The sequence below is a fragment of the Budorcas taxicolor genome, chromosome 11 (assembly GCF_023091745.1).
Source record: "Budorcas taxicolor isolate Tak-1 chromosome 11, Takin1.1, whole genome shotgun sequence".
NCBI lineage: Eukaryota > Metazoa > Chordata > Mammalia > Artiodactyla > Bovidae > Budorcas > Budorcas taxicolor.
In genome coordinates this window covers 130,455,225-130,527,313 of record NC_068920.1, presented here as the reverse complement: position 1 = coordinate 130,527,313, position 72,089 = coordinate 130,455,225, and the positions used below count along the sequence as shown (strand labels likewise).

Here is a 72,089-nt window from a genome sequence, read left to right as displayed (position 1 = left end):
TCATTAGCCACTCAGTTCAGTTCAGTTCAGTCGCTCAGTCATGTCTGACTCTTTGCAACCCCATGAATAGCAGCACGCCAGGCCTCCCTGTCCATCACCAACTCCCGGAATTCACTCAGATTCACGTCCATCGAGTCAGTGATGCCATCCAGCCATCTCATCCTCTGCCATCCCCTTCTCCTCCTGCCCCCAATCCCTCCCAGCATCAGAGTGTTTTCCAATGGGTCAATTCTTTGCATGAGGTGGGCAAAGTACTGGAGTTTCAGCTTTAGCATCATTCCTTCCAAAGAAATCCCAGGGCTGATCTCCTTCAGAATGGACTGGTTGGATCTCCTTGCATTAGGGAAATACAAAGCAAAATCCCAATGAGACACCACTTACCACTCACTAGGATGGTTATCATGAAAAAGACAGACCCTAATGAACGTTGATGAGGATTGTGTAGGAACCAGGACCTTCATGTATTACTGGTGGTGATCTCAGAGAAATAGCAGTGGGCAGTCCTGAACAGAGATCTTGGTTCCCTGCCCAGGACTTGAACCTACGTAGCCTGTATGGAAAACCAAGAATCCTAGTCGCTAGACTACCAGGGGCTAGAAGCTAGAAGCAAAGTGGCCCTGGTCCTTGCCCCTGTTTGAAAGCAAGAATGTTTCAAAGAGGGAAAAACTGTTAAAACAGGTGTTGTCGTTCAGTTGCTAAGTCGTGTCCTACTCTCTGCAACCCCTTCGACTGCATCACACCAGGCCTTCCTGTTCCTCACTATCTCCAGGAGTTTGCCCCAAGTTCATGTTCATTGAATCAGTGATGTCATCCAACCATCTCATCCTCTGTTGCCCTCTTCTCCTTCTGTCCTCAATCTTTCCCAGCATCAGGGTCTTCTCCAGTGAGTAAAAGCAGGTACAAAGTTTCTTATTAGAGATAGAGCACAAGAAATGGGAGCGCATACAGAGAAAGAGTTAATTTAAGACAGAAGCAAGGCAGAAAAACACACCCCGAGAGAAAAGGGTATGGGCGTCCTCTCTAACGAGGAGGAACGCAATACAGAGGCAGTTAAATTATTTATATAGGACAGTTCTTCTGGGTATTTGTTTACCTTTGGCCAATTATCTCAATTCTCTTTTCACACCTGAGTGGTCCTAGAATCCTCCCCAACATGCATGTGCAACTTTTTGCTAAGATGACTCCCACTGCAGAGGCCTGTGGGGGTATGTCCACACTTACTATGGGGTGGCACTGCCTACCTTTTTGACCCCTAGGGAGCCTTCCTGCACATGTACAGACTGGGAGGTGTTCCTTGACCTCGGGAGTGGTCATCTCATCTCCTTACTTCAGCTGAGCTCAGCTCCTGCCATTAACTTTGTCTTTGGAGTGTCTGGGGAAAACTAAAGCTTCAATTTTACTCCACTTGACAAATATCAGCTGTCCAGCCAAGAGGCCCATCTGTCTCCCACCTCAGTGGGAATGTTAGATGGTATAGCCTCTTTGGAAAGTCTGGCAATTCCTCAAAATGTTGAACATAGAGTTGTCATATGACTCAGCAATTTCATTCCTAGTTATGTACTTAAGAGAAACAAAAACATAAGTCCACACAAAAACTTGTACATGAGTGTTCATAGCAGTATTATTCATGATAACTGAAAAAACACAAATATACATTGGAAACAATTGAAATGCCCATCAACTGATGAATGGCTAAATAAAGTGTGGTATATACATATAATGGGATGTTATCCAGCAGCAAAAGGGAATGAAGTCTTGATACATGTTACAACGTGGGTGAAAACACTGCAAGTGAAAGAAGCCAGGCATGAAAGACCACATATTATAGGATGCCAGCTATGTGGAATGTCCAGAATAGGCTCATCTTTAGAGACAGAAGACATAAGTAGATTAGTGGTTGTCTAGGTCTGGGGAGAAGGAAGGGTGCAGAATAGAGGGAGAGGAGTTGAGGAGGAAATAGGAAGTGACTGCTGATGTCTATACAGTTTCCTTTTGGAATAATGAAAATACTCTAAAGTTGACTGTGATGATTGTTGAGCAACTATGCACACAAACAAAGAAAAAAACCTCACAGCTAACACAACATTGTAAATGAACTATTGTTGTTGCTGTTGTTTAGTCGCTAAGTCATGACTAACTCTGCGACCACATGGACTGCAGCACACCAGGCTTCCCTGTCCTTCACCATCTCCTGGAATTTGCTCAAACTCATGTCCATTGAGTCAGTCATGCCATCCAACCATCTCTTCCTCTGTCATCCTTTAACTCCTGCCTTCAATCTTTCCCAGCATCAGGGTCTTTTCCAGTGAACTGGCTATTTGCATCATGTGCCAAAGTATAGGAGCTTTAGCATCAGTCCTTCCAATGAATATTTAGGGTTGATTTCCTTTAGGATTGACTGGTATGATCTCTTTGCTGTCCAAGGGACTCTCAAGAGTCTTCTCCAGTACCACAGTTCGAAAGCATCAGTTCTTCATGCTCAGCCTTCCTTATGGTCCAACTCTCACATTGGGTACGTGACTACTGAAAAAACCATAGCTTTGACCATACAGATCTTTGTCAGCAAAGTAATGTCTCTATATTTCAATACTCTGTACAGGTTGATCATAGCTTTTCTTCCAAGGAGCAAGCGTTATACTTTAATTTAAAAATCACATGACATTAAAGAAAGAAATTGATAAATTAAAAAAAATTGACAAATACACAATGATAAAAATGTACAGTATGTGGATTATATTAATATCTCAATAAGACTGTTAAAAAAAAAAACAACAGAATGCTGGCAGCAAGTTCAGAATGCAAATTGATTGATGTATCCCAGAACAGTTTAGATTTCACTGTCAATACATAGGGGGCAGTGGGAGAGATAGAAAGAGAGGGATCAAGAGAGAAGGAAAGAAAGAAGGGGAAGAGGGTATAAAAAAAAGAAAAGAACTATTCTCACAGCACAACGGGAAGTAGATTTTTAGCATAAATATTATTTGTAATTTGTTAATTAAAGCAAGATCTCTATCATGTAAATATGTACTTCTGAATACTGACACCAGAGGTTTTTAAGATGATTTATTCGGAGTTTTCCCCCCCGAGACCCAAAGAACAGAGCACTCTGAGCTGCTCCCAGTGTTTAGCATGTGCGCATACACACACACTAACTTGATAATGCCCAAGAAAAAGATGCAAAAAAGCAAAACGGCTGTCTGAGGAGGCCTTACAAATAGCCGTGAAAAGAACGGAAGTGAAAAGCAAAGGAGAAAAGGAAAGATATACCTGTTTGAATGCAGAGTTACAAAGAATAGCAAGGAGAGATAAGAAAGCCTTCCTAAGATCAATGCAAAGAAACAGAGGAAAACAACAGAATGGGAAAGATTAGAGATCTCTTCAAGAAAATTAGAGATACCAAGGGAACATTTCATGCAAAAATGGGCTCAATAATGGACAGAAATGGTAGGGACCTAACAGAAGCAAAAGATATTAAGAAGAGGTGGCAAGAATACACAAAACTGTACAAAAAAGATCTTCATGACCCAGATAATCACAATGGTGTGATCACTCACCTAGAGCCAGACATCCTGGAATGTGAAGTCAAGTGGACCTTAGGAAGCATCGCTACGAGCAAAGCTAGTGGAGGTGATGGAATTCCAGTGGAGCTGTTTCAAATCCTGAAAGATGATGCTGTGAAAACGCTGCACTCAAAACGCCAGCAAATTTGGAAAACTCAACAGTGGCCACAGGACTGGAAAAGGTCCGTTTTCATTCCAATCCCAAAGAAAGGCAATGCCAAAGAATGCTCAAACTACCACACAATTGCACTTATCTCACACGCTAGTAAAGTAATGCTCAAAATTCTCCAAGCCAGGCTTCAGCAATACGTGAACCATGAACTTCCAGATGTTCAAGCTGGTTTTAGAAAAGGCAGAGGAACCAGAGATTAAATTGCCAACATCTGCTGGATCATCGGAAAAGCAAGAGAGTTCCAGAACAGATCTGTTTCTGTTCCAGCAGATCTATTTCTGCTTTCTTGACTATGCCAAAGCCTTTGACTGTGTGGATCACAATAAACTGTGGAAAATTCTGAAAGAGATGGAAATACCAGACCACCTGACCTGCCTCTTGAGAAACCTGTATGCAGGTCAGGAAGCAACAGCTAGAACTGAACATGGAACAACAGACTAGTTCCAAATAGGAAAAGGAGTACATCAAGGCTGTATATTGTCACCCTGCTTATTTAACTTCTATGCAGAGTACATCATGAGAAATACTCGGCTGGAGGAAGCACAGGCTGGAATCAAGATTGCCGGGAGAAATATCAATAACCTCAGATATGCAGATGACACTACCCTTATGGCAGAAAGTGAAGAACTAAAGAGCCTCTTGAATAAAGTGAAAGAGAAGAGTGAAAGGGTTGGCTTAAAGCTCAACATTCAGAAAACTAAGATCATGACATCTGGTCCCATCACCTCATGCCAAATAGATGGGGAAACAGTGGAAACAGTGTCAGACTTTATTTTTCTGGGCTCCAAAATCGCTGCAGATGGTGATTGCAGCCATGAAATTAAAAGATGCTTATTCCTTGTAAGGAAAGTTATGACCAACCTAGACAGCATGTTGAAAAGCAGAGATATTACTTTGCCAACAAAGGTCTGTCTAGTCAAGGCTATGGTTTTTCTTGTGGTCATGTATGGATGTGAGAGTTGAACTGTGAAGAAAGCTGAGTGCTGAAGAATTGATGCTTTTGAACTGTGGTGTTGGAGAAGGCTCTTGAGAGTCCCTTGGACTGCAAGGAGATCCAACCAGTCCATTCTAAAGGAGATCAGCCCTGGGTGTTCATTGGAAGGACTGATGTTGAAGCTGAAACTGCAATACTTTGGCCACCTTATGGAAAGAGCCGACTCCTTTGAAAAGAACCTGATGCTGGGAAAGATTGATGAGAGGGGACGACTGAGGATGAGATGTTTGGATGGCATCACCGACTCGATGGACATGGGTTTGGGTGGACTCTGGGAGTTGGTGATGGACAGGGAGGGCTGGCGGTTCATGGGGTCACAAAGAGTCGGACATGACTGAGTGACTGAACTGAACTGAATTAAAGCAGGATCTCTATCATGTAAATATGTACTTCTGAATTCTGACACCAGAGGTGTTTTTAAGATGATTTATTCTGAGTTTTCCCCTGAGACCCAAAGAACAGAGCACTTTGAGCTGGACCCAGTGTTTAGCATGCGTGCGCGTGCGCGCGCGCGCGCGCGCACACACACACACACACACACACACACACACACACACATTAATTTGATGAAAGGCCTCTGCCCCCCACTCCCCGAGATCCATCACTTCATGCTGGCTCAGCACAACCCATGATGCTAAACATTTCTTCTTGAGATAACACCATCCCGAACTCACGGGACTGGTTCTGTATCTCTTTTGCTCTCTGTCTTCTAAATAAAAGGTTTGTGGGTTGTTGCGCTGCTCATATTAGAAATAAAAACTATTTTGGGAAGATTTGAGTGTCAGAAGCTCTTAGATAAGAAAAGATGAATTAAGTTGTCAAACTCTTCTTTTCAGAGTATGAATGCAATAGATTCTTGTATAATGAAGTATCATTATCCAGGGGTGCTGAGAATCCCTTTTCTTTCTCCTCTTTGTGTTCCATCTCATAGTCCTGGAGGTACTTGAGAGTTATATGGCACTTGTAACAACTGTACAGGTGATTGAAGATATTTCATAGAAGCAAACCATTCATATTACTTTTAAAATGTAAATATGTAGACGTAGCTGCATGAAACATAATACTGATTCTTTATATTGATAACTAGATGGATATTAAACACAAAGATTGCAATCATTTAAATTTATAAATATATTTAATAAGATTTAATAAAATATTCAGTTAAATTTAAAAGTTCAACTATATTTAAATAATTTTGTTTAAATGGTGCACTCATGTATTATTTTCACATTTGGACTTAAACAGATAATACAAATAGTTTAAAGCAGTAACTTTTTGAAAATATTCTAAGTAATTATAATTTAAATGTACGTTCATTTTAACTTACATTTTGATAACATGTACTCAAATTTTAAACATTTTGAATGAGATTGCACTTTATTTTTAATTTGTTATTACTGTCAGTTGAACATAAATTACATGAAAATCTTTAAGAACATAATCAGGAATTCCCTGGTGGTCTAATGGTTAAGACTCTGAGTTTTCTCTGCCCTAGGCCTGGGTGGAATGTGAAGTCAAGTGGGCCTTGGAAAGCACCACTATGAACAAAGCTAGTGGAGGTGATGGAATTCCAGTTGAGCTGTTTCAAATCCTGAAAGATGATGCTGTGAAAGTGCTGCACTCAATATGCCAGCAAATTTGGAAAACTCAGCAGTGGCCACAGGACTGGAAAAGGTCACTTTTCATTCCAATCCCAAAGAAAGGCAATGCCAAAGAATGCTCAAACTACCGCACAATTGTACTCATCTCACATGCTAGTAAAGTCATGCTCAAAATTCTCCAAGCCAGGCTTCAGCAACACGTGAACCGTGAACTTCCAGATGTTCAAGCTGGTTTTAGAAAAGGCAGAGGAACCAGAGATCAAATTGCCAACATCTGCTGGATCATGGAGAAAGCAAGAGAGTTCCAGAAAAACATCTATTTCTGCTTTATTGACTATGCCAACGCCTTTGACTGTGTGGATCACAATAAACTGTGGAAATTCTGAAAGAGATGGGAATCCCAGACCACCTGACCTGCCTCTTGAGAAATCTGTATGCAGGTCAGGAAGCAGCAGTTAGAACTGGACATGGAACAACAGACTGGTTCCAAATAGGAAAAGGAGTATGTCAAGGCTATATATTGTCACCCTGCTTATTTAACTTCTATGCAGAGTACATCATGAGAAACGCTGGACTAGAAGAAGCACAAGCTGTAATCAAGATTGCCGGGAGAAATATCAATAAACTTCAGATATGCAGATGACACCACCCTTAAGGCAGAAAGTGAAGAGGAACTAAAAAGCCTCTTGATGAAAGTGAAAGAGGAGAGTGAAAAAGTTGGCGTAAAGCTCAGCATTCAGAAAATGAAGATCATGGCATCTAGTCCCATCACCTCATGCCAAATAGATGGGGAAACAGTGGAAACAGTGTCAGACTTTATTTTTCTGGGCTCCAAAATCACTGCAGATGGTGATTGCAGCCATGAAATTAAAAGACGCTTACTCCTTGGAAGAAAAGTTATGACCAACCTAGATAGCATATTCAAAAGCAGAGACGTTACTTTGCCGACTAAGGTCCATCTAGTCAAGGCTATGGTTTTTCTTGTGGTCATGTATGGATGTGAGAGTTGGACTGTGAAGAAAGCTGAGCGCCGAAGAATTGATGCTTTTGAACTGTGGTGTTGGAGAAGGCTCTTGAGAGTCCCTTGGACTGCAAGGAGATCCAACCAGTCCATTCTAAAGGAGATCAGCCTTGGGATTTCTTTGGAAGGAATGATGCTAAAGCTGAAACTCCAGTACTTTGGTCACCTCATGTGAAGAGTTGACTCATTGGAAAAGACCCTGATGCTGGGAGGGATTGGGGGCAGGAGGAGAAGGGGACGACCGAGGATGAGATGGCTGGATGGCATCACGGACTCGATGGACGTGAGTCTGAGTGAACTCCAGGAGTTGGTGATGGACAGGGAGGCCTGGCGTGCTGTGATTCATGGGGTCACAAAGAGTCGGACACGACTGAGCGACTGAACTGAACTGAACTGAAGGGAACTAAGATCTTGCAAGCCATGCAACATGGCCTAAATAAATAAATAAACCAACATATAAAATATGGCTCTATTTCTTATTTTTAAAACAAGAACATAGTAATTTTGCTGAAATCAAGAAAATGTTGCAAAATAAATGAATGATTTATGGATTACTTATGTCTTTTGTCACTCTTACGAAACGTCACTAGCTCATCCAAACTCCTTTATTAAACTGTTCTATCATAGCTCCATTGGTAAAGAACCTGCCTGCAATGCAGGAGACCACGGTTCAACTCTTGGGTCCAAAAGATCCCCTGGAGAAGGGATAGGCTACCCAGTTCAGTATTCTTGGGTTTCCCTTGTGAAGAATCTGCCTGTAATGTGGGAGACCTGGGTTCCATCCCTGGGTTGGGAAGATCTCCTGGAGAAGGGAAAGGCTACCCACTCCAATATTCTGGCCTAGAGAATTCCATGGACTCTATAGAGTCAGACACGACTGAGCAACTTTCACTTTCACTTTACATGCCAAAGCAGACAAACAACATACATTTTTAAACACCCACATTTGGAAATTCCTCTAAGTACAATCCCCTGTAATGTACAGCCAGCAAAGACACCATGACATCCCCTCATTTTCTTGGCTAAATTTAGAAGCATATATTTTCAGAACATGAAATTAAATTACAAAGGTCATAGGACAAATGAATAATATGTCATGTGTGGTTAATTACACTTAGTTCTAAAGAACAAAGTCATCCTAGCCTCTATATAAAAATTGTGTGTATAGTTATTTCATTTTGAAATGTCAAAGGGTTACTTGGTTTCAAGAGGAAAATGGATAAGCACAAAGATATTTATGTAATACTGGAAAAAATATTCCTTAGTAGAATGTAATGTTTAATTCTTTATTGCTTTCTTTTGTCCTGTGGCTGGCTTATAAATATGCAACGCACAATTCTTTGTGCCACTGAAATTAAAGGTTCACAGTATTTTCAGTCCTTTCAGAGAAAAGAACCAAATAATTAAGATACAGAAAAGATATGATTGTTTCCCAACAATTACTATATCTGATGAACCATTATAGTCATAAGAGACACAGAATTACATTTAATCTTTTTCCATGAGATAACCTGTACTTTTAACTTCAAACCAGATGCTGTTTTTATCTACCCTTAATACTTCAGACTTCAAAAGGAAAACATTTCTGAAATACTTGAATCAAAGCCACTTGTCTGCCTAGTTTTTCTTTCTACTCTAATTAAAGCAAGGAACTTAATTGTGAGTGAACTCATTCTAATACTCCAATAAGACAAAATAAGCAAGCCATATTGTTAATAGCAATGATGGAAGTGATACCTCTGGGCGGTCTAGCAAATGCTTACCTGTGACTTGGGGTGTTCACCTAAAAAAAGACACACTGAGGTCAGCTCATTTTTTGTTTTGGAGGGTAATTTTGCTCTGCCATGTTCTGGGAGATCAGGGAGAGTTTTCCTCTCAATATTTTTTTTCCTCTGTTGCCCTAGGACTTATGTTCTAGCTTATTCCGGTTGGTTTAACAAGCACCACTGGACCCTTATTGTCAGACACAGTGCTGAATGTTAGGAATTCAAAGATAAATACTACAGTCTTTGGGGTCAAAAAGCCCAATCTAGAGGATTCAGATAATGGGAATACTGTGTGATACGTATTCTCTGCTAGAGGCATGAGTATGGTCTAGCCCAACCTACAGATTCTGAGTCCAGAGGAGAGAATCATTTACTTCATCTGGATAACTCCTCTAGGGTCCATTCAAACTATAAAATGTATATGATTCTAGTTGATGTATATGACTGATGTATATGTATATGATTCTAGGTTTCTTATTATTTCAGCTGAGGCATTTAACAGACCTTCTCCAATGCTGACATCAAAATTGGTCTTACGGCCTCTTCCAGGCTTCTCTTTATGTTTTCCTTATGTTACTAACCTACCTAAAACCCCACAGTTACTTTTTATCCAAGGAGGGCTGTTTTGAGAGTACAAAACTCCTTCAGCCTGATTTGGTGGAGAATGACTTTGTCATCTTACTCAAGTTACTTTCCACAGACTCAAATTTTAAAAGACTTTACTTGTCTTTGATCCTTTTGAAATGAATACAAGTCTGAGACTTAACTCCTCTTTTCTATTTTGGAAAAGAGAGGCCTTAAATTGGTTCTATCCTGTGATTTATTGGGCAGCTTCTTGCCAGTGTCTGAGGCTGATCCCAGTCTCAGTTTCTTGGTTTGCATCACGCAAGCGCATAGGGTTAGCTGATTCAGGAATCATTCTGTTCTTTGTACCCTTCTGTTGGCCACTTCTAAATAAGTAGAACCATCTTCCAGCTTGAGTTGTAAAACTCATATTTTGTTTTGGTTTTTTGAGGAGGTTTCAAGAAGACCCAAGGTAAAATGAAATGAATTATAAATCAGTGAATTTCAAATGGGAGTAAGGAGGGATAAGAGCTTTTTCAAACCACATAGCACCCCTTTGCCCATCCCTGTCCACTGCCGCATCTGACAAGAATGACTACTGGAGAAACTGATAATAGCAGATCAGAATCTGGAGGCCAAGTTCCCTTTACATTTCTGTCACCAGCTCCCCAGATGCTCTGTGATCCTGGTTTGCCGTTTGGTCAATACACTAATCTGTTCATCTCTATATTTTGAATTTAAATGAATAAAAAAATTAAGTGAAATCTCAAAGAATGAAATATATATTGAAAAAGCTATCATAGGAAAAATATATGTGTTTCGACTGTCTACTGTACTTAGTCCCCAAAACAAATGGCAGAGTTGGTTGAATTGGGTTCATTCAGTAAGCCTCATTTCCCCCTCAAAGAAGCAGACTTTCAATTGTAGCTGGAGGATGCAGTTTCAAAATGATGCCATTCATTTCCTGGGGTGCATTTGAGGTGTGTTATCTAAACTCCAAGGGCATATCCCTTTACCTAAGGGATAGTAGAATGCTGACAGGGCCCAGCAGAGCCAGGCAGTTACAGACCCACAGAGGGTGAGGATGTAGCTTGGAGACCCTCATAAGAAGTCTCAGAGAGCCTTTGAATTTGGTACTCTCTACCAGTTACCTGAGTTCATCTCATTCCTGGCCAAAGGCATTTTCCCCTTAGCTTTCTCTAAAAGTCTCATCTTGCCCTGCCTCCCCCTCCACTTTAGTTCTAAAAATCCTTGTTCTCCCTAGTGTCCTAAGAGGCAGTAGCTCTTGTCTGGCCACTCAAATCCTTGTTCCTCTCTCGGACCTACCTATCTTTATGGCTTTGTTGCTGTTCAGTCGCTAAATCATGTCCAACTCTTTGAGACCCCATGTACTGCAGGACACCAGGCTTCCCTATCCTTCACTATCTCCTGGAGTTTGCTCAAACTGTCTATTGAGTTTGCAATGCTACCCAAGCATTTTATCCTCTGACACCCTCTTCTCCTCCTGTCCTCAGTCTTTCCCAGCATCAGGATGCAATGACTCAGCTCTTCACATCAAGTGGCTGACTATCTTTATGGCTAGCAAAATCTAATTTATTATCAGGCCATTTACAGAAAAAAAATGTGTCAACCCATGATCTAAAGCAGCCATGGCTCCTCTGCAGGGGTCTAGCACCATCACTCTTGGCCTCTCATCTTTCCCTTGCTCAACATCCCCTCAGGAAGTCATATGAGTTGTGCTACTGTTGAACTTGGGAGAAGGAACAGAACTTAGGGCAGCCCTTATCTCCACAGAGCCAGCCTATCACAGCAGGATGAATTCTGGTCTATTCTCTGCTGTGTAGTACAGGGCCAACAATCACTTTGCTCTAGAACTTTGTCTCAGGATAGACTCGAACTGACCCAAGCTCAGAGAGACTGCTATCTAGCCAGAATTCAAACTTATTCCATTTTAGTGATAAATGTAATCAGCTAGCCAATGGCCCCTCATATTAGCAGACTGGGGCATTTGCTCCTTGTAGTCAGGGAGCAAAGTGATTTAAATTCTTTATTTACAGCATCACAACTGAACAGGGAGAAGTAGGAAGATGATCTATCAAAGGATAATTTGCCACAGAGACAAAAGAGCTCATATTCTTGGGCCAAGGCCCATTCTCTCCCAAAGAGTATTTGGGAAACTGCTACCAACTTTGGTTCCCTAGGCTTTGGTTTTCTATGCTATAGGCTGACCCCACCTCTGCCCATCACCTCTGTTCATCCAGGTTTTCTCCAAACCATCAATTAACTTTACACTTGTTAAATTAACAGTTACTTTCTGGTGCTTGCTAACCTGAGATTACCCTCTAGGTCTCCTTGGCTGAATTTATAGGTGTTTCCAAAGTTTTCAGTTACATACTGATTATCTATCAGTTTACTTCAATTGACTTACCATAATCTCTGTGTGTGTGTGTGTGTGTGTGTGTGTGTGTGTGTGTGTCTTACTCATTTAACTCCCAGAAGGAAACCTCATTTCCTACTTCCAGGTCTCTTTGGAAGCCATTACTCCATTTACTGCCAACAAAGGCATTTTTGAGCTCTCTGGAAAGAAAGCTTTCAGTGTAATTTTTTTTATTATACTTTAAAACTTAACTACCTGAATTCAAGCACTTAAGCAGTTTTTGCTGATTTCATATTGTAATAACTTATTATAATATGAGCTAATGATGACAAATACCTTGTAAAGCCTCTCAGTAGAACTCACCTGGTTTTTAACCACTGTTAGTCTTATGCAATAAACTCAGCACATCTTTAAGATCTCTGATTTGTTTCCAAAGAAGATGGATAAAAATATTTGACTCTTGAGCAACGAAAAGCTAGCTGTATGCCTTCTACAATCAGAATCAGTCTCAGATCAGAAGCATCTACCCCCACTGTCTCCCTTTTTTTCCTCACCAAACATCTCTCCTGTGTGAGGCATAGTTTGGGGCACTGTAGCTATAATAGTGAAAATATGACATGATAGATTATTCTTGACCTAATGGGTCTTAGATTCTAGTTGAGGGAGACAGACTATAAAAAGGAAAAAATAATAAACATGAAAAATAGCAGTACCTGGTAATTGCTACAGAAAACAAAACTGAATAATGTAATAGATGGAGGTCATCAGTTTAAGCTGAAACCTCAACAAAAAGTAGGAGCCAATTATAGGAAAATAAGGGTAAAGAACATTGCCAGAGAGGAGACCTGAGACAGGCCTGAAAGGAGAAACAGGCTTGGTGAGTGAGGGAAGAGAAAGAAGGCTGGAGGGTGGCTGGTGAGGAGGAGAGTGGGAATCAGAATAAGACTTCCATCTAGAGCATGGCATGGGGAATGTGTCAGGGGCAAATACCATGATAATTTCCTCAGTTAGAGGGACTGTGGAAACTGTAACTGCCTTACCCTGCCTTATGTTTTCACTCTATCTTAAAAATATGTAATAAGCAAAAGGTGGGCATATAATATGGGTTTGTTCAGTCTCCATAGCATTATCTCTGGCCAAATTCATCTGTAAGTCCTTGTAAGATTTATCAGGTGATACCCATGTTCCAAACAAATGAAATGACGTTTGAGAAGACCAAAAGGGCAAGGATGTTAAAAATTCATCACCATGCCCCTCAAGATCTCAGAGGTCAGTCAGTTCAGTTCAGTCGCTCAGTCGTATCTGACTCTTTGCGACCCCATGAATCGCAGCACGCCAGGCCTCCCTGTTCATCACCAACTCCCGGAGTTCACTCAGACTCACGTCCATCGAGTCCGTGATGCCATCCAGCCATCTCATCTTCTGTCGTCCCCTTCTCCTCCTGCCCCCAATCCCTCCCAGCATCAGGGTCTTTTCCAATGAGTCAACTCTTTGCATGAGGTGGCCAAATTACTGGACCTTCAGCTTTAGCATCATTCCTTCCAAAGAAATCCCAGGGTTGATCTCCTTCAGAATGGACTGGTTGGATCTCCTTGCAGTCCAAGGGACTCTCAAGAGTCTTCTCCAACACCACAGTTCAAAAGCATCAATTCTTCAGTGCTCAGCTTTCTTCACAGTCCAACTCTCACATCCATACATGGCCACAGGAAAAACCATTGCCTTGACTAGATGGACTTTAGTCAGCAAAGTAATGTGTCTGCTTTTGAATATACTTTCTAGGTTGGCCATAACTTTTCTTCCAAGGAGTAAGCGTCTTTTAATTTCATGGCTGCAGTCACCATCTGCAGTGATTTTGGAGCCCAAAAAGATAAAATCTGACACTGTTTCCACTGTTTCCCTATCTATTTCCCATGAAGTGATGGGACCAGATGCCATGATCTTAGTTTTCTGAATGTTGAGCTTTAAGCCAACTTAGAGGTCACAGGTGGTTAAAAGCCAAGTGCAGAAAAGTAAGGCCCAAGTGAATGACTTTATGAATTGTTTCACTAAATTTGATGAAATTATCCCTTTGTGGAGGGATGGCGGTATCAGGATTCTGGGTCTCAAAATGTGTCTTCCAGCTCAATGGGACCAAGGAAAGGATAAGTCAGGCCTCAAAATGTATGTTGGCCCTGAAGTTTGCAGGTTTGTAAACTCATTGTTCTCAGTTCATTTGTGAGAGAGCTGGCTCTGGGGAACTGATTCACATTAATCAGAGTTATAATAGACTAATTAATAAAGTACAATGCCATTTATTCATTACCTATGAGAGTTATAACTACCAACTGAAATTCATATATTTGGTCAGCACACACTCTTCCTGGTAGAAAAATCTATTTAAGAAATTAAATTAAAGCTGGATGGCTAAAAGTTAAATATGGAAGCTGAACAAATTGAGGTGGATATTTGGAAAGGCAATATTCATTAAGCAGTGTTTTTTTCTTTACAAGGACATACAGTCCTAGCTGGGCAAATGATCCACTGTTCAGCTGGACAGGGAAGGCCAGGGTTGGAGAAACACTGGCAAATTTTTACTCCCAGTCTCTCCTTTTTTCTAGAACTGGGCCACTGATTCCCAGAGGGTGGTCTGAAGGCCACCTACAGAAAGTACTCCTTGGGTAGTTATTAAAAATGCATTTTTCAGACCCTGCCCCACACTTCTGAATCAGAATCTATAGTCTTGGGCTGGGAATACTGATTTCAATTATTTTTCTGTGGAACTGTAAGCACATCAAAGTTTTGAAAACCACTGCTAGCTGCTAGACTATACAGCCTTAGGCAAGTTAGTTATTTACTGCTCCAAGACTTAGTTTATCTGTCTGTAAAACAGGGATAATATTAGGTCCTATCTTCCAGAGCTATTGCAGGGATCAAATGAGTCAAGACATGTAAAGCCCTTAGAACAGTGTCTGGTACCTAGCAAGCCCTCGGTACCTGCATCCTGTCATTATTATTATCATGATTATTGTCATCACCTTCATTGTCATTATTTGGCTTGCCACATTCTTGTTTGCTTACCAAATTTTACTTTTTTAATTAATCAAAGCCAAGTTTATTGGTTATTATAGGAAGGGAGACCATACCCTTGACAGAGTCTTAGAAACACCTCCCAGATTGATTTTCAGTGATGACATTTCAGGATTTCTGCTTCTTAAATGATGGAAAAGATGGTATTCTAAGCCATTTCTAAATCATGTATCAGAATGGATTTATTTTCCAGAAAGTTTCTAATGGCATCCACAGTATTTAAATCAAGTTTATTTTGGTCTCAGAATTTGGTACATCCTTGCCTCTGCTTTGAAAGTTAGGTGGCATCTTACTTGGGGCTAAAAGTTATCTGTCCACTAGCAACAGCAACATATCAAGTTATTTAAAGTCATTTCTTTAAATGTTGTCACTTACTATGAATTACCCTCAACTTTACACCTTCCTTTGCAAAATGAACACAATGTAGAAATAGAGTTCTCTCATCTAGAAATTGTTGAGTGAAATCTCTTACAGTATGGATGTCTTAAAAATCTAAAAACAGAATCTAAGAATAGAACTATCATATGACTGAGCAATTATACTCCTGGGCATATATCTGGAAAAGATGAAAACTCTAATCTAAAAGGATCCATGTACCTTAATGTTCATAGCAGCATTATTTACAATAACCCAAACAAAGAAACAACCCAAATGTCCATCAACAGATGGGCACACACACGCACACAATAGAATATTCAGTTCAGTTCAGTTCAGTCGCTCAGTCATGTCTGACTCTTTGTGACCCCATGAATCACAGCACGCCAGGCCTCCTTGTCCATCACCAATTCCCGGAGTTCACTCAGACTCACGTCCATCGAGTCAGTGATGCCATCCAGCCATCTCATCCTCTGTTGTCCCCGTCTCCTCCTGCCCCCAATCCCTCCCAGCATCAGAGTCTTTTCCAATGAGTCAACTCTCGCATGAGGTGGCCAAAGTACTGGAGTTTCAGCTTTAGCATCATTCCTTCCAAAGAAATCCCAGGGCTGATCTCCTTCAGAATGGACTGGTTGGATCTCCTTACAGTCCAAGGGACTCTCAAGAGTCTTCTCCAACACCACACTTCAAAAGCATCAATTCTTCAGCACTCAGCCTTCTTCACAGTCCAACTCTCACATCCATACATGACTACTGGAAAAACCATAGCCTTGATTAGACGGACCTTTGTTGGCAAAGTAACGTCTCTGCTTTTGAATATGCTATGTAGGTTGGTCATAACTTTTCACTCAGCCATAAAAAATAATGAACTATTGCCATTTGCAGCAACATGGTTGGACCTGGAGAATATCATTTTAATTGAAGTCAGAGAAAGACAAATATTTATATGATATCACATTCATGTGGAATCTAAAAAATAATACAAATAAATCTATACAAAATAGAAACAGACTCACAGACATAGAAGTCTGTTTACCTCATGATTACCAAAGGGGAAGGAGTGGGGGAAATAAACTCAGAGTATGGAATTAAGAAGACTACACATAAAATAGGTAAGCAACAAGGGTTTACTGTGTAACACAGGGAACAATGTTCAGTTTCTTATAATAACCGATTGTGGTTATTACAAGTGGCTTCCCTGGTGGCTCAGTGGTAAAGAACCTACCAATTCAGGTAGACACAGGTGAGACAGGTCCAGTCCCTGGGTCAGGAAGATATTCTGGAGGAAGAAATAGCAACCCACTCCAGTATTCTTGCCTGGGAAATCTCATGGACAGGGGAGCCTGGTAGACTACAGTCCATGGGGTCACAAAAGAGTTGCACTTGACTCAGCAGCTAGACGGCAACAACAGCAAAACTATAATGGAAAAATAATTTGAAAGAAAAAACAATGTACATATGCAAAACTGACTCACTTTACTATACACCTGAAACCAGCACAATACTGTAAATCAACTATACTTCACTTTAAAAAGATAAAATAGAGTTGTTGAAAATGAATACATTTTTGCTAAAACAAAAGCTGAGTCTAACCTGGTAAAGAAAAAGGGAAGGTATACCCTGGGTTTAGCCAGGGCTCAACTCCTCTGACTTCCTGTATGTCCAATCTGCTTCCCAGGGCTGGGTCTCTCCCATTGTAATCAGTATGGATTCTTGTCCTTCCATCTCACTTCTCACCAGTAAATTGTGAGCCTACACTACCCACTGATCTGCAGTGGAGGGAACAGCCTGAGTTACTGATGACAAGCATGGCTCAAACAGCTTGCTGAGAGTGAGCCATGCCTACCAGACTCGCAGTGCTCCACTTGGCTCTCCCCCATTTCACTCACGTGCTGGTTTTTGCTAAACATAGCCCAGTTCCCAGGTCACCAGCTGGCAAGGCTCTGAACTATTTTTAGCTGGGTCCAGAGCTCAGGGCACTAAATTGGGATAGGTAGCTGAGATACCGCTCTAGCTTTTAAAAATAATAACTTCTATTTTTCTCTCGTTACAATTTATCATGACTTCAATTTAGACTTTTTGGAAAATATTGCTGAGGAAAAGGTGAGAACATGGAAAACACGTAGCAAAAGGAAGAAAATTAAAATTTCCCTAATTTTAGGGCAATACTCTTCATTGAGGTGCTATATCTATACATAGTAAAGCACACTAATCTTAAATGTACATTTTGATACATTACGTAAGTGTGTACTTCTTTAACCCAAACCCAGATCAACATTACAGATATTCCAGCACCCCAGAAAGTTCTTGCTTGTTCCTCTGCTGTCAATATCCCTATGCCTCACACACCTATAATTCCTATCCTGACTTTTATTACTTTTGATTTATCTATTTTTGAGTTTCATATAAATGGAAACATATAGTATATACTTTTTGTGGGGGGCCACACAGCATAGCTTATGCAATCTTAGTTCCCTGACCAGGGATCGAACCTGCACCCTCTGCATTGGAAGCACAGAATCTTAACTACTGGACCACTAGGGAAGTCCCCATCATCATGGTTTTCTTTTATATTTCTCTCTATATAGGAGAAGGGAATGGCAACCCACTCCAGTATTCTTGCCTGGAGAATTCCATGGACAGAGGAGCCTGGCAGGGTATGGTCCATGTGTTGCAAAGAGTTGGACACGACTGAACGACTAACACACACACACACACACACACACACACACACACACACACACAATTTTTACTTATTTATTTATTTATTTTTGGCTGGATTAAGTCTTCGTTGCTGCATCGACTTTTCTCTAGTTGCAGCGAGCGGGGGTCAGGGGCGATCGTGGCCTACTCTAGTTGCAGTGTGTGGACTTCTCATTGCGGTGGCTTCTCTTGTCATGGAGCGTGGGCTCTAAGGTGCGCAGTCTTCAGCAGCTTCGGCATGTGGGCTCAGCAGTTGTGGCTACCTGGCTCTAGAGCCCAAGCTCAATAGTTGCGGCACAGGGACTTAGTTGCTTTGCAGCATGTGATATCTTCCTAGACCAAGGATCAAACCCGTGTCTTCTGCATTGGCTGGCAGATTCTTTACCACTGAGCCATCAGGGAAGCCCTCATCATGGTTTTCATTAGCATTTCCCTAGTGATTAATGACGCTGAGTACTTTTTCAGACACTTGTTGGACATTTTAACAATCTCATCTGCAAAATGCTTGTTCAAATCTTTGGCCTGTTTTAAAAATTGAGTTGTTTGGCTTTTTTCTTATTGGTTTATAGAATTCAAGCTATTTGTTGGATATCTACCTATCTGTGTCTCTATTGATCTATCTCCTCTTGGTCTGTGCTTGCCCTTTCACAAAACTTGTTAATTTTAAGGAAGTCAAATTTATCAGTCTTTTCTTTTATGATTGCTGCTGCTGTTGCTGCTAAGTCACTTCAGTCATGTCCAACTCTTAGCGACCCCATGGACTGCAGCCTACCAGGCTCCTCTGTCCATGGGATTTTCCAGGCGAGAGTACCAGAGTGGGGTGCCATTGCCTTCTCCGCCTTTTATGATTACCTTTTCTATATCCTGTTTAAGAAATATTTGACTGCCCTGCAGCCATGAAAATTTTCTCCCATGTTTTCTTCAGAAGCTTTATTGTTTTACCATTTAAATCTGTGGTTCAGCTGAACTTAATTTTTCGTGTATAGTATGAAGTAGAGGGCAAAGCTCTTTTTTTTTTTTTTCCATAAGACTATCCAGTTCCTACAGAATTGTTTACTGGAAAGACCATTTTCCCCCACCACATATGTGTAAGTCTTTTTCCGGACTCTACTGTCTTTGTCTATTCTTGCACCAATGCCACATTATCTTAATTCCTGTAATTTTATATCAAATATTTTAATTTGGTAGTGTGTGTGTGTTTTATTTGCTCAGCTGTATCTGACTCTTTGTGAGCCCCCTCCCTGGACTGTAACCTACTAGGCTTCTCCGTCCATGGGATTCTCCAGGCAAGAATACTCAGGTGGTGTGCCATTCCCTTCTCCAGGGCATCTTCTCAACCCAGGTCTCATGCATTGCAGGCAGATTCTTTACCATCTGAGCCATCAGTGAAGCTCTTGGTAGTATAATCCCCAGCTTTGTTCTTTCTCTTCAAGGTTGTCTTATCTGTTTTAGATTCTTTGCATTTCTATATACATTTTAGACACAGCTTGTCAATTGTAACCACCACCTCCCACTCCAGAAAAAAGGTAATTGAGGTTCCGATTGAGTGCCTTGAATCTATAGATTAATTTGGAGAAGACTGATATCTTATTCTCATTTTCCCAATTCATGAACATAATACATAGATCCATTTATTTAGGTGTTCTTTAATTCTATCCTACTTTTATTTTAACTTAGAAAAAGATTAGGCATCGGGTTTTCCCTCTGTGTGTGTGTCTGTTTTGTTCTCTTTTGCTTTCCTTCTTACAGCTCTCAGACACCCATAGAAACGTATACACACACAAGGGGTAGTACATGGTCACTGGAGGGGGACTTCCATGTCTCTTCTCATGCTCCGAGTAGTTTAAACATTATATTTGCATATCTTGTGGCTCAAGCAAAACCCAATCCACACAGGAATAGCTGGAATATTTTTTTAAACTAAAAAATATTTTATTCATTCAAGCTACAGGAGAAAATTTGGTCTTAGCTACTAAAAAATGACAGTTTTGTGGCATTAAGTCAGATTCTTGGACCCTCAGAGTCCTCATTCATAAAAAGACTAAGGACCAGGACATTAAAATTCTTCTAAGCTACAACAGTCTCCTATTTTACTCAAAGGATGACTCAATATAGTCTATATATTTGTCTATATATAGTCTATATATTGAGTATATGTATTTTCCTCATCCTGTGTTTTCCTTTAAATATGTATTTTATATTCTGATATGTTTTGTTTATTTAAGCTCATCTATTTTCTCTCTACCAAAGGTATCCTTTGAGTAAAATAGGAGACTGTTGTAGCTTAGAAGAATTTTAATGTCCTGGTCCTTAGTCTTTTTATGAATGAGACTGGGCTTCCCTGGTTAAAGCATCTGCCTCCAATGCGGGAGACCCGGGTTCGATCCCGGGTCCGGAAGATCCCCTGGAGAAGGAAATGGCAATCCACTCCAGTATTCTTGCCTGAAGAATCCCATGGACGGAGAAGCCTAGTAGGTTACAGTCCACGGGGTCGCAAAGAGTTGGACACGACTAAGCTTCACCTCACCTCATATATAGACTAAATAGGATCTTCCCATCCAAAATATATTGATAGAAATTCATACAAAATATAGATCCAAATACGTATGGTCAATACACACCTATATTCTGTAAGTAATTACGAAAAATGAACCCAAAGTTTGCACACTTTATTATAAATGTAATAAGTAAAGCCCAGTAACAACTATACTATGGAAAAGTAAGGTATTTATTGGGTACATAATATTTTGCTACTCAAAAATATCATTGTTTAATGAGTTTCCTAGAGTTGGGCATTTAAATTGTCACAAGACAAAATTTAATGAAGAGCAACCTGTGAATATGTATAAAAGAGCTGTAAAATTATTTCTCATTTTTACTGATAATAGAAATTAAAATTTAAAGTTTTCAAAAATATTAATAATAGTATTTTATTAATAAAAGCTTGGGCACAGTCCAAATCTTTCAATGAGGAAAAAATTAAATAAAAGAGGAAACAAGGTCTTTAAAAAAATGATTTACTTATATCTCTGTTCAACAAATGTTGAAGTAACTATTTGGAGGAGATAGAAGATTTAAGAAAATCTTTAAGACTAAATCCCTAGTCTCATCCTTTAAGGAGCTCAAATTCAGGGAGACAGATGTAATAATTTTCAGATATATTAACTCTCAATATTCATGACAACCCTGTGAAGTGGATATTATTATTGTCCTGAAGCACAATGATGAAGTAACTTGCTCAAGGTCATGGCATTCTAGTTTAGGGAAGTATCATCCTTTATTTAATTAATCTCTAATCATTAGGCCCAGCTGTTAAGTAACAGGGCTGGGATGAGGATGGAGGTTGGGTGGCTCCAGAAACTGAGCTCTGAACTCCTGCATCAAATACCTTGGTATTTTCATACAGAAATAATGGGAGGCAAGTATCAGTAGGTACGAAGTGCCGTGGAAGCATGAGGACTAAGACTGTGGGCCTGGCAGGGGTGGAGGATGGAGAGTGTGGCCAAAGGTGGGGGCAGGTCAGGGAGGAAAGTTTATGGAAAAGTCAGCAGAGGCAACATGGACAGCGCAAGACCAGCTCAGGTGTTTAGATTTTTATCCTGGAGATGTTGTGGCCTGAAGGATGTGAGAGCATAGGTTGGAGGATGGGGAGACTGGCTGGGAGGTTTCTGTAACTATCCCAGTGAAAGGAAAGGCACATCTGAACAGAGGCAGAGGAAAGAAAAGAACCAACTGTCCAGAGTTGTGGACTCCACCAAATCACAGAAGTGTGTTAATGAAATATATAGGCTGGCGGGTAGGGAAAGGGGCCAAAAAGCACCAAATGACATATATGGTACTGATCCCTTCTGAAAATGTGTAGGGACATGGCCTGAACTCCAAGGGTACAAACAGAGGGAGAGAATGAGCCCAGACTGCAGGCTCAGCATTGTTCTGAAACTAGGTTCTCTCTGAGTGTTACCTCATTCAGTGCTCCCAGCTCTGCCAGGAAGGTGTCAGCATTCCTATTTCACTGTCAAGGGCACTGAGAGCCCCAGGGTTTAGGTGAGCTACCTGAGTGGTATGGCCTGTCCACGGTGGAGACATGGTGTGAGTCCCGGACTGTAAAACCCCCAAATGTCTGCTCTTGCTATCAAGGAACCCTCCTCATTCCAGGAGAAAACTTCATGATCCCTGGAGTTTGGATCAGGACAATTGAGGGAGAAATTCAAACTAGGAAAACAAGTGTGTGAAAGACTAGCTTGGAATCATGTTTGATTCATCACTCTCCTTCATCCCCCTGTACTATCCTGCACCACCAACTTGTTAATCTCATCACCAAGGCAATGCTAGATGTTTCCTCCTCTCCACTCCCAGTCCCCGCTCAGCCCAATCCTGCCCAGGCCCATCTACTTGAAAGGCATTGTATACTTCTCTCTCTCTGATCAAACATTTTGAGAAGGAACTCTTCAAGACTTTCAAATAACACTGCTTCCTAAATGGTCTTCCTGTTTCCACTCTTATTTTCCCCACATTCTGAGGGATTAGGTTGTGTCTCTCTTCTCAGCCCTCCAGGACCTCCCATGACACTCAGTATCATCCAGGGTTCCCTGACAAGGCTCACTCTCTTGGGACCTTCTCTGCTTCTGACTCCTCCTCTCAGCCTGTCAAGGCTGTTCTTTCTTCATCTATGCGACACATGTTGCCACCTCAGGGCCTTTACATGGTACCTCTCTTTGTTAGAAATAATCAACTCTCACCAACCCACCCTGAGATATTTACATGGACCCGCTCTCATTTTATTCAGATTGCTGCTCATTTATCACATTCTCAGAGATCCTCCCTGACTACCATCTCTAAAAAAACCATTTTTCTTTATCCCCAGCCTCTTACCCTGATTTATGTTTCTTTATGGCTCCTGAAAACTGAGAGTGAAGTTGCTCAGTCGTGTCTGACTCTTTTTGACTCCATGGACTGTAGCCTGCCAAGCTCCTCCATCCATGGGATTTTCCAGGCAAGAATACTGGAGTGAGTTGCCATTTCCTTCTCCAGGGGATCTTCCTGACCCAGGGATTGAACCTGGGTCTCCCGCACTGCCGGCTGACTCTACTGTCTGAGCCACCAGGGAATCCTTTTATGGCCTCTAGTACTAGGCTTCCCTGGTGGCTCAGAGGTTAAAGCGTCTGCCTCCAATGCAGGAGACCCAGGTTTGATCCCTGGGTCAGGAAGATCCCCTGGAGAAGGAAATGGTAACCCACTCCAGTATTCTTGCCTGGAGAATCCCATGGATGGAGAAGCCTGGTAAGCTACAGTCCATGGGGTCACAAAGAGCTGAACACAACTGAGTGACTTCACTCACTCAGTCACTCACTACTGTAAAACACGTATGTGTCTGCATACTCCACATCCCAGGAAACCAACCATTGTGCTTTGCCCAGGGAGTTCCTGGGCCAAGGCACCTTCAGTGTTAAACCCAGACAGTCCCAGGCAAATCGGGATGGATTGATCTTCCTACACTTGCCCTACCAGAATATAAGCTTGACAAGGAAAAACTTTATTCTGTTCTCTGCTGGATCCCCAGCAGGTAACATCCTGTCTGGCACTGAGCAGGTGCTTAATAGTCATTGAAGGAGAATATATGAACAGTTTCCTGTTTCAAATAGCTCTAGGTTTAAACTTTCCTGCCCAGCATTCTAGTTCCTCCTAGACTGCTCACCTTAATCAGTTCAGTTCAGTTCAGTAGCTCAGTCATGTCCAACTCTTTGTGACCCCATGAATCGCAGCATGCCAGGTCTCTCTGTCCATCACCAACTCCCGGAGTTCACTCAGACTCACATCCTTCGAGTCAGTGATGCCATCCAGCCATCTCATCCTCTGTCGTCCCCTTCTCCTCCTGCCCCCAATCCCTCCCAGCATCACAGTCTTTTCCAATGAGTCAACTCTTTGCATGAGGTGGCCAAAGTCCTGGAGTTTCAGCTTTAGCATCATTCCTTCCAAAGAAATCCCAGGGCTGATCTCCTTCAGAATGGACTGGTTGGATCGCCTTGTAGTCCAAGGGACTCTCAAGAGTCTTCTCCAGCACCACAGTTCAAAAGCATCAATACTTCAGCACTCAGCTTTCTTCACAGTCCAACTCTCACATCCATACATGACCACTGGAAAAACCATAGCCTTGACTAGATGGACCTTTGTTTGCAAAGTAATGTCTCTGCTTTTGAATATGCTATCTAGGTTGGTCATAACTTTTCTTCCAAGGAGTAAGCATCTTTTAATTTCATGGCTGCAGTCACCATCTGCAGTGATGTTGGAGCCCAAAAAAATAAAGTCTGACACTGTTTCCACTGTTTCCCCATCTATTTCCCATGAAGTGATGGGACCAGATGCCATGATCTTTGTTTTCTGAATGTTGAGCTTTAGGCCAGTTTTTTCACTCTCCTCGCCTTAATCACTCACCTTAATCACTCCACCCTATTTCCTATCACTCCCTGTGCACACTCTCTGCCCCAGGCACTCCAGTCTCTATACTTCTGCAAACTCCACCAGAAATGATCCCTTCCCCTAAAGAACCCTCCCCTGGCTCTCCTATCTGAGCCAGCCTCTTTGATATGCTTTGTTTTATTTTTTGCAATCTATGCCAGTGAAAAATGGAGGATGGATGCATGGGCCCCTATCAGAACCTCCTAGGGCATTGTTCCAAAATCTACTCCTCTCCTCCCAATGCTGAGAATTATTAACAGATAGGACTTCCGAAAAGGAGGAATTTGCATTCAAAATTTATTAGAATTTTAGTCTGTCCCTATAAGGATATTGAATACTCTGGGATGTCTTTGTTTTGTTGTACTCTTTTTCATCAATAAGAAATCATTGGTTTGCTGTTGTGTGGTGGTATTTCCAAGTGTTATGAATTACCCTGAGGCATTTGACTTTGGTCTTTTGCTTTTGGTTTGAGTATGGGAGTGAATGGGCTTCCCTGGTGACTCAGGTGGTAAAGAATCTGCCTACAAGGCAGGAAACCCAGGTTTGATCCCTGAGTTGGGAAGATCCCTGGAGGAGGGAATGGCTACCCACTCCAGTATTCTTGCCTGAGAATCTCCATGGACAGAGGAGCCTGGAAGGCTACAGTCCATGAGGTAGCAAAGAGTTAGACATGATTGAGTGAGTAACGCTTTCACTTTCAAGAGGAGGAGGGGAAATCAAACACTGGTATTTTCAAAAAGCTCCTGAGATGATTGACAACAAACCTAAAGCGCCTTGTGTGAAAGGCGCTGATGTAAACCCCAAAGTGCTTCACAACCCAGCTCCAGCCCCTCAGCTGCACTTGTATTATGGTCTTTCCTACCCTCTCCTGTTCTAAAAGGCTCAGGATCTGGACCACATTTCCAAGACTGATCCTGGGGGCTTGGCGTAACATATGGACAAATCAGGGTTGCATATGTGGGACTGTTGGTCTCGCTTGGGAGCCCTCTCAAGAGGATGAGGTGGTCATCTCCTACCCTTCTCCAGCCATTGATGTGAATGGACCTCACTTCCCTCTCTTTCTGGAAGTCTCTGCACTACTGAAAAACCACTCACCTTCTGCCCACTCACATCCTGCTGTGAGTGAACTATCCCTGCCATCAAAGCAGATTACATCCACTGCCAGGGCCCACCCCCTCCTCACCTCTTCTTCTCCTGTCCCAGAATGGGTCTACCAAACCAGCCCCGACCTCTAAGTTGTACTGTGTGGTTGTTCCAGCCAGGTCTTAGACATCAGACCGAGATGGTGACTCAAGGTAAGCTAAAGTCTTTGAGCTTTCCTTCCTACGTCTATACAGGGAAACGTACTGACCTCACAGGATTTTTAGTGGGATTAGATGTGATAATGTCAGTAAAAATTCCTAGCACAGGGTAGGAACCACTCCCTCCCCACCCCCACCCATCCACCCCCCCATCCCAGAAGCCTTTTTTTCTGACAATGGAGCAATGCCTGTCACCTGGACATGGGGAGAGTGGTTCTCCCAGCCAGTTTGGGTTCTGTCCTAACAGAAACATCACTACTAGAAGTACCCCAATGTCACTAGAGTTTGGGATTACTCCAGCTTGCTCTCTGGATGACTTGTTCAAACCTGCACTGGAGTGTGAGAGGCTCCTTTTGGAACTAGAGTCATTCTTTGAGCTGGTGGCACTGTTACACCACACGTGGGCAAAACAGAAAAGTGCTGTGCTGACAGTTGAGCAGGCTGTCCTGGAAGACCAGGGGATGAAAAAGAGGATAAGGATGGGGTGGGGTGCAGGCTTCTAGGGATTCCTGTGCAGGAAAGAGGGAGGTGAAAAGAGCATGTTCTTGCACAGCATGGTAGCTGTCAAGTAAAAATCAGGGGGAAGGGGAGGGAGCGGGGAGGGAGGCATGGGGCTGGAAGGAGTGTAGACGAAGAATCCTAAGTCTCCATTCAAGTCCTAGTTTTGCTAAATGCAATGCAGCCTTTTTAGATCTCAACTTCCTCAACCCACAAAGTGAGTGAGATAAAAACAATTGTATCTTTTAAAAAAAGTTCCCAGTACATACATGTTCATGCCCATATTTTTTATCTCCTACCCTTACATTCTTTATCCTTTGGTTTGGAGCCAACTTCTCCCTAGTAACAAATCTCCAGAAGCCATGAACTATCTTCAGCATCCCCCCACCGCTTTATGAGATCAGAGGTACCAGAGCCTCCCTCACTCCCCATCTGGCATACCAGCCTTTGTTTCACATTTGGGGCTCAGGTCTGCTTGTAAATTAGAGCTAGATTTGCTTCATGCCTATTGCTTTGGATAGTGGAAAATACTGATAGATGTTTTCTGCCATGCCAAGTTAGAATCCTCAATGGCTTTTCCCATAAACTTTGTTATACGTAATTGGTGGTTGGAGTCCATATTACCATGGATACTCTTCTACAGTTACATGAAGGATTAAACTGATTTTGCAGATGGATCTGGGATTTAACCATCACTTGTATCACAGTCTCTGTGGGAAAATATATTCTGTATTCCAAACAATTGACCTTTTGGAGTTGATCCAGTTCCTAAGTTGGGGACAGCCTGTACCATATTATGTTACATTTTGGATTTCAGTTTTGTGTCCTAGAATCAAAGATTTGTTAGAGCTGGAAGAAGCTTTGGATATCTAATGGAGCTAATTTTGTAGGTAATGAAGCCAAGATTCAGAAAGACGGGGAGATTTGTTTCAGGTTATTCAGCTACTTTGGTCTCCCACCTTCAAGCCAATGCCTTTCCCACTATCCAAATCATTTTGTGGTCATTTTCCCAAACAGCCATTAAACCACCTGAAAGTTGAGAAGATCATGCCTTCTTCAGTGTAGTATCAAACATACCAAATATTTCATAAATACTGAACAAATTCATTATTCACTTTGTTTTGGAGGTGTGTTTGCTGTAAGATGTCCTCAAATAACAACATGAGGGCATTTGAATTAAGAATGTATTAATAGTAGACTAGATTTGGTTTAAATCAAGATAACTCAAAAATAACTTAAAAAAAAAATCTCAAAACAAACAACCCTCAAATATATTCTATTTAACTAGTGTTTCCTATATAAAAGGGTCTATTTAGTGTTGGATATCACTCCAATAACTATTTTTCACAGCTTACAGGCACATCTGGTTTTATTTTTAGAAGATACATGCCATTAATTTTAATGTGGTCTTAAGGGAGAGCCACTCATTTTATAACTACATTAAAAAACTTAATAACTCTTTGTTTTATTTATGAAAGCCAACTGAAACAGAGACTAACATCATTTGGATAGCTAAATGAGGTGAGCTGCCATCATTAGAAACAAAACATTTAAACTGTTTTACTTGAAACAATCTTTCCATTTGGTATACTTTTCCTTACCAGCACACACAATGAGTTATTTCTTGAATATCCTTGAATGAGCAAGATGGGAGAGCCTGAAAGAGAAACTATCTTATATATGTAGATATTGTGGCTTTATTGTAACAAACTATGGTATGACCTAAATAGACAGCTGGTCCTGTAATCTAATTGCAAGAAGGAAAAAGAGCCACAGATCAACTCTTCAAATTTTAAATAGCTATCCTTTATGATTGTTGCCCAACTGACTTTAATTGTCTTATAGTTAACTGTTCTATGCAGCTAGTTAACTCCTTCAATTCATAGGCATTTACTTTGTGATCACAAAGGATATACCAGAGAGTTACTTTAAGAGACAGCACTCAACAGAGACAGAGAGAGAGTTAGAAGTCAGGAAGGGGAAGGTTTGAGACCAATAGTGGGGGAAGAGGCATTTGGTTCAATTCAGTTCAGTTCAGTTCAGTAGCTCAGTCGTGTCTGACTCTTTGCGGCCTCATGAATCGCAGCCCGCCAGGCCTCCCAGTCCATCACCAACTCCCGGAGTTCACTCAGACTCACGTCCATCGAGTCCGTGATGCCATCCAGCCATCTCATCCTCTGTTGTCCCCTTCTCCTCCTGCCCCTAATCCCTCCCAGCATCACAGTCTTCTCCAGTGAGTCAACTATTCGCATGAGGTGGCCAAAGTATTGGAGTTTCAGCTTTAGCATCATTCCTTCCAAAGATATCCCAGGGCTGATCTCCTTCAGAATGGACTGGTTGGATCGCCTTGTAGTCCAAGGGACTCTCAAGAGTCTTCTCCAATACCACAGTTCGAAAGCAGCAGTTCTTCAGTGCTCAGCTTTCTTCACAGTCCAACTCTCACATCCATACATGACCACTGGAAAAACCATAGCCTTGACTAGACGGACCTCTGTTCGCAAAGTACTGTCCCTGCTTTTCAATATGCTGTCTAGGCTAGCCATAACTTTTCTTCCAAGGAGTAAGCGTCTTTTAATTTCATGGCTGCAGTCACCATCTGCAGTGATTTTGGAGCCCAAATTTGGGGGGTAAAATGACTGAGGACATGCCTTATGACTTAAATGATCACTTTGGTGCTTGATTATTCTCTCATATGGGTATTGAAATGAAACCAAAAGTAAATCCTAAGCAAAATTCTTGGTCATGCCTGTTCTTGCATGCCTGGGTGTACACCGAAGCTTGGCTCTGTACTGATAGAGGTAGCCTCATGCTGATGAGTGTGTCCTGACCTGGTTTCTCAATATCCTTGAAGTAAACTGACTACAAAAGCCTGTGATATTTGATTACAGAATGGCTGCCCTCAAGGTATGTCTAGTAAAATTTAGAACTTACTGCCATTTAAGACTTATTCAAGACTTTATTGAAAGGAATCATGTTCATGGAAGGACAGTTTGATGAATGTCGATTCATTCATTTCTAAGCTATCTTGGATTAGTCAAGGCAACAAAAGTCTATATGTCATTATCACAACCTTCATACTTTGCTACCTAAACCTACTCAGCTTCACACCATATTGGCTATTGACCAATATCAAGAGGCATATAAAATGTCCCTATGAAAGTCTGAGCTGTGTTTACTAGAAGGAATCATGAGGCTACTGCTCACTGCATTCTAAAGTGCCTTCTTTGAGGACAATCCCCAGGGACATCTCTCTGGTCTCAGTATAGTAACAGCTGGGTTTCTCTGAGCGCTGGTCTAGCCCAGGCAATTCTTGTCAGTAAGTACAAATAAGATCATGATTTTATTAAGACCCTAAATCATGATTCCCCAAGTCCTATACAATCAGGAAGTCCAATTTCCCTCCACAGACATTTCTGGAATTACCCAAGGATATTAACATGCATGTTGTCACTCCTAAGCCCAGTGGCATGGTGGTAAATGTTGAACAACCAGTTTTCTAGTGGAAAAAAGCTCTGGATTTATAGCATGCACTGATTTCCTTGGTGTAAATATTCCTCCCACCTTGGCCAATATAATGTCACTGAAAGTAGTGTTGGAAAGTGATGCATAATAGCGTTTCATTATATAGTATTTCCGCCTTACAGATACATGTTAACAACTTTTAGAATATACATAATAGTAAGATGTAGCAACATAAATAGAATGTGATGAATCTTGAGTAATCATTACCTTTGACTGTGTTATATTTATTTTAAGTCTATATAATTTACTTTTTAAATAATGATTGTTTAACAACTGTCTTGCAAAATTCCCTGAAAGTTTAACAACTGGGTCTGACACAGCACTATCTAAAGCCCTACTGGGTTGGGACTCTAGCTAATGGTTTGCTTTAGTCTGTTATTAATAGATTAACAATCCTGGTCTCACCAGGAGGAGGACCTTAGCCTCATCCTTTTTCTAAGTCTGGCCACATGTCCAGAAAGAAAGGTAGGCAGTTTCCTGCATGCCATCAGGACCACTACCTGCTAGTCCCCTGCTCTAAAATCTGCTGGTCTCCAGGTTCAGGTGCTCTTCAAAGCCCACCAAATATTGTTAGTGCTCCAACCAGTGTCTCCTATACCACTGGCAGCTTTCTTGTGTCTCTGCTTCTAAGCTGCTGACTTCCCTGACTGGAGATCCCATTCTGCCCACAGGTCACTGCTCAGACTCAGGCCAAGAAATTCGTCAGTGTCAGTATGTGCTACATGAGGCTCTGTCTCTTTGGGACCTACCTACCCTTGATCCTCACAGTGGTTCCAACTGCCTCTATTGCTGCTGCTGCCTGCAGCACTCCCTTTTCCGGTCTCCAGATCTCCACCTCTTACCTCTTCCTCTGTCCTCAATGTCTTGCCTACATTTTAAGGTCCAAATTAACTCTGAAAACTGAGATTTACATAAATGTGGCATGAAAAATCACTTAACAAAGAAGGATGAAATGGAAGTGAAGCATGACCAGTTTTATAAAATAGGCATTCATCTATCTCTTCCCTGCTTTAAGAAAGTTCACTTTATGCAACTTTGACTTTATAAAAGATCTACATGAGTATCTTTTTCTGCTAACTGAAAGAAATCTAAAGAGGACTTTCATTTTTACAAAAATGTGAGAAGCAAAAATAGTGTTTAGCCTTAGTTCTCCAGTGGGCTGTGACAGAGGCAGTGCTCACACCAAGCACCACCAAGCTCTTTCCCTAGGAACTATACTCAGCATCTCAGAATCAGGCTGCCGTAACTGAATTGTGTCTGTGAGCATCTGTACTTTATCTGATTTATTTTGTGTGTCTGTTAGCAAGATACGTCCTAGGGTAATTGCATAGGAATACTCTACTTTCAGATAACAGGGGAAACCCACTATATATGTATATATAGTAAATATATTTATAAAATAATCATATATTATATAAATATGGAGAAGGAAATGGCAACCCACTCCAGTATTCCTGCTTGGAGAATCCCAGGGATGGAAGAGCCTGGTAGGCTACAGTCCATGGGGTTGCAAAGAGTCGGACATGACTGCGGCACTTCACTTCACTTCACTTCACTTTATATAAATAAGTATATATATATATTCAGAAGGGCTTCCTAGGTGGTACTAGTAGTAAACAAACAAACAAACAAAAAAACAAAACCCATCTGCCAATGCAGGAGACATAAGAGATGAAGGTTCCATCCCTGGGTTGGGAAGATCTCTTGGAGAAGAGCATGGCAACCCACTCCAGTATTCTTGCCTGGAGAATCACTATGGACAGAGGAGCCTGGTGGGCTACAGTCCACAGGGTTGCAAAGAGTCAGACATGACTGAAACAACTGAGCACTCATGCACATTCAGAAAGAAAACAGAAAATGGTTATCTATGGCTGGTGAAATTATAGGTGATTTTTATATTTTTTCTTTCTTTTCCAAATTTCCTTTGACCTAAACTAACATGAGGCATAATGTAGTCTGTATTTACCTTATATGACATAGATATGCCTACAATTTTCTTTAAAAAAAAAATTCAGTTTACAGTGAGCTGTCCCAAAAGCTGCATAAGTGTTTAGTAATATATAGTATACACACTAGTCAAACTTCAAAATCTGAAGAAGTCTGATTTTAATTCTCATGTAATATTTTTGGAGGCAGATCCCACAGGAAAGTTGGTTGGGCCACTAGTAATAAGCTCTTTCATTTTCACAATAGTCCCTTCTTACCCAGGATTCTTAAACACTAGAAAATCTGGTGAGGGTGGGGGTGAAGGGCCATCTTCCATCTGTAGGCAGTACTCAGAACCACTCTCCAAGCCCTTCTGACTCCCAGAACTCTGCTGAGACTGGGCTCTCTCTGCCCTACTCCACTTGTAGTATTTTCTCTAAGGTGCTCACTTTCTCTCTGTATAATTCAGTTACTTTGGGTGTTCCTTGTCCGTTACATGTATCTGCATATATTGGACCCTAACTGAGGACAGTGTTCAAAGTTCTCTTTCATGGGGCTTCATTCAAAAAACTAAGATCATGACATCCTGTCCCATCACTTGGTGGCAAATAGAAGGGGAAACAATGGAAACAGTGTTTCCATTAATAACTGGAAACAGTTATTTTCTTGGGCACCAAAATTACTCCAGATAGTGACTGCAGCCATGGAATTAAAAGACGTTTGCTCCTTGGAAGAAAAGCTATGACCAACCTAGACAGCATATTAAAAAGCAGAGATATTACTTTGCCAACAAAGGTCCGTACACTCAAAGCTATTGTTTTTCCAGGAGTCATATATGGATGTGAGAGTTGGACCATAAAGAAGGCTGAGTCCTGAAGAATTGATGCTTTTGAACTGTGGTGTTGGGGAAGACTCTTGAGAGACCCTTGGACTGCAAAGAGATCCAACCAGTCAATCCTAAAGGAAATTAGGCCTGGATATTCACTGGAAGGACTGATGCTGAAGCTGAAGCTCCAATACTTTGGCCATCTGATAGCAAAGAGTCAACTCATTGGAAAAGACCCTGATACTGGGAAAGATTGAAGGCAGGAGGATAAGGGGATAACAGAGGATGAGATGGTTGGAGGGCATCACTGATTCAATGGACATGAGTTTGAGCAAGCTCCGGGAGATGGTGAAGGACAGGGAAACCTGGCGTCTATGGGGTCACAAAGAGTCAGACACGACTGGTCAACTTAACAGCAATGGGTCCCATGAAAAGTGGAGGATAAAAAGACACTTATTTAAGTGTTCTAAAGGATTGTTAGTCTTAGAGGCTTGTGGAGCGATCTGGGAAAGTGGCATCCAAGTCCATAAGCTGGTCTACTCAAGTTCCAGATCCAGTTCAGCCAGAACACTTACTCCACTTGCTGCTGACTGATTGCAATTTTCCCTGGTCACTAGAAAGCTTAGAACCATACTTGTGACCTATCCCTAGCAAACCAAAAGGACCTTATGCCATGCACTTTGCATACAATACTGCTAGTTTTACCATGATCTCTCCCTCAGTTTTCTTTTGTGCTATTATTCTCTGTACTTATTTTAATTTGATCATATTGCATGTATTTATATAAGCTACTTTAAATCTCTTCTTCTGGAATAAAACAGGTATAAATTAATGTTCATTAATAAAAGAGTTTGATGAGGATCAATTCATTCACCCCTAAAGGCCCCAGGATGATCTGGCAGCAGTAAGAATCAATGAAAACTACTTCAGACAGGATCACTCTAAGAGATTGTCACCTGGTCTGTATTCGCCACCAATGTACATGCTAAATCTTGAAATGGAGAGAAAGCTAGACAAAACGGGGTTCAGTTCAGTTCAGTTCAGTCGCTCAGTCGTTTCTGACTCTTTGCGATCCCATGAATTGCAGCATGCCGGGCCTCCCTGTCCATTACCAATTCCTAGAATTCACCCAAACTCATGTGCATCGAGTCGGTGATGCCATCCAGCCATCTCATCCTCTGTCGTCCCCTTTTCCTCCTGCCCCCAATCCCTCCCAGCATCACAGTCTTTTCCAATGAGTCAACTCTTCGCATGAGGTGGCCAAAGTATTGGAGTTTCAGCTTTAGCGTCAGTCCTTCCAAAGAACATCCAGGACTGATCTCCTTTAGAGTGGACTGGTTGGATCTCCTTGTAGTCCAAGGGACTCTCAAGAGTCTTCTCCAACACCACAGTTCAAAAGCATCAATACTTCAGCACTCAGCTTTCTTCACAGTCCAACTCTCACATCCATACATGACCACTGGAAAAACCATAGCCTTGACTAGACGGACCTTTGTTCGCAAAGTACTGTCTCTGCTTTTCAATATGCTGTCTAGGTTGGTCATAACTTTCCTTCCAAGGAGTAAGCGTCTTTTAATTTCATGGCTGCAGTCACCATCTGCAGTGATTTTGGAGCCCCCCCAAATGAAGTCTGACACTGTTTCCACTGTTTCCCCATCTGTTTGCCATGAAGTGATGGGGCCAGATGCCATGATCTTCGTTTTCTGAATGTTGAGCTTTAGGCCAACTTTTTCACCCTCCTCTGTCACTTTCCTCAAGAGGCTTTTTAGTTCCTCTTCACTTTCTGCCTTAAGGGTGGTGTCATCTGCATATCTGAGGTTATTGATATTTCTCCCGGCAATCTTGATTCCAGCTTGTGCTTCTTCCAGTCCAGCGTTTCTCATGATGTACTCTGCATAGAAGTTAAATAAGCAAGGTGACAATATACAGCCTTGATGTACTCCTTTTCCTATTTGGAACCAGTCTGTTGTTCCATGTCCAGTTCTAACTGTTGCTTCCTGACCTGCATATAGGTTTCTCAAGAGACAGGTCAGGCGGTCTGGTATTCCCATCTCTTTCAGAATTTTCCAGTTTATTGTGATCCACACAGTCAAAGGCTTTGGCATAGCCAATAAAGCAGAAATAGATGTTTTTCTGGAACTCTCTTGCTTTTTCAATGATCCAGCAGATGTTGGCAATTTGATTTCTGGTTCCTCTGCTTTTTCTAAAACCAGTTTGAACATCTGGAAGTTCATGATTAGGAAATCCTATCTCTATAAGTCATCTGAACCATCATAAAATCCTTGTTTGGACAATGCTTCACTCCCCCCCACCCCAAAAGAAACACCTATGATTTCTGTTCTCAGCGTTTATGATACAGCACACGCATATTTTAAGCATCTCAGATAACCCACTGAGGAAGAGTATATCACAACTGTTGACAGTGCAGACACTGGTGCTAAATGCCTGGGTTTGAATCCCAGATCTGCCACTGAATTGGGGCTAGGTACTTAACCATTCTGAGTTTCAATAAATCCCATCTACAAAGTAAAGATAGTAATAGTACCTACCTCATAGGGCTAGTGTAAGGATTAAACAACACATGTTGTATAACATTTAAAACCGTGCCTGAGCACATACAGGGATCTCAAAAATGTTAGTTATTATTGGTGATATGAGAGTGGGGGGAGCACTGCCTTGAGCTTGAAACAGCATCTTAAGTTTCTGGACAAACACCTGAGGAATGATTAAAGACTTTGCCTCTGACCACTTCTGAGAACAGGCCAAAAACTCTGGCTTATCTAGATCTTTTGCGTGGCTACTCTTCCCCCTGCTTTTCTAGAGGCAGAATTATGTGATGGAAAGAAGAGGTGAGCAACCAACCTTTCTGAGCCTCAGTGTTTCTTTGTCCCTCTCTTCTACATTACCAGATGTGGCAGGAGCTGAAAACACAAAGATAAACTGGGTTTACCGTGTAGCTCACAGTCGAGTGTAGGAGATAAATGCAAAATCACACGGTAGAATGATTAAGCCATATAATGAAAGTATTTTTCTTGGTGCTAAATGCACTGTGAAAAACAGTAGCCACAGAATTTAAGACGTAAGGTATTTGAAAGAGATCTTAAGAAAGCAGACAGCGGAACTCATGTGAAATATTTTTATTGCTGACCCTCCCAAGGCCCAGTTCAATTTATTTCATCCACGGACACTTGGCAACCAACCTTGTGGAACCGCTGGATTATAAAATCCTTTATTTGCAAAGTCAAACTTTTCCAGTAGAATAACCCCTTCTCGTTTTCCAAACGGACAAATCCAGCTTCAAACATGGGTAACAGCAGTCCACGTTTCCCGCTTACTGAAAACGAGGAATTGCTTGCCAAATCAGGGACTGAAACCAAGAAAAGAAAAGCGAGGCGGGAACAGCCACAACCGCGTCTGCGTAGCGCCGGGGCCCGGCCAGCTGGGAGGCGGGAAGGTCAACACTGCCTACGCGCGCTCTGCGTAATGGGAGCTTCCCCAGCGCAGCAAACCCTGGGCGCCTCCGGGGCGCCTGCGCAGCCGCTGAGATTCAGCGCAGTGGAACTGGCGAGGAAGGGCGACGCACCTGCGCGAAGCGGGCGGTGCGGCGCGGCGGCGGTGGCGGCGGGAGAACCGAGTCCAGTGCGATTGCGCGAGGGCAGGGGGTGGGTGAGGCGGGGCCGCGAGGGGAGTACGCCGTGCGCCTGCGCGGGGGGCTGCGTGGCGCGGTGGCGGGGCAGGGCGGTGTGGAGTGAGTGGCGCTGCGGGTGGGGCCGTCGGCGGCGCTGGTGAGCTTTGCGGAGTTGGGCGGTGCCGAGGAGGAGGAGGAGGAGGAGGTGGCGGCGGCGGCGGCGGCTGGGTCTGACGCGGCCCGGTTCGTGGGGGGCTCCGCTTGTTTATTTATTTATTTATCGTGGGTGCCTCCGAGTGTGTGCGAGCTCCGCAGCTAGGTGGGGACGGGGTGGGGGGGAGGGCCTGGGGGAAGGGGGCGTTGGAGCTGGGGTCGAAACGCCGCGTGACTTGTAGGTGAGGGCACGCCGAGCGGTCGCCGCAGACTCCGCCGCCGAGAAGCCCTTGTTCCCGCTGCCGGGAAGGAGCGTCTGGTGCCGACAAGATGGCGGACGGGGAGCTGAACGTGGACAGTCTTATTACCCGACTGCTGGAGGGTGAGTCGGGGCCCGGCGGGCCGCAGGGAGGGGACGCTCTGCCTTACCCCTCCTGGTCCCTCGGGCGCTGGAGCCCGAGGGAACACCACCCCCCACTCCGCCGCCCGCTTCCCTGCTTTTCCCGCCCCGAGACGGCCGCCGAGGATGGGGGCGAAGAAGCTGGTGGGCCGGGGGAGCGGCCTCCGGGAGAGAGGCCGGCCGAGAGCGGCTGTCCCCGCGGGCGGGCAGTGCCCCGCGGACCTTCGGGGACCCGCACGGCGGCGCGCGGCCGGGGCGTGGGGTGACCCTTCCCAGAAGGAGTGGGCCGGGATGCGTGCTCCGATGCGTTGTATGCCCGCGAATTGTGTGTTTCTCCTCTGTGCTCTTTGTGCCTTGCCCTTGGCTGCCTCCCGATTCTTGTTCTGGGAGTGAAAAAAAAAATTTTTTTTAAATCCACCTGGGAAAACTGTTTGATCTGTTCAGCAAATTTTACATGATCCTACAGGACGAACTATTTAGGGAGAAGATAACACTAGCGTGAGTACCTCCCATGTCTAATTTAGCTTTAAAAAATAGTAAAACAGGTCTGACCGAGACGAAGAAGCACGCCAGAAATATGTAGACACACGTTTGCTGTAGGGATTAGTTTTCGAATTTGAGAATTTTAACAGGTTTGAGCAGGATTTGATTTCTGCACAAACTTAGAAGAGGTCGATTGTAAAGCCTCTGTTGTGTTTAAAGGGTCTTTGCAAGTCTTCGCAGCTTTTGAAGTTTCTGGGCCCTTCTGTTTTTATTGGATAGTTTTATGTTAGGGTTGGGGATTGAGGGATAAGGAAGAGATGGAGAGGCCAGGATATTATTCAAAGTCTATCGCGGTCTTCTGCCCGCGAATGCCTTTATCCCAACATTTGCGTCATCACTAACTGCTTTGTGAGTGTGTAGAAAAGAAATTGACCCATAAAAAAAAAAAAGATTTAGAGTCCTCTCTGTCAGAAACTGTGGCAGGATTACATAGACGTTGTTACTTGCTTTCGAATTTCCTAAAGATAATTATTTTTCACGGTGAAACAGTATGTGCTTACTGTGATGGAAAAGCATCACAGAAGATTGTATGGTTGGGGGGGCGGAAGGGAGGGCGCTGGTTCCTTTTTTTGGCCGAAGTGTCGGTACCTCATCAGTTTCTGTGTATACCGGTTGTGTAGCAAACTACAGTAAATTTGCTGCAGATGTGAGTCTTCCAGCAGTGTGAGACTGAGTGTCTTTTAAGACTGAATAAGAAGCAAAGTTTTACCAGGAACTCTTATTTGCTTTTTCCTTTACTATTAAGTTATTCCTGGGAGGCCCCCTGGTGCCTGCAGTCAGTTTTCACTGTTTAAGACTTTGTGGATTTTAACAGATACGAACATCTTGCTGGGTGTGAGACATTTGCTTTGGGGGGAAAATTTTTTAAATTATTTGTTGTTTGTTCTGAGAGGGAAATGTAGCTGTTTAAAAATTTTAATATCTTGTTAACTTTGGGAGAAGTTTATGCTCATCATGAACTTGGCTTGTAAATTTATTTAAAAATATGATGCTTGTATCCAACTTCTTCATTTTTATTTTCCATATACTTATTTATATACTTTATAGGCATAAGACAAGATAAACTTATGTATTTTTAAATGTATGATGTGGGATGTCTTAAGTGAGATGATTTTATGATTATACATAATTAAGAAACTTCACTCACGGATTGTTCAAGGCTACTAGGAGAAAGATATGGTGGGGAAAATAGGCTAAGTGATTGTTTCTGTGAATTTGAATTACATCAGTGTTCGGTTCTGGTTTTTGATGATCGTTTTCCAGACATTTTCCCCTTTTAAATTAGCAAGAATTTACTGACCTGCTTTGTGCCAGTCACCAAGAATGCAAAGACAAGACACTGTCTCTTCATTCAGGGAATTCTCAATTTAAACAAGTGATTTAATTCTCCAGGCCCCTTTCTCCTTTGCAAAATCTAGACCTGTCCAAAGACATCCAAAACAGACTTGGATTTTCTAGAAAGTAGTTACTTTTAGTCTTGAAATAAATTTTTTTAGTCTCCAAATAAAAATCACTTGATTTTCAGTGACATTACATTTTAATTAAATGTAACTCAAATTCAAGTGAGGTTGCTTAGCAGAATAGCTGTAGTTAAATTTTTGGTTTGTCTTTAGTATTAAATGAAAGTCAGAACTTGATCAGCAATATTTAATCTCATTTTAAAATGTTGATTGTAGTTCCATAACATAGTCTCGATTTTTTTTTTTTATTACATCAGATTACCAGTCAGCTATAATACTTTTAGTATAAATTTTATGAGTTGGTTTGTGTTTTCTTAGGTGGGCAAATCATGTGAATTTCTAAAGCACCATTTACATTTAATTTTTTGTTGTTGATATTATTTAATGCAAAACAGTATACTAATTTATTGTTTGGACAGTGCTTATTCCTCCAATACATTTTCTTGATTAAGTTTTACTTACTACAAAGCCAGAGATTCCTACCACTCTCAGCTGTAGTGACCCTGCTGCTACATTGTTGTGGGTTTATCATCCTGCTTTTGACTGGCTGTTTAAATTGAAGCAAGTTTCTGTGAGTATCCTGGGAAATCCACTAAAAGCTTTTTTACTTTGATGAGCAGTTCCAAAAGGACTTAGGATGGCAGTGGGAGTATAGAGAAATCACCTGGGGAGCTTTATTCAGACTGTCAATGTTGAGTTTACTTTGGAGGAGTTGAAGTAGGATGAGTAGAATCTGCTTGTTTGGGAATCTGCTTCTGGGTGGTTCAGATTGTGCTAGCTTTGTTCCCAAATACAGACATGATCCAAGTGTTTAAAAACTGGGCTGTATCAGCTGATGATAACTAACATGTGCCCATTATATATATTATAGCATATATTTGATTATGTATTATGTATGTGTATCATGTACATTTAAAACTGAGTGTCTGGGATATGCTTTTCTGATTATAAAAATAAGCATTCTTATTCTTACAGGAAAGAATTTCTTACATGAAACTGAAGAATTAAAACCAAAGTCCTCCCCATAATTCCATGATCCAGAGATAACTTGTTGAAATTTTGATGCATTTTTCTTTCAGATACTTTACATCTTTAGAATATTGTTTATGTAGCTTTATGAATTAATTTTAAACGTTTTCTTGCAGTTTTTTTTTACTTTGCTATAAAGCTAAACTTAGTATTACAAGATAAATTGTAGACTGTTAGTATCATGTTAGTAGACTATTAGCAAAACTTAACAGAATATGATTGTGTTTATAGTTTTGGCCCACTATTTATGAAAATCTTGGGATGTGTGTATTCTTGTTTTTAAATCCGTTTTTCACTTAATCACAACCTATCAGATGTCTAAATTTGTGAAACTGCTGTGATTATTTTTAGTTAAGCTGGAAGACTAAGCAAATAGGAAGTTTACATCTTTTGTGTCCTTTCGAACGTCAAGAAAAGGAATGGATTTGAAAAATGAAGATTAATGAAACCATATTAAAGCCCCTCCTCCCCCCAACCCCCTTTTTTTAAGCTTTATTGTTGTTTTTTTGGCTGCACCACACAACTTGTGGAATATTAGTTCCCCAGCCAGGAATTGAATCCTGGTCCCCTGCAGTGAAAGCACTGGATCGCCAGGGAATTCCCAAGTCTCTCCTTTCTCCTTTTTAAATAATAGTTTTATTGAGATACAATTCATATACCATGCAATTTCACCTTTTAGATTGCATAATTGAGTGGTTTGTAGTATATTCACAGAGTTGTGCAACCCATCAGGCACCACCATCAACATTAGAAAGTTCTCCCCACCATTCTCAAACACATCCTTGTTCCCATTAGCTGACAAGTCCCTTTTCCCTTCACTCCTCTCCAGCACCAGGTTACCCCAAATCTACTTCCTGTGGATTCTGCCTGTTCTGGACATTTCATGTGAATGAAATAATGCATTATGTGATCTCTTGTGATTGGCCTCTTTTTAATGTTTTGCAGGTTCATCTGTATTGAAGCATGTGTCAGTATTTCGTTCCTTTTATGGCTAAACAATATTTCATTGTATGACTGTACTACGTTTTTATTTGTCCGTTTGTCACTTGATGGACATTTGAGTTGTTTCCTGCTTTGGGCTGTTGTGAAAAATACTGCTATGGATGTTTATGTACAAGTGTTTGTGTGGGCATATGTTTTCATTTCCCTTGGGTAATATAACTGGGAGTGGAATTCCTTTGTCAATGGGTAACTCTGTTTAACCTTTTGAGGAACTGCCAAACTGTTTAAAGCTTCTTTTCTGATTCAGTTGTTTAATTATGACCCAGCAGTCTAAAGGTTAGGCAGTTTGAAGGAAGTGCTAGTTGATCTTGGCAACCTCAGCTTCTGCAGGGCAAGTGTTGTGTGTAAACCCAAGGCCAGGTCTCTTGGAAAAAGCAGGTTGAGGAATAGGAGAGATAGGCTGAAGGTTGCTTTCTCTCCTCTTGCTTCTTTTTAGATGAAAAGCTGGAGAAGGCATAAAGATGGTTCATTGTTCGAGATTGAACGATTAAATGGTTTTTAGTTCCTGGAACTGTTAGTTCCAGGTGAGGGAATTTTTGACAGTTTGAAAGCATAGTCCAGAGTGTTGTTATTGTATTTGAATACAGGGCTTTTCTGATAAATGTCCAAATCCAAGATTAGGATTTATTGGGATTTAGAAATCTATTTACATTTGAGTCTAGAGACTCATATTAAGATTTAGGATTAGTGAGGAAGATAGTAAATTTTATCAAGTAATTTTTTTTCCTCTGATGTCTTATTATCCACATTTATTGTTTTAATAGAATATCCGTTCTAATATCCTATGTTCTCAAGCATCTCTAACAGGTAAAATAATGCAGCTGTTAAGAAAGTCAGAATATTTAGAAATAATTAAAATCTCAGTTTCTGAAACAAAGGTTATCCTAGAAGTCTTGGGCTCTGGGGATGCAAGAAGAAATGGTTTGCAAATATCAGTAGGCTTAGTGTGGTGTGGTGGTGGAGGATATGGATTCACAGTTGAATCTTCTAGGATTTAATTTTGAGTCAATACAAATGTATACCCTTGGACAGCAGTCACTGCTCTAGTGGCTAGAAGTAGTCGTTTCAAGGCTTACCGTTTCTGGGAAAAGAGAGGATCAGTGAAGACAGGAAGCAGAAAGAGATGGAGGTTACAGCTCTCCTTTCTTTTTGTAAACTCTCCACCTTCCCCCAAGATTGAATATGGTTACCTTTGAAGTCTTCATTATTAGTAGGTGAAATGCAACTTTTTTTACACCTCATCCTCTGTGATACACTGCACCTCAGATTTTCCTGTTAGATAAAATGAAAATGCGTTAATGGAAATTAAGTCCTTATTCCACAATTAGAGGTAGGAGGCTAAAAAAGCAGAAATTCATTCTGAAGTTAAGTTTGTGTAAATAACCAGTAGGCACTAGCTTGATAGACGAATTCAGTTCCTGGTCTAGGTGGATACTTGCCATACATAGGGAAAGTAGATAAAGGACAGGGGCAGTTGTCCTTTAATCTGCCTATCCACCTGTGTATAGCAAAGTGAATTATGAGGTCATACATAACCTTCCTAATAATCACTGACCTCAGGGCCCTCCCTTCCCAGATTTTCCTGCTTCTGTGCAAAGACTAGGTTTATTTCATCATGAAAGAGTTTAAGCCTTGGGCTGTTCCTCAGACCATGCCTGAGTTTCCATCTTAGTCAATTACCAAACTATTGATAGAAACATTTTCTTGATTTGAGTGCTTGCCTAACACCATTTTAACTTTTCCCTTAATCCTGCCACCTATTTTCCACATTTAAAGAAATCAAGTTACTTTTCTCCATAAAAGAAATTTACAGTGAGAGTGAAGTGGCTCAGTCGTGTCCGACTCTTTGCGGCCCCATGGACTGTAGCATCCGTCCATGGCTCCTCCGTCCATGGGATTTTCAAGGCAAAAGTACTGGAGTGGGTTGCCATTTCCTTCTCCAGGGGATCTTCCCAACCCAGGGATCGAACCCAGGTCTCCCGCATTGTAGGCAGACACTCTTAACTGTCTGAGCCACCAGGGAAGTCCAAAGAAATTTAAGGACTTCTATTATTATAGCTTTCTCTAATGTTGTACTTAGCAGTTATGGCTCTTTTATTTTAAATGGAAAACTGAGAAGGAAACTTTATAGGTACTTTTAGGTTTTTCTGTGATATTTGAATATTTATCAAATAATTGAGCCAAAGTAGTGAAAGAAAATGACTAGGCTTCTGAGTGGAAGTGAAAGATCTAAGTTACATAATGACAAAAAGGAGTGTATTTTATGAACATCAGACCTTAGCTGCAATTGTTATGTGAATCCTAAATAAAAATCAGGTGTACATTTGTTTACTCAAGGTGTATTGAAGTATTGGTACATGCTGATACTTGTTAAAGTTACAGATTCTGCATGTGTTACAATTTCAGCTTATCTCCAGTTTCTTCTTTATTTCCAGGATGATAATAGGTACCTGCTTCATAATGTATCTGTTTGTAACAATTAAACTGGTAAAATACTTTGAACATAATAAAAGCTGGGAAAATGTTAGTGTTCTTGTTTAGTGTAAACCTGAGCCAAGATGAGAGAAGAGAGGGCTTCTTAGGCTGGGGAGCCCTGGACCCTCTCCATAGTAATTTTTGAGGAGGTTTATTTCTAGTGAGGATCTAACAGACCTGCGTTGTTTGTTGCATACAGCCACACATTGTACTGCGTATGTGTAAAACATTTCTTTCCTGTTACTGTTGTTTAGCATTTATAGTCTGGCTTGACATATTAATGTTGGTGCTGAGAGGGAGAGAGATTTCTAGGCAGAATAAAGTGGTGAAAGGTGATTTAAGGAGATTAGGTGTATGCTTTCTTCTCATTAGGGGCTAGAGAGCAGTGGATTCCAAACTTTGAATCTTGAGACTGCTTTATATTCATAAAAAGAACTGAGGACGAGAATTTTCGTGAGTTGTTTATCAGTACTGTTAGAAATTAAAACTACGGACTTAAAATTTTGATAACCCGTTCACTTTATGGAAGTAGAGTTTGCTTTCTACAACAAAAATATTAGGGATCAGCACATTTCTTTAATGTCTAGCTTTGTAGAAGACAGCAGAATTCTCATACCTGTTTCGCTTCAGTTTGTTTTGATAACATTGTTTTGGTTGAAGTATCTGAAGAATATCTGTACTTTTACAGATAAATTGGAAAAGAAAGGAGTATTTTAAAAGCATTTATAGATAATGGTGGATATTCTTTAATAGTATAATAGAAATTGACAAGTGGTAATTTCTTAAAGGTTAGTTTTAATGTAGAATGTGAAATGTTCTCTTACATTAAAATCCATTGATCTATCTTGCATTTTAAATGGATCTTACAAATGATTTTGTAACATGTATTGGTTCTTTTAAAATCACTGGTTAAGGTGATTTATGCAGATGTTCAAAGTTGACACAGTTTATACAACATTAAAGAATCACATTTGTTAATTTAGAATAAGGTATCAGATGAGTCCTTAAGTATGAAGAAGCTGTCAGATTCATGGTGCTGGATACAAAGTTTCCAAAATTTTAATTTTCACTAGCAACAAATGCTGTCAGTTGTTTCATTTGAAATGACAGGCTCACTTTGTTCATTTTCAAGCATCTCTGTTACATATCTTGAGTGAGTAACCATAGTTTGTTAGTGGTGCTTTCCAGCAAAAGAGATGTTCTGTGAAAGAGAAAGTAGCTAGATCACTCTGGTACTTCAACAGTCACTCTAGAGCTTTTCTTGAAGACAGCCACTGTACTTGAATATGCAACAGGAAGGCTTCATGGATACTTTGCATTTCCTCATAGAATATTAGAAAGATGTATACTCAGCGGTGGCGATTTAATAAAATTCATCATTTTTACTGCTTAAGGGCATTTTAAATTGAAACTGGATCTTTCTGTTTCACTGTAAGTGCATGGCACTTCAGTGCCACTGACTTGGTTTCTGCTCAGGTGCCTGCATTTTAATCATCGTTGTTTTCACCGTGCATATGTCAGTGCAGTGAAAAAGAGGATCACACTGAGAACCCACAGGCCTAAGGCACTCCCTTCTAATCCTGAAATGTCTAGCCTGCCCCTGTATCTGTTAAGTTTTCTTCTTTACTCTTTTTTCATTATCTGTTTGTTTACTAGTGTACCTGAAATGATAAAGCGATTCACAGACTCCTCTGAGAAATCATGAAAGCCCTGGGCCTTCTCCGAAAAATATGCATGTTTATATACACAGTATTACAGACAGGGGGGGTGGTAGAGCTCCTGAAGGTCATCTGTAGATTCAAATCACGTTAATTATTACCATCAGGCAAACCTAAGATAAAATTATGGCAGCTGCCTAGTTCTTTCATTTAAAACCAAAACCCCACATTCTAGCCAATTGTAAAAATTTTACGTTTTTAAGTTTGCTGTTTAGTATGTAACCTTGAGTGAATCATTTTAGTATTGTAGAAATTAAAATATTAAAGGTTAATGAAGATTACTAAGATTTCATGGGGCAAAAATAGTAGTGGAGTTATTCTCGACATTCTTTTTGTTTCAGAGAAGACAGTTGTTAGTAAAAACTTGCTGGAAAAAATAGCGTATTGTTATTGAGAAATAAAATTTAGCATACACACAACACAGACATACATATCACACACCATTTGTAATTTAAGAGACAAACCTGCATTGAAAAGACTTTTAAAAGAATTTGAAATATAATGATTGAGTATAATTTTTTGCAGTCATGAGAAGGGACTTCTTTTAGGGGAGAAGACAACATTTTGCTTAATTGAGGTTCAGAGTTGGTGTTCTGTATCATCAAAGTCAATGGAAGTGTTTGTCTATTGTTGATCTATAATGAGACTTTATGTATTTTATCTTGGAAGCTGTTTTAACACAGACAGGTAGGTACTGCCAAAACTAATATCAATCCACAAGCATGTGATTTTAGTCATCACTTGGAAGGGATCTATAGGATTTTATTAGTCCTCTCTTGATATCTGCCTTTTAGCATGTCATTGCATTACAGATTAATCACTTCCAGTGATAGGTTAGGTGGAAGCTCCTCACCTGCACAAATAAATGAATTTTGATATATTTTGCATTAGCACTAAGATCTGATGAATGCTGTTAGAACTATGGTTTGAGCCTAGAAAATAGTATTCAGTGCAAAACTATGAGGGAGTAAAAATCTCACTTGTTTTAACTTTTGACAGCCCTGAAACTGTATAAAGCAACCTGACATTTGCTTGTGACCCAGGCAACATTAGTTGTTAAAGTAACTTACTATAGTATATGTTTCACATACAAGGTTTTTTGTTTTTTTTTTTTTAATTTTGGGTTTTAATTGAGAAATATTATTAGGTTTGTAGCAAAATCTAATTTATAAAACATACTCTCGGTTTGATGATAGTGATTGGGGGCTACTCTTATTCAGAAAAATTTCAGTATCAGCCCTAAGCCTTAAAAAAAATATCAGTAAAACTTCATCACTACTGAACTGCTCTGTGGTAGGGCAAGTCAGGATATTCAGCTTTTGTTTCTCACAAACATTTGTGGAACTGACCGTGGTTAGGTTCATGAGCTAATGAAGTATACTATTGGTATCACTGGTTCGATGGTGTGATTAGAATCTTTTTCCACTCAGTAACTGCACCATAAACTTTAAATACCTTCAATTTTTACAGGCTTTTAAAAATTATCCAACTTAAGTCATTTTCTGCTCCATGCATAGTTTTACCTCCATCATTGTTTTGGGTTTGTTTGTTTGGCTTCTTTGGGGAAAAAAAATTTTTTTTAGGCCACACAGTATGGACTGTGGCATCTTAGTTCCCCCACCAGGGTTTGAACCACGTTGCTCCCCACCCCACTCCCTGCTGTGGAAGTGTGGAGTATTAACCACTGAACCTCCAGGGAAGTCCCTCTTTGAAAATATTCTTGCCTGTGGTTGTTCCATTCATACTGTTCATAGAGGCTAACTTTTCTGTCATTTCAAATTCAGTATTGGCTCCTCAAATAAGCAACCAATAAGTATTGTCAATGTCTGTGAACTCATTCATCAAGAGCCAATGAAACCACTCAAAATTGTTTGTTATTTTAACTGATAATTGATGTTGCTTCCAATGTTGTCAACTCTTCAAGAGCTGTTTTTGCAGAAAAGACTTCAATAAATACGTATAGTTTTGGGACATTTTTCTTTGGCTTTTCCAAACAAACATGATTTAATTAAGTCACCATTAGTAAATGGCTTTCCTCGCTTGCTAATACATGAATCAGTTGGAAACTTGCTTTCATTGCAGCCTCATTTCTATTTTTGTGCAGAAATTCTGCTGTGATGAGATTCTGTTTAAATTTTAAAAAAAAGTTTTGTTACTTTCCTGTGAGTTGGGAATGTTGTGACAAGTGCTTGGTTTCCTAATGTTAACACATATTTTATTCTTTTAGCTGGAAAGTCATAAATATAATGCCTGGTAGTCTAATTCAGTAACAAAATAACCTACACTCCATTGTGCCTTAGACATTCACATTCCACTTTTCTTCCTTTGACATGATGAGTATGCACTAGTAATAAAAGTAAAATAAAATGGCACTCAAGAATTGTTGAGTTGTAGCTGTATCTGCAGTTTCTAGAACCTTGGGGAATAATGCAAAGCCATGAGGGTACCCCATGTACTCGCTGCCACAGCTACTCAACTCTGCCATTGTAGCGTGAAAGTACCTGTAGGCATTGATAATACATAAATGAATGAGAGTGGTTCTGTTCCAGTAAAACTTCATTTATGAATGCTAACATTTAAATTTCATGTAACTTTTATGTGTCACAAAGTATTATTTTTTCCCACCTCCCCACCAACTGTTATTAAAAATATATAAAGGATCAAATTTCACTTTGGACCTTAGTATTTTCCCCCCTTTCTGTTGTAAACATGATTTTGCAGAAAGATTGCTTTATCAGGAGTCAGGTACCTTGATGCTCACACCCAAGTTCCATGACTGATTCATTCACATACAGTCCTTGGCAAGGTATTTCTCAAAATTCTTTATAAAATCATATGAATTTCTAGTGTATACCCAATAATCATATTTTGTGTACTTACTATTTTCACTTGAGCAGAGGGTTTTGATCTTTAAGAGAAAAGAAGTACCAGTGAGTTCACCAGTCACTCCTAGAGGCATAGAGGAATAGACTCCAAATAAAAAGTGGCAGTCTTACTGCACTACAGAGGGGAGGTGGAAGTCTGTGGCAACTAAAGCAGTTGAAACTTAAATCCTAAAGAGGAGAGAATCACATAGACTGTAACCTCAGAATCTGTAGTCAACTCCCCCTGAAGTCGAGGACTTCTCTGGTGGCTCAGACAGTAAAGCGTCTGCCTACAATGCGGGAGACCCGGGTTCAATCCCTGGGTCAGGAAGATCTCCTGGAGAAGGAAATGGCAACCCACTCCAGTATTCTTGCCTGGAAAATCCCATGGGCGGAGGAGCCTGGTAAGCTACAGTCCATGGGGTCACAAAGAGTCAGACACGACTGAGCAACTTCAAGTTCACGTTCCCCCTAAAGTCATTGACTTCTAAGATGCATACATGCAAGAGAAGATTCTAAGAAACCCAGAAGAATCTGAGCAGAGATTCCAGCGTTGTCCAGTACCTGCGTGGCAAAAGTTGAAGTTCAGACTTAATAAAGTAAGAGAGACTATATTGTACCCTGAGTTTTCCATTGAGACCTCCATCATGGCCAAGATTGAGGGCAAAGTGAAATAGACCCGCCCTCAAGAAAATGTGGGTGCATTATTGCCACGCTTTCTGCTGCTAAAGGAAACAACCCTCTATGGAGAAGATGTCATAAAAAACTATTACAATTATTCATCCATAATCAAATATGTCATTCAGTGAAATACTACAGGAATGCTAACATGATCAATTGACCAAAAAGAAAAGAGGAAAAAAAGGTATAAATTCACCTTATATAATTCATATATTAGAGATGTCACACAGACTTTAAGATAACTGATTTAATATGCTCAAGGTAAAGAGGAAAGGAAACAGTTTATCAGAGACCTGGAAACTCTATAACCAAAAAAATATGTTAACTAAAGTTAAGAATTTCGTAGTTGTGTTTACATACTTGCACATTAGAAACAGCAGAATAGAGTAGTAGTAAACTAGGGAAAAATACTTGAGTGGAAATTCTGCAGTGCTGAGAGAAGAAAAAGGGGGGAATACAGAAAGAAGGCAGCCGAAGACAATGGAAAAGTTTAACATGTCACCTCAAACCTGTCAGAATGGCTGTTGTCAAAAAGAGAACAAATAGCAAGTGTCGGCAGGGGTATGGATGAAAGGAAATGCTGGTGCACTGTTGGGGGTGGGGGGTAAATGGATGCAGCCACTACAGAAAACAGAATGGAGGTTCCTCAAAATATTAAAAATAGAACTACTATAGGATCCAGCAATTGCACTTCTGGGTATATATCTAAAGAAAACGAAAAGACTAATTTGGAAAGACACATGCACCTCTATGTTAGTTGCAGCATTATTTACAATAGCCAAAATGTGGAAACAGTCTAAGTGCCCTTGATCCAGTGAATGGATAAAGAAGAAACGGTGTGTGTGTTTGTATTGTGGACTATTAGCTATAAAAAAGAATGAAATCTTATCATTAGTGACAACAGGAATGGACCTAGACAGTATTTTGCTGAGTGAAATAATTCAGACAAACAAAGACAAATACTATATGATTTCACTTGCATGTGGAAGCTTAAAAAAACAAAACAGGTGAACAAATGAAACAGAAACACAGTCATAGATAGAACAAACAGATGGTGCCGGGGAGTGGGGGCTAAGAGAAATAGATGAGGAAGGTTAAGAGGTACAAACCTCTCAGCTGAAAACTAAATGTGTCAGGAGTGTGAAATGTACAGTTTGGGGAATGCAGTCAGTACCTTTGTATGGTGACAGATGGAAACTAAACTTATGGTGATCATTTTGAAATGTATAGAAATATCAATCACTCACTGTGTTGCACCGTCAACTAACAGTGTTGTAGGTCAAGTATACTTCAAAACAAACAAACCTGCAGGAAACAAAGATCAGATTTGTGGTTACCAGCGGAGGGGAATTGATTGAAGGTAGTCAGAAGGTACAAACTTCAGTTATGAGATACATACTGGTTATGTAATATACAACATGATAGTTATAATCAACACTGCTGTGTGTTATATATGAAAACTGTTTAGAGAGTGGATCCCAGGGAGTTGCCTGGCAGTCCAGGGCTTAGGACTCTGCACTTTCACTGCAGAGGGCCCAGGTTCAGTCCCTGATGGGGGACCTAAGATCCCACAAGCTACATGCACAGCCATAAAAGAGAAAGAGTGGAACCTGGGAGTTCTTATCACAAGAGAAAAAAGCTTTTTTTGTTTTATTTTGTTTCTATGTGAGATGATGGCTATTCAGTAAACTTAATTGTGGTAATCATTTTGTGGTATTCTCCTTAAACTTATTCAGAGGTGTATGCCAATTATATCTCAATAACTGGAAGAAAAAAAATTTTTAAGGGGGAGAAAAAGAATTTTCACCTTTATTCCACACCATACAGAAATTTAAGGTAGATTATCGACTGAGTTATGCTAAACAATAAAGTATCTAAAAGGTTTAAAAGGAAATATAAGGAAATACTTCGGAGAAGGCAAACATTTCTTGAACATGATGTAAGACACCAAAAAAAAAAAATTTAAGATGGATTTAAATACATTAAAGTATATTAGTTTATCAAAGGCAGCATTAAGAGAATGAAATTTTCTTGGGCTCCAAAATCACTGCAGATAATGACTGCAGCCATGAAATTAAAAGACACTTTGTCCTTTGTAGAAAAGCTGTGACCAACCTGGACAGCATATTAAAAAGCAGAGACATTGCCAACGAATGTCCACCAAGTTAAAGCTGTGGTTTTTTCAGTAGTCGCATATGGATGTGAGAGTTGGATGATAAAGAAAGCTGAGCGCCAAGGAATTGATGCTTTTAAGCTGAGCTGTTGAAGAAGACTCTTGAGAGTCCCTTGGACAGCAAGGAGATTGAACTAGGCCATCCTAAAGGAGATCAGTCCTGAATATTCATTGGAAGGACTGATGCTGAAGCTCAGTACTTTGGCCAATACTTTGGCCACCTGATGTGAAGAACTGACTCATTGGAAAAGACCCTGATGCTGGGAAAGATTGAAGGCAGGAGAAGAAGGGGACAACAGAGGATGAGATGGTTGGATGGCATCACTGACCTGATGGACATGAGTTTGAGCAAGCTCCAGGAGTTGGTGGTGGACAGGGAAGCCTGGCGTGCTGCAGTCCATGGGGTTGCAAAGAATCTGATGGGACTGAGCAACTGAACTGAAAGGGAGAAGATACTCAAAATGTATCCAACAAAGAATTCGTCTGGAATATGTAAAGAATTCCTACAGATCAGTTAAGTCCAGTTTTAAAGAATGAACAAAAGACTTAAAATAAACTTCACACACAAAAAAGGATGTCCCAGTGGCCTGTTGAGCATATGAAAAGGGTAATGCAAACCAAAATCTCACTGAATATCACTACACCCAACAAATGGACTAAAATTGTTGACACAAGAGGTAGAGCACCATTGCTGGTGGGATTGTAAATTGGTTTAACCACTCTAGGAAACTGGTGGTATATGCTTCTTCCTGTGATCCAGCAATCCTCCTGTTATATGTATACCAAGAGAAATGTACATGAATATTCATAGCATTCATAATAACCTCAAACAAGAAATGACCCAAATAGAGTAGATAAATATATTTTGGTGTATTCATATGAGAAAATACTTCATATGGCTGCTAAATACAACATGCATGAATCTCACGTGACAGTGAACAAAGAAGTGTATACTATTTATAAATTTATACAATAAATTTCTGTTTATCTAAAATTCAAAAACAGATTAGACTAATGTATGCTGAAAGAAATAAGAATAGTAACCTTGGGCATTGTTACTGAATGGTTAGGGCTTAAGGGAGCCTTGGGCTGCTGGAAGTATTCTGTGTCTTGATCTGGGTGGTTGTTACCTAGGTGTATACATAAAGTGTACTTTATATAATAGCTTAATCGATTTTTAAACAGTAATAGTACAGTAGATATTTGCTGTAACAGAATTTTCACCTGGCTTGCACTTACTACCTGCTGAAAATTTTTTTTTCTGGGAAATTTTTGACTAAAAAATTTGATGTGGTGGACTAGAAAGAGTATTGACTTTTGAGTTTGAAGACCTTGTTCTCAGTTCCTTTCTGCTGCTTTTTACTCCTCTAGTAATCTTGTGCAAATTATTTTAATCTCTTTCTGTTATTGTAGAATGTAGGTAGTAACTTCCCTTTTTAATTCCCGGGATCCCAAAAGGATTAAATGAGATGATCCATGTGAAGTTGCTTTGCACTAAATTAATTATGCAGATATGTAGTATGTTCATAATTTAAAGACACTTGGGTCTAGGTTCATAAACCCACATTCTGTAATTCCTCATGAATATTGTGATAGTGATCTAGTTCCCCTGTGTAACAGATTGCCTAGATTTATTCCTTTTTATCAGATAACTGAGAATTTTGAAGTGTTCTTGGAAGTCTTGGAGTCTGCATTGGTGGGAGCATGACTTTTGCATTGAAAGACAGTAGGATTGCCCTGAGCAGTTTACCCGATTCTCCCAATCGTTTTGCTGATGTATTCCTAAGATTTGGTCACATATCAGAAGCTTAACCTTTGGAAGAACCTTTTGCTTCTCTAAACTTCATCAACTTTTAGAAGTGATTGATTATGAAAGTCGCTGTTTTATTTGCCTGTGGAGGGTAGGGGAGCTATTACCAATTACAATTTTAAGAAAGTACTGATTGCAAGGTATCTCCTAACTTTTAGAGATATTAATTGGGAAAAAGCATGCAGTGAAATACAAGAGGTTTTGGTAAATTTTTAGTATCTGTGGATTAGCATGACTTAAAAGTTGAACTATTTTTAGCCCTGTAAAAATGTTAGTTGAAGTGTACCTAATTGTAACTTAAATTACTTGCATGGGAGGCCAGAATTAAAGACGGAGCTTACAGAGGAAATAAAGCAAATATGAGATAAAATATTCACCACTGGAATTTAGACACTTTAACACATCAGAGTGACTCACACTAGTCTTAATTGCTTAATAATCATTGCCATCAAATTAAAACTAAATTTTGATAACCAAGAAGTGTTTTATTACTACAGAATCACAGCAGAAATTGTGGAAACTTCTATGAGAGCCCAAAGTATTTTGTTTGTATTGTCCATTGCTGTTATCTCTAAATAGTTACTTTTAGGTGTGTGTTTGTCATCTGAAAGCCCCCAGAAACTTTTAACCCTTCAAGGAGAATACTTTTTACCTCCTAAAACTAAAATAGGTATATGATGCACTGATGGTAAAACCTTTTTTGTAATCATCATTTCCCACGTTTACATTTTTGTACCAAGATTAGTAATGGTTCCTATTGCAGGGCATTGAATCTAAGCTAGTATTTTAGATACTTAGAGGAAGATAAAAAGTTGTGTTTCTTCATCTTTAAAAAATTCAAATGTTTACAGAAAGTAGGTAATTGATTGAGAACTAGTACTTACTGTAAAAGGCTAAGTTCCCATAGTAAAAGCAGTTCTGATCATGGTTTGGATTTCAGAAATGGTCTTACTGTCATATTTGCTTAAAACACGTTTCAACATTGTCTCTTTGTTATGTTTCTATATTAATAGATTATATATATGAATAGGCTTTTGCAGGGTTAGAGGCTTTTTTTTTTTTCCCCTCTTTTTTAGCCTCTTTCAACCTGACAAAGGAATCCGCAATTTTTAGCGAGAAATGTACGGATTAAAATGTAAATAGAAAGTCATGGGCGTATATAAAAATGTAGTCTCTGTTTTCTTTAATAAATGCTTTTTCAAAGTAAGATTGGCAGCTCACAGTGTATTTAAAGAAAAAGAGCCAGTAGGGAAGGTAATAATGAGAGGAAATGATTACAAGTTCAATTCAGTAGCGCAAGGGCTTCCCTTGTGGCTCAGCTGGTAAAGAATCCACCTGCAATGTGGGAGACCTGGGTTTGATCCTTGGGTTGGGAAGATCCCCTGGAGAAGGGAAAGGCTACCCACTCCAGTATTTTGGCCTGGAGAATTCCATGGATGACTGAGCGACTTCACTTTCACTTCATTTTCAATAGGGCAAATAAGGGAATTCTCCATGGACCATTCCTCCCCATTCCATCCCAGAAGTTACTGGGAACCATATTAATTAATGAATTTTAGTCACTTGAACTGCAAGGCCTCAAATTGACCACTGGATAACAAGACCACATTTCCATGGCAGCAGCCTTAAGGAGCATTGGAAACCACCAACAGTGAAGATAGAGATAAGCCAAAGATCATAGAATAACCTACTGTTAGCCATGGAACACAACAGGGTATCTGGTAGTTTGTTGCCTATGTGAATCATCTGATATTCAGAATATAGGCATGACTTCTCTTTTTAGAATAACTATTTTATGGATAAATTTTAGAAAACTGACCATTTTATTTACTGTTTACCAGTACGAGGATGTCGTCCAGGAAAGATCGTACAGATGACTGAAGCAGAAGTTCGGGGCTTATGTATCAAGTCTCGGGAGATCTTTCTCAGCCAGCCTATTCTTTTGGAATTGGAAGCACCACTGAAAATCTGTGGTATGTAAATGGATAAAGTTGGAAACAATCTCTTTTGAATCCAGTACAGTGAAGATGAGTTAGAGAAAACATCTAAAAAGTTTTGTAAAAAAAAGGTTTGCTAGGTTTTATTACATAAAATTGTAGAAGTTGAGACTAAACTATACAATTTGTATTTGATCTTTCAAATCTCACAGTGGCTTTTGGCCAAAGGCAAAAACTTAAACCTTAAGTTAACATATTGTTGTAGTTGGAAAAACTGTTGGCACAGAAAAGCATTTTTCTATAGTTTATATAACAGTAGGATGTGGTATGTATAATGTACTGACTTTTGGTTTGATAATGCCGTTTTTCTTTTAGTAGTTGTCAGTATTTATCACATAGCTTTTATGAACTTAACCAGCAGCTTTTGAAGACATAGTTGAAATTGTGTGGAAATGATCAGTCCCTTCTATGAATTAAATGAAGCAAATTAAAAGTCATTTTAAAATTTAAGTGCCTCAGTAGTCTCAACAAGATAGTCTTTACATGCTTTCATACAGAAATAATTTGAAATAAATAGAAGTTACTTATACTAAATATTTAAGTTTTTGCTGTTTGCTTACTACTAGGCATAAAAAAAGTGGACCTAAGTTAAATTACCAGATAATGAATGTAACGGTATTAGTATATAACAAATTACCCTCAAACTTTGTGACTTAACAGCATTCATTTATCATGTCACAGTGTCTGTGGGGTAAAAATTCAGGCAGAGCTTAGCTGGATCCTCTAGCTTTGAGTCTCTCACAAGACTACAGTCAAGATGCCATCTGAACCTGTAATCATCTCAAGGCTCAATTGTGAAAGGATTCAGTTCCTTATGGGCCAGTGGACTGAAGACCCCAGTTCCCAAGGAGCTGTTGGCCCATGGCCTTCTCGAGTTCTTCATTTGGTGTGCTTCTCCATAAGGCAGCTTAATCATCGAGCAGGAGAGAAGGCAAGAGAAAGTGCAGGCAAGATGGGAAGCTACAATCTTTTGTAACCCAGTCTCAGAAGTGACAGCCCATCTCACTTTGGCTGTCTCTTCTTCGTGAGGAGTAAGTCACTAGTTACAGCCCACATTCAGGAGAGAGGATTACATAAGGGTACAAACATTGAGAATCATTTCATAGAAGCTGCTTTACCACAGTAACCGTAAACTTTCTGAAACTGGCTCTTTCTATTTTTAGGAGATATTCATGGACAGTATACAGATTTACTGCGATTATTTGAATATGGGGGTTTCCCCCCAGAAGCCAACTATCTTTTCTTAGGAGATTATGTGGACAGAGGAAAGCAGTCTTTGGAAACAATCTGCTTGCTATTGGCGTATAAAATCAAATACCCAGAAAACTTCTTTCTCTTAAGAGGAAACCATGAGTGTGCTAGCATCAATCGCATTTATGGATTCTATGATGAATGTAAGTAAAAATAAAAGCATTTCTTTTTAATTGGAAAATTCTCTAGTAGTTTTCCGTTCAGAAGAATTCTTTCGAGTTTTAAAAAAATATGATCAAGCAGAAGCCCAAGAAGAGAGCCTTTCATGAAAGAGGAACCTGAAACTGGGAAACATGTTATTAGTTAAGTAGGTTCCTTAGGATCTCCTCAGTCATGTTGTTTCAGGTTGGCTGCAGCTTACTCAGCTGAAAGGCCCTCTTATAATTAGTTTATGTAGTAAAAATATCCAAGTGGAACAGACATCACTATAGATAGTAAGTAGCCTGTTTCTAGTCTCCACTAAGGTTTTAGTTTTCTTGTGATATGATAAAAACTCTTATTGAGCCTATGTCACAAAAAAAATTGAGAAACTCTATGAAATTATTTAAAATTTGAAGTTTATTAGAATTTTAATCTGTACCTATAAGGATGTTGGGTACTCTGGTCCTTATTTTGTTGTATTTTGTTGTTTTTCTTTTTCATCAATAGAAATCACTGGTTTGCTGTTGTGTGGTGGTATTTCCGAGTGTTACAGATGACCCTGTTACATTTGACTTTGGTCTTTTTGCTTTTGGTTAGGTTATGGAAGTGAATGGGGTTCCCTAGGTTGGGAAGATCCCCTGGAGAAGGGAATGGCAACCCACTCAAGTATTCTTGCCTGGAGAGTTCCATGGATTCAGGAGCCTAGCAGGCTACAGTCCATGGGGTCGCAAAGAGTTGACGCAGCTGAGCAACCAACTTAACAAGAGAGTGAATGAACATATGTTTGATTAATTAAAAGTTAGAACCAATTAACAAAGATTTTCAAATGGAATTTTGTTTTTCAGTGCTGAATTCTCCATTAGAATCTGTTTTTGCTTTTTTCCATCCTTAATTATGGTAGAGCTATTAGAACCCCTCTCTGTTTCATGTAATCGTTTATTTGACAAACTTTTGAGGATGTATTATATGCCAGGCACTATTCTAAATACTAGGAATGCAGCAGTGCTCAAGAGAGATGATCTCTCTTCTTACAGAGTTTACATTCTAGTCGGAATGATTTTATATTGCATTTTTATTTCTAAGGTGTAGTGTATGGTTTCAGTTGTTTAAATCAGACCAGTAGACAAGAAGTGGATTGTAGTACACCAAGCTATAACCACTTTTCTGAAGCTATATCAGAAATAGAGGTGTATTATTAAAGGATAAAATATGGACTTGACTACTAATAAGGATAGAAAAGAAATCAAGTGAAATGTATGTGAGAGCAGCTTGTAAACATTTTCAGTTATGCTTGTTCATTGAGAGAAAGGTTATGGCATAAAAAGCATAGGAAATGAGTGCTTTGTGTCTTTTATTCTTCCCCTTGGTTAGTTGTTGCAACTTACTACCAAATTCAGAAAACTCAGTAACTCCAAAAAGGTGAACATGGATTTAAGACTGTCTTCATTGTAGTTCTTGATGTTAGATTACAGGAAAATTATAGCCTTTGTGTCTCTATTTATCCTTGTTGTGGTGCCAAGTAGAAATTTACTCAAAAGTTAAGCACCTGGAAATTCTCCTTTCTTGGCAGCAAGTTTATACCATGTTACCAGTGCATTAGAGTTAAAAGGGACAGTTTCCAGAGGCACTCTTTTCACTTCTGCTTACTTATTTGGCTAGGTAAATAACATGTTGAATGGAAAAAATTAATAATCTGTTAGATTGTTTAGAGTTGCTATATTATAGTGATCTTAAAAGGCAGAAATGTTCAATTTGTTTCATAAAACACCTGGCAAAATCTTATTAGTCTTCGTAATTTTACTGAAGGTGCTGAATGTTTATTATATGTATTACCAAGTGACATTCGTTATAGAAAAACACAAGTGCGAGGTGAAACATAAAGAAAACTGGAATCATGTATAAGTCTGTGGCTGTTAGAATAGCTAATGAGAACAGTTTTAGATTTGTTCTGTTTGTCCTTTCTTTAGGCAAACGAAGATTTAATATTAAGTTGTGGAAGACCTTCACTGACTGTTTCAACTGTCTGCCTATAGCTGCCATTGTGGATGAGAAGATCTTCTGTTGTCATGGAGGTAGACTAGTAAATCTGCCTTATGGCTTTTCTTCTTTTTCTTCCCTTATTTAGAAAGGGCCTATGTTTATTGAGGTGCTGTGGGAAAACAAAGCAGTGCTTGTTTGAAAACTCAAGTGATTAAAACTGTTTCAAACATAGCCAAAAATACCTTTTAATAACTAGAAATTTGTGGTTATTTATACATAATGGAAATGCAGATTTAGTACTTGTCTTTAAAGAAATTCATATATGAGGAGGATTACCAGAGTTTTGCTTGAAAAAAATGTGTTTGCTTTGCCTCAGTTTTGACAGAAAACTATCAGGGAAAATGCAAGGATCATGACTATTTTCTTCTGTCTATTAAATGCCTTTCATCAGAATTCACATATAATTGAGTTTAATATTCTCACATGCCAAGAGTTCTAGGCTTTATGTACAATGTCTGCTTACGTCCTAAAAGTAATAATAGAATGATAAATATATGACAGTTTATTTGAAAAACTAACGTGTCTAGCAGTTGGCTGGATACCATGAAAAAATATAGATAGTGTATGATCTGGCTATCTTGAAGCATTTTAAAACCTGTTGATAAAACATATTTTCAAAACAGATAATTGAGTAATGAAAGGAATTTGTCAGAGTACTTGTTGACAGTAATTATAATGAAAAATCAGGAAAGGAGAGAATTGTTGGGCAAACATTTACGGAAGCTTGGGTTTTGGAGATGAAAAGGATGTGAGAGTCTCTCTAGTTGAAGGACTATGTGAGGGCTGGCCCAACTAGGATGTCAAATACATTTTGGAGTATGATGGGATCAGATTTTGGAGATGTGCGCACTGGGCAAAGGAGTTTGTTGAATGGTTTAATAACCACATTGGGTTTTTGTACAGGGAGATAATTTAGTGAAAATAGTTTTTCATCAGTGTGCAGGAAGAATTAAGGTAGAAAAATGCTAAAAGATAGATGCATGTGTCTTAGCCTGAGGTAATAAGTTGTTTATTCTTAGAACATAATTTACTATGTTAGTTGAAACATTGTATAGGAAACACTAGACATTTAGGAAATATTTATGATTAAGTGCTAAGAAGTGGCCAGACTTCTTAGTAGGCCTTCCTATGAATTGAGTGCCTTCCTATGGAAATAAAGTGGTAGAATTTTTTTCCTTGAAAAATCTTTTGAAATGAAAAGGAGTTTTATTTCTCTGGTAGGGAAAAATAGGGAAGACCTAATCATAATGTTCTTTTATATCAAAGTGGGATTCTATTTAATAACCCAATGTTTTAAAGATAACATTAAAAGGAATGCTTGAAAGTATCTTTAATTTCACATAGTGAATCTACTTTGATTAAATGCTTTTTATTTGGAGTGAAAATTTTTTAGATATCAGTACTGTGAGTCCTGTTTTCATTTATAGGACTGTCACCAGACCTGCAATCTATGGAGCAGATACGGAGAATTATGAGACCCACTGATGTCCCTGATACAGGTTAAGTATATAGAGAAGTTTAGTCGTGTGTGTGTGTGTGTGTGTGTGTGGTCACACCATGCAGCATGCATAATCTTAGTTCACCAACCAGGGATCGAACCTGTGCTCCCTACATTGGGAGCACCTGGGAAGTCCCTTAATCAATTTTTAATGTAAACTGTTGGCATATTTGAACTTTATTATATTTAATGAAAGTAGGACTGTATTGCGTAATAAATAGAGCTTTGTTTTAGTAGTCCATAAGCTAACTACTGAGCGACTGAACTCAGATTACAGATTACTACAGATTACTACTTGGAATAATACAAAATATTTCACTCTCCACTAATTCCCCATAGTACAGAAGTTTTAGATTTTATTATAACTGTAATATGGTTCTGTCAAACTTATTTTTGCCTAAAATCTTGCTGTTTTTTGCTCAGTGTACTAAAGCATACTGAGAACATAATGATATCACTCAGAATGCTACTCATGACTAAACATCAACCATATAAACAGTTGTATAGATCCTCTTTTATCAGTAAGCCTCTGACATGTTGCAGTACATTGTCTCCTAACAGAGTACCACTGTTTCTGTGTTGATTATTTTTTTAAAAAAAGCATTTTGCCAGATTTTGACTGTAATTTAGAATATATTTGACTAAACCTAATAGAAGCTAGTACTTAAGTAATAATAGAGTATTTATTTAAAATAAGGTACAATACAAATTGCAAGGGATTACATCTTGAGAGTTCGTGTTGATGGTATAGCTCAGGCATAAATCAGTTTCAAAGATGGCATGTTAAGTTTCTCTTTCCATCATATTTTAATGGGAAGTTTTTGAGATGCCATGAAATGGCCATTTTGAGCTTTCATATTGTCTGTCATATTTAGAAATTTATTTTCTAAATTAATGTTGTTGAAACAATAGCCTAATGATTATTGGGGCTTATTCATTAGGACTTGGATTATAAACATTAAACCTTGACTCTCGGATTCTTGTCTTGATTCTGTTAAGGTTGAAGAAGGCCACATTGTTTTTGCTATGATTATTTGATTTTGAATGCATCCAGGCAGTTGCATTTTCCAGATAGTCCCGAAAGCCAACTACATTCTAGTTATTTTGTCATACAAAAATCATAGAATAGTATCTTAATATCTCACTGCTGTTTTTGTGGAAACAGACTGGAAACTATGAGCACTATAGAGCTGTGTGTGTGTGTGTATTTAAAGAATCAGCTTCTGATTCTTTAGAAACCAGAAAGAGCTTGTAAATTGAGACCATCATAGTGGATTTCTTATACTGGTGGATTTCTTATGACAGGAGCTTAGGAAATGATGATAGAAATTAAGTGTACATTGCCACCATTTCTACAATATGTTTTAGATACTTCCTCTACCAAGATAAGCTATATTGTGACTCAGAATGAAGAGCTCCTTTTGTTATAAGCTGTATTAGTATATGGATTATCAAAAAAAAAAATCTTTCACCCCAACTCATTCTAAAACAGTCTTCCCTTAGCATTTATTCAGTGTACTTGAAGCTTAACCATTTCGTACTTCTAGGTTAATTCTTAGCCTTTCAGGAGATCTGCTATTCTAATCTCTTCTTTTGTTTTGACAGTACCTTTCCAATACTTAATTGCTCATTCCTTCTCTGCCTGCATATTAAATTTTGATTTCTCAGAGTAGATTTATTGGTCTTCTTAATTTACATTCCCAAGATGGTCTCAGTCCCTCCTAAGACTGATACTACTGTTAGAATGATGAAGATGTTGTCGCTAAGTCACATCCAGCTCTTTTCGACCTAATGAACTGCAGCATGCCAGGCTTCCCTGTCCTTTACTATCTCCTGGAGTTTCACTTCAGTTCAGTTGCTCAGTTGTTTCTGACTCTGTGACTCCATGGACTGCAGCACGCCAGGCCTCCCTGTCCATCACCAACTCCTGGAGTTTATGCAGACTCGTGTCCACCGAGTCAGTGTTGCCATCCAACCTTTTCATCCTCTGTCATGCCTTTCTCCTCCCACCTTCAATTTTTCCCAGCATCAGGGTCTTTTCAGATGAGTCAGTTCTTCACATCAGGTGGCCAAAGTATTGGAGTTTCAGCTTCAGCATCAATCCTTCCAATGAATATTCAGGACTGATCTCCTTTAGGATGGACTGGTTGGATATCCTTGCAGTCCAAGGAACTCGCAAGAGTCTTCTCCAACACTATAATTCAGAAGCATCAATTCAACACTCACTTTCTTATAGTCCAATTCTCACATCCATACATGACTACTGGAAAAACCGTAGCTTTGACTAGACAGACCTTTGTTGGCAAAGTAATATCTCTGCTTTTCAATATGCTATCTAGATTGGTCATAGCTTTTCTTCCAAGGAGCAAGCATCTTTTAATTGCATGGCTGCAGTCACCTTCTGCAGTGATTTTGGAGCCCCAAAAAATATAGTCTCTCACTGTTTCCATTGTTTCCCCATCTATTTGCCGTGAGTGATGGGAGCAGATGCCATGATCTTAGTTTTCTGAATGTTGAGTTTTAAGCCAACTTTTTCACTCTCCCCTTTGACTTTCATCAAGAGGCTCTTTAGTTCTTCACTTTCTGCCATAAGGGTGGTGTAATCTGCATATCTGAGGTTATTGATATTTTTCCCGGCAATCTTGATTCCAGTTTGTGTTCATCCTCATCCAGCCCAGCGTTTCTCATGATGTACTCTACATATAAGTTAAATAATCAGGGTGACAATATACACCCTTGATGTACTCCTATCCCTATTTGGAACCAGTCTGTTGTTCCATGTCCAGTTCTAACTGTTGCTTCCTGACCTGCATACAGATTTCTCAAGAGGCAGGTCAGGTGGTCTGGTATTCTCCTGTCTTTAAGAATTTTCCAGAGTTTGTTGTGGTCCACAAAGTAAAAGACTTAGGAATAGTCAATAAGGCAGAAGTAGATGTTTTTCTGGAACTCTCTTGCTTTTTCTATGATCCAACGGATATTGGCAATTTGATCTCTTGTTCCTCTGCCTTTTCTAAATTCAGCTTGAACATCTGCAAGTTCAAGATTCATGTACTATTGAAGCCTGGCTTGGAGAATTTTGAGCATTGCTGTGTTAATGTGTGAGATGAGTGCAATTGTGCGGTAGTTTGAGCATTCTTTGGCATTGCCTTTCTTTGGGATTGGAATGAAAAGTGACCTTTTCCAGTCCTGTGGCCACTGCTGAGTTTTCCAAATTTGCTGGCATATTGAGTGCAGCACTTTGACAGCATCATCATTTACGATTTGAAAGAGCTCAACTGAAATTCCATCACCTCCACTAGCTTTGTTCATAGTGATGCTTTCTAAGGCCCACTTGACTTCACATTCCAGGAGTTTGCTCACACTCAATGTCCCTTGAGTCAGTGATGCCATCCAACCATCTCATCCTCTGTCACCAATATTTAAATATTTTTAGCTCTATTTTTTTTTAAGCCTGAAAACTATAAAGTCAAGGATTTGATCTGATTTTGTTCCTCCATAATTTATTTAAATCTTCCAGGCTTTTGTAGAAAATATTTTCTTCCCTCAAATTGATTTATAGATCAAATGTAGTTACAGTGAAATCTAGTTGGATTCACAGAATTAGACACACTTATTCAGAGGTTTATATATAGAAGAACAAAGGATTAAAAGTAACCAAGACAGTCCTGAAGAAAATTAATGAGTGGGAATAGACCTACTAAATGGAAAGATTTATTTACAAGCTCTAGTGTGTTGATGTCTCAGTGATAAAGTAGGTTAATGGAATAGATTATAGCACCAGAAGCGGGATCGGTAGCTCTGTAAGGAAAGGATGAAATTATTCAGGAAATGCTGCTGAGTCAGTTGGTATCCATACAGAGAAACCATAGACAAAAGATGAAGAACCTTTTCCAATATCATCTTTAGAGCATTCTGTGCATATATTTCTTACCTGTTTAAAGGGCTGGGGAGTACTACCTTAAGCCAGGCAACATTGTATATGTGTGGTTACTTTAACAAAAAATGGCTGAGTTTTATAGGCTGGGATACTAGGGGGCAATGATTGGCAGTATTTATTAAAAGGTAGGAGGACAGGAGAAGAAATGTGATGTAGATATACTTAATTTTATAAATTCTGTCTTTTCATTGCTGTGTTTTTATCCTTTAAAGGTTTGCTCTGTGATTTGCTGTGGTCTGACCCAGATAAGGATGTGCAAGGGTGGGGAGAAAATGATCGTGGTGTTTCCTTCACTTTTGGAGCTGACGTAGTCAGTAAATTTCTGAATCGTCATGATTTAGACTTGATTTGTCGAGCTCATCAGGTATGAAGTACAAAACTTCTGGATGTTTTGATGTTTATTAACTTCATCCAGGTCTATGCCATTTTTAAAAAAATTATTTTGAGAAAATTGAAATGTAAGAAAGCTAATTATTACAAGGAAAACAGAAGAGGTAAATCCTATACCTTGATTTCACAATTAATAACCTAATGATTAGTTAACTCTTTCTTACCCTCTAAGAGGAAAGATTTCAAAGGAATATATTTTTGTAGTGTATTACAATATTAACAAATTTTTCAATGCTTGTCTGCAACCTTCTAGAAATATTTGATCCCATTTTAATTTGATAGTTACACATTATAGATAACAATCAAATATATTGTGTGGATTTTGATAAGAACAAACCACACTCTAAAAAGACATTTTTGAGATCATTGGGAAGATTTGATTATAGACTGTGTGTTAGATACCAAGGAGTCATTGTTAATTGTTTTAGCTGCGATGAATTGTATTGCTATGTAAGAACGATGTCCATATTTTTCAGAAATGCATGCTCAAGTATGTAGTGGTAAGATGTTTTGCTTTAAAATACATCAGAAAAAGGAGCAGGGAGATAGATGAAATAAATGTAGTAAAGTCTTGGTAATTATTGAATCAGGGTGGTAAGTAAATACCCAGTCCTCATGCTCTCTAGAACATAACTGATTTGCAATACACTGAGAAGCATTTTTTAAAAATCTTTTTTAGCTGCTCTTACATATTTTAAATTTGTAAATATTTAAAGATTCCTTGTTTATTAAGGTAAAATTTATTGAGTTATTTATATGCTATATATACTTACATAGTTTTTTTCTGCAGCTTTGTGCCCCATAAACCTTGGCTGCTTCTACCCGTTTATGTGAAGATCCTGTGTGATAATACACATGACAGGCTTCTCATTTTCTGTGCATGTTGTGTATCACATGCCCTTTTTGCTGTTAAAATTTTCTAGTTCAACTGAATGAAGTCATATCCCCAAATTCTTTGCTTTTGGCAAAGTTGTCTTTTAATCAGTGAGCATTGTGTTTATATAAGACTTCTTGTTGTTGTGTTGTTCAGTCGCTGAGTTATGTCCAACTCTGTGACCCCGTGGACTGCAGCACACCAGGCTCCTCTGTCCTCCACTGTCTCCCAGAGTTTGCTCAGATTTATGTCCGTTGAGTTGGTGATGCTGTCTAACCATCTCATTCTTTGCTTCTCTCTTCTTTTGCCTTAAATCTTCCCAGCATAAGTCTTTTCCAGTGAGTCAGCTCCTTGCATCAAGTGGCCAAAGTATTGGATGCTGAAGCTCCAATAAAGGAGCTTCCAAGGAATATTCAGGGTTGATTCCTTTAGGATTGACTGGTTTGATTTCCCAGTCAAGGGACTCTCGAGAGTACCACAATTCCAAAGCATCAGTTCTGCAGTGCTCAGCCTTCTCTGGAGAAGGAAATGGCAACCCCACTCCAGTGTTCTTGCCTGGAGAATCCCAGGGATGGAGGAGCCTGGTGAGCTGCCATCTATGGGGTCGCAGAGTCAGACACGACTGAAGTGACTTAGCAGCAGCAGCCTTCTCTGCTTTTTGATATTCTATCTAGGTTTGTCATCACTTTCCTTCCAAGGAGCAAGTGTCTTTTAACTTCATGGCTGCAGTGATTTTGAAGAAAATAAAATCTGTCGCTGCTTCCACTTTTTCCCTCCTATGCCCATGCAGTGATGGATGCCATGGTCGTTTTCTAGACACCTCCAAATCCTGTTCTGCTTATTCTCAAGCCTGTTATCTCTAAAATTAAGAGACTTATGATGGGAAACAACACAGTTTCCTTTAAGAAAAAAAACCCTGTTCTTTTGGTAAATATGTGAATAAATAAACATATGAACAAGCAAACTAAGAACTAAAAGGACCTACTGAATGCCAGGCAGTATGCTGAGCTGGAGTCGGTAAGCTGGCCAAGGTCTTAACAGAAAAGGTTAATACCTAAATTTTACCATGAAGTAATAACAACAGGAACATGTGCCTGATACCTAGGTAGGAATTATATAAAAATGTAGATTGTTGTTGAAGTGCTTTCTGCCACTATTGTAGGATAATTTTGCTTAATCAGAATACATAAAAGACTTCAAAATGTATTTTTATGTGTTTTTACGTAAATAAATAGAAAATGTTTACATGTCATTGCCTACCTCTCAGAGTTGTAGATCTGAGAAACATAAATTGTTTAATTTACTGAGGAATTGACAATAGATTCTAGAAATCATTTTAAATCATTAAGGAAAAGAGTTATATACATAAAAATCTATAGGCAGCTAATTTGTAGTAGCACAGTCTGTGTAAATTAAGCTCAGCTTAGTAAAGTTTTCAATGTTTGTAATACTAATAGGAAATTAGAAAGTAGAAGAAGAAAAATGTTCATAACATAATCTGTCTTTCATTGTCTGATTATTGTTCATTGAATCAAGGATTTTATATTTGGACCATAGTGCCATCGTCTAAGAAGTATTTGGTATCTCAGCTCCCATTAGACACTGTTCCTGTTAGCATATGGAGAATGGTAGTAGAACACTTGAAAATGGTATTTTTGAACTTCAGTAATCATAAATTTATTTTTTTAAGCTAAATTCTTGGCTTTATAGGAAAGGAAAGCCAATTTTAATATTTTCTTGGGTAAGTTTAAGAATAAAAATGAGGCTTCCCAAACAAAATAGGGGTTTGTATTTTTTCAGGTCTTTGTCACATTTATCTTAATTAGTACTGATGGTTGAAAATTTTAAAAGATACATAAATGTTTTTTCTTTTGACTTTTTCTCTGCCAGGTTGTGGAAGATGGATATGAATTCTTTGCTAAGCGACAACTGGTAACCCTGTTTTCAGCCCCAAATTACTGTGGCGAGTTTGATAATGCTGGTGGAATGATGAGTGTGGATGAAACTTTGATGTGTTCATTTCAGGTATGCCATATGTATACTTTTGTTTATTTCTTCTTTTTTGTTCTCTTTTTAAATATAAATTTTTTAACAACTGGAAATCTTTTTAATTGAAGTATAGTTGATTTTTTAATTGAAGTATAGTTGGCTTACAATATTGAATTAGTTTCTGGTGTACAGCAAAGTGTTACATACATATTCTTTTTTATATTCTTTTCCATTGTGATTTGTTGCAGTATATTGAATATAGTTCCTTGTGCTGTACAGTAAGACCTTGTTATTTATTTAATTTATATATAGTAGTTTGTATCCCAGACTCCTAATATATCTCTCCCCTACTCTTTTTCTCCTTTGGTAACTATAAGTTAACATCTAGAAATCTAATTTAAAACTATTGTCAGAAGAATTTTCTTGCAGATTTGTGTTCTTTCCTTGAGGAAGTATAGGAAATCAGTTTTATTCAGAAGTAATTATCACTCTTGGACTCCCTATAGATTTCTGTTTTCATTCACAAATACTCTAGTCTTTCAGGTATATATCTCATAATTAGAGTTTTCGGAAATCTAAGTCATGTCAGTCATTCTTGGTGGCATGTGTTTAAATTGGAAATTGCTGTATGAATCCTTAGGTAGTGGCTTTGCTACTAAAAGAATGTGAATTCAGATTTTGTTTTCTTTTGCAAGATGAATGGATGGGACAGGCGTTGAGTAGAAAGAGTTTATGAACTCTGATGAAAATGATGTAGAATATTTGCCTAGAGAAACCTTCCAAATAATCTTAAAGTATCTATTTGTGAATGTAGAAACATTTACATTTAAGAAAGAGACCAGCTTTAGCATACTACTTAATCATTCTTGTTCATGGACTAAAATAACTTTATTTTTTTGTCCTTGACACCCTGTATTTCTCTTAAAAAATGTAACAGAGGTTTCCATTACTATCAGCTAATACAATTGAATGCTAAATGTTTGATTTCTCATTCAGATTTAAATGTAGTAACCAGGCCATATCCTTCAACAAATAGTTTGTATTTTTGTTGGTGTGTGTGGTGGGGTTTTTTTTTTTTTTTTTTTTTTTGGATATAACCAAAGTGTTGCTGGGGATGTGGAGAAGTTGGAACCTTATATATTGATAGTGGGAATGGAAAATGGTACAGCCACTTTGGAAAATAGTTTGTCAGTTCCTGAAAAAGTTAAACATAAAAAGTTTCTATATGATCCAGCATTTCCACTCCTAGGTATATACCTGAAAGAATTGAAAATAGTACTCAAATACATGTATATATACATATTAATAGGAACATTATTTATAATACCCAAAGGTATCAGCTAAAGAATGAATAAACAAAATGTGGAGTATCCAAAATGTGGCATATTGTTTGGCAATTAAAAGTAATAAAGTACTCATACATGCTGCATCAAAATCATTATCTCAGTGATAGAAGCCAGTCACAATAGCACAAATTGTCTGGTTTCATTTATTTAAAATAGCCAGAAAAGACAGTTCAATAGAGGAAAGTAAAGTAGTGATTGCTTAGAGTTGAAGGGGGTTAGGGCAGTCAATAATGGAAATAAAGAGTGAGTGAGTGCTTTTGGGAACAAGGTTTCTTCCTGGAGTGACAAACATGTTCTAATGTTAGATTATACCAGTGGTTTCATAGTTGTAAATATGTTAAAAATTGTTGTCTTTCTACAGTTTAAATGGTGAACTTTATGATACTTAATATATATAGCTAAGTGAAAGATCTGTATACACATAATAAATGAAGATTGAAGAATTTGTGACTAATTACCCTCTAAATAAATAGGAGAATTATGATGAGAACCTGAATCTTTTGACTCTTAGTGCTTTTTCCTCATCACAGAGATACACTAGTTTGAAAATTTTTATACTTAGATCTAAGGATTGATGGGTTTTGTGTACTTGAGCTTTTGTCACTAAATTGTCAATGGAATGACCAATAATAGTGATATTCAGACATTTGTACTTTTTATTTATTTTTTGATACTTTTTAAATGTGAGAAGTGACTGCAGAACTTTGCTATTTTTTCCTACAATTTTACAATTGATGTCATTTATTGAGAAGCCTACTATGTAACAATAATTTCCTTAAACTTATTGTATTTGAAAAAGGTAACATTGTTATTAAATTATTTACTTTAAGATATTGAAACCGTCTGAAAAGAAAGCTAAGTACCAATATGGTGGACTGAATTCAGGACGTCCTGTCACTCCACCTCGAACAGCTAATCCACCGAAGAAAAGGTGAAGAAAGGAACTCTGTAAAGAAACCATCCGATTTGTTAAGGACATACTTCATAATCTTTAAGTGTGCACTGTAAAACCATCCAGCCATTTGACACCCTTTATGATGTCACACCTTTAACTTAAGGAGACGGGTAAAGGATCTTAAATTTTTTTCTAATAGAAAGATGTGCTACACTGTATTGTAATAAGTATACTCTGTTATAATATTCAACAAAGTTAAATCCAAATTTAGAACTACCCATTAAAGTTACATCTTCACGTATCACAGTTTTTAAAGCTGAAAAGCATCCCAGTTAAACTAGATGTGATAGTTAAACCAGACGAAAGCATGATGATCCATCTGTGTAATGTGGTTTTAGTGTTGCTTGGTTGTTTAATTATTTTGGGCTTGTTTTGTTTGTTTGTTTGTTTTTGCTGAAATAATGGCAAATTCTTTAAATTTTTTCCCCAAACATTTAAAAAAGTGCAATGTGGGAAGATTTTTGAAGACATTCATCAACTATTAATTTTCCATTGCTTATTTACTTATGTACCTGTTTGATCTTACTAAGAAAACTTATGCCTCATTACAGTAAAAAGGAATTTAGAGATATTTTTTAAAATATGCAAACTGTCCAATCGAGTGATTTAATCAGTTTGGGCAACTGTTACAGCTGATAGTGAATATTTTGCTTCATACAGAAATGGCCACTGATTTGAGTTTGTGCACTCTAATTTTAACTTATTGATGCTCTATTGTGCAGTAGCATTTCATTTAAGATAAGGCTCATTTAGTATACCCAACTAGTTGGTAATGTGATTATGTGGTACCTTGGCTTTAGGTTTTAATTCGCACGAAACACCTTTTTGGCATGCTTAACTTTCTGGTAACACCCTCACCTGCATTGGTTTTGTTTTTTTGGGTTTTTTTTTTTGTTCTTGTTGTTTTTTGTTTTTAGATCCACAGAACATGAGAATCCTTTTTTGACAAGCCTTGGAAAGCTGACACTATTTTTTCTCCCTCTGTACGAAGGATGTATTTATATGAATGCTCGTCAGTGGGACATTTGTCAACCATGGGTATTGGGTGCTTGACTGTCTAATATTGCCATGTGAATGTTGTATACGATTGTAAGGCTTATGTCACTAAAGATTTTTATTCTGATTTTTCATGATCGAAATTCATATGATATTGTATAGACATGCTTTGTAGTGAACTATAGTAGCAATAATTTCTGTACATGATCAAGGGTTTATTGCAGCCTTTCTTTTCCTGTTCTCTTTTTTTTAAGGGTAGTGTTAAGTGACAGGAGTAGAAGAGTCAACATAAAGATTTTAGGAGAACTTACAGGACACCAATTCATAATTCTTTGGGTGCAACACTTTTGGATGTGATTCTGAAAGCTATTATTGAGCATTGTCAAATTTTTAAGCTTCATAGGGATGGACATCATATTTATAAATGCCCTCCTATAAGTGCTACCATAGATGTGAAATTCTTGACCTTAATATCGTCTTTGAAAATGTAAATTGAGAATTCTATTAACTTACATCTTAAGAATTGGCGTATTGTATTACTGCAGGAGATTTGATTTTCAGCACAGTGCAAAGTTCTATCAAATGCATATGTCTTCTTTTTTTCTAATGCCATTTTGTTTTAAAGCACATTTTAAATGTAGTTTTCTCATTAGTAAAAGTTGTCTAATTGATATGAAGCCTGACTGGTTATTTTAGTCCTTTTTTTTCCTTTACAGTGAAACATTTAAACACATTTTATTCAAATAGATTTTTAATATCTTTCATGCTGAATTGGTTCTTTTTAAAAATTGTCCATATACTGCTTATGATATATTTGGTCAAACAGGCTTTTATCTAATGTGATTTAAATATCTTCCCAACTGAAGAGTAAGTTGAACAATTTTTAATAGAATTTTAGCTGTACTCTTAGTAGTCACAGTGTGAAGGGGGTCTAGAAAATAAGCCTTTGGGAGGAAACAAAGGCTTATTTATCTTAGTATTAGTCAAAACACATTAATTTGAATCCTCTATACTGAGTTTTTATAATAATTTAGTCATGTTAATACTGAATAGTCACTAATTAAGCAAATTAATATTGGTCATTGAATTTGAAGAATGGAAATTTATCACATTTTAAAATTCAGTCTTCAAACCACTTTTAACAGCTTCTTTTCATATACTGTGTTCATTACAAATATTATTTGCTTGGTAACACTGTTACTTAAAATAAATAAAACTTTGTTTCTTAGGAGAAGAGTATCAAAAATTTAGTGTCACTAATTTCTATTTTGCTTCCCTGTCACTAATTTATGTCATTTTTCCTCTCTGAATTTTAATAATTTTCTATATTCAAATTTATCTTTATTCTAAATGTCATGACATTCATAGTCACTGAACACACTAGATAACTGTGATAATATGATGGATCACATGGATTATGTTGGTCAGTTTCTGTTCTTGAATGGAAAGAATCAACTACAAATATTTGAAGCTTTAGCATTCACTATTTTAATTTTGCCTAGGGAACAGTTTTAATCATGATCAGCAAGACTGGTTTGTTCAAAATGTTGGGTCAGAATACCTGCAAGCAGAATTTAAAGTTTAAAAAAAGTGATTAATTGAAAGTATGAGAGGTTATAGGCCTTTTAAAAAAAATTCGTCTGAGGGAAAACCGGGAGTATCTTGAGATGTCTTTTAAGAATATGTAAATGTATATTATTAATATATTGAGCCCAAGAACTTAAATATATCTCCATTTATAAGTTCAGATACATTCCTTTTTCTCTTTGGCAACTCTAACTTTTAAACCAGAAAAAAACCCCAATTTTTTTCTTTTGCATTCTAAAAATGTGTTTAGATAAGAAGGAAAATAGGCAGGCTTACTCTAACCTTGCTACTGTGACTTAATCCACCTCTTCTGTTCCTTGTAAATCCATCCATGAATAAAAAGTGTGCCTGAAAAGATACTTAACAGCCTCACTGTACCAGTTGCCTGACATAGAAATACTGTGTCTCTCTTTGCTAATAGAGT

General features: G+C 39.0%; 1 protein-coding gene and 1 non-coding gene across 4 annotated transcripts; both read left to right on the top strand.

Annotated features, from left to right (window-relative positions):
* Nucleotides 1-23,334: 23,334 nt before the first annotated feature.
* Nucleotides 23,335-23,407, top strand: TRNAW-CCA (transfer RNA tryptophan (anticodon CCA)). Its single transcript has one exon. It is a non-coding gene; the product is annotated as a tRNA-Trp (tRNA).
* Nucleotides 23,408-36,436: 13,029 nt separating this feature from the next.
* Nucleotides 36,437-70,749, top strand: PPP1CB (protein phosphatase 1 catalytic subunit beta). 3 transcript variants are annotated; one of them, XM_052647506.1, is made up of 9 exons: nucleotides 36,437-36,513; nucleotides 36,752-36,891; nucleotides 54,506-54,637; nucleotides 55,825-56,055; nucleotides 58,021-58,125; nucleotides 59,521-59,592; nucleotides 63,741-63,892; nucleotides 66,683-66,817; nucleotides 68,958-70,749. In XM_052647506.1, the coding sequence occupies exons 2-9, from the start codon at nucleotides 36,840-36,842 to the stop codon at nucleotides 69,060-69,062; spliced, it is 984 nt and encodes a 327-aa protein (XP_052503466.1). In that variant the 5' UTR covers nucleotides 36,437-36,513; nucleotides 36,752-36,839; the 3' UTR covers nucleotides 69,063-70,749. The 3 variants fall into 3 exon arrangements, with proteins under 3 accessions (XP_052503466.1, XP_052503467.1, XP_052503465.1); XM_052647507.1 differs by lacking the exon at nucleotides 36,437-36,513 and adding an exon at nucleotides 36,543-36,599; XM_052647505.1 differs by lacking the exon at nucleotides 36,437-36,513 and adding an exon at nucleotides 36,552-36,675.
* Nucleotides 70,750-72,089: the final 1,340 nt, after the last annotated feature.

Bases quoted from the DNA above. Each gene is read 5' to 3' on its own strand.
- PPP1CB (XM_052647506.1), top strand. From the start codon at position 36,840: ATGGCGGACGGGGAGCTGAACGTGGACAGTCTTATTACCCGACTGCTG. The intron at 58,126-59,520 runs GTAGACTAGTAA...TTTCATTTATAG, and splicing joins GATCTTCTGTTGTCATGGAG to GACTGTCACCAGACCTGCAA. The intron at 66,818-68,957 runs GTATGCCATATG...ATTTACTTTAAG, and splicing joins CTTTGATGTGTTCATTTCAG to ATATTGAAACCGTCTGAAAA.